At 43.9% G+C, this 71793-nt stretch overlaps 1 protein-coding gene across 7 annotated transcripts; it reads right to left on the bottom strand.

Annotated features, from left to right (window-relative positions):
* Positions 1-33485: 33485 nt before the first annotated feature.
* On the bottom strand, positions 33486-65555 carry WNT11 (Wnt family member 11). Of its 7 annotated transcripts, none has more exons than XM_030950656.1 (8): positions 65248-65555; positions 61449-61669; positions 52211-52446; positions 51513-51626; positions 51349-51428; positions 49589-49881; positions 41266-41310; positions 33486-38904 (listed from the first exon to the last, which is right to left on the bottom strand). In XM_030950656.1, the coding sequence occupies exons 2-8, from the start codon at positions 61529-61531 to the stop codon at positions 38730-38732; spliced, it is 1026 nt and encodes a 341-aa protein (XP_030806516.1). In that variant the 5' UTR covers positions 61532-61669; positions 65248-65555; the 3' UTR covers positions 33486-38729. The 7 variants fall into 7 exon arrangements, with proteins under 7 accessions (XP_030806516.1, XP_030806501.1, XP_030806471.1 ...); XM_030950641.1 differs by lacking the exon at positions 65248-65555 and adding exons at positions 64101-64209; positions 64751-64844 and having other exon boundaries at positions 51349-51626; XM_030950611.1 differs by lacking the exon at positions 65248-65555 and adding an exon at positions 64829-65057 and having other exon boundaries at positions 51349-51626.
* Positions 65556-71793: the final 6238 nt, after the last annotated feature.

Here is a 71793-nt window from a genome sequence, read left to right as displayed (position 1 = left end):
TTCAGAAGCTGGAGGCTGCTTTTAAATCTTCCTCTTAAAGAAGCAAAACTCCCTTAGGCTCATCTTGTAGGTCTTGCAAGTGCTTGACCACCTTGGTAGCTTCACAGAGGTTGGTGGTTTTTAACTTCATCTGGAAGGACGGTGGGCCAAGAAAGGGGCAATGCAAGGAAACCAGGAAGAGCCTTTCCTCACAGGAGTGCTAGTCCAGCTTTGGAGCCTCAAGGAATTTGCACATCTCTCAAAATATGGTGGTAAGTGCAAGAGCAGATTTACTGGGTAGACTGAGAAAATCCATCATCTTTTCCCTCTTAGCCCTGCTCCATCTATCACACACACAATGCTACATGATGAGGAGCCAGACTGCTGCCCTTTTTTATATTGCAGCTCCCCAAAGCCCTGAAGCACTTGAGTCCAAATTCGGAGGTCTCTCAGGCTGTTCTTTGGCAATGGAGCATAACACACACCATGCAGTTTGTTCTGCCTTTCCATTACAAACCTCTTTTTAGTTGCAAGTGACTTAGCCACACTTCAGCGGCTCAACTTGACATTTCCTGTGCCTTGGGATGATTTTGCAGTGTGAAATTTTCACAAAACCCTGGCTCGTGAACCTTAAGTGGCTTTGCCAATGTATTTTTTTTTTTTTCATTCACACGGTCAGAATCTCTGCTGATGTCTGTGAACTCTGCAGAAGGCATTATGTTTTCATGATACTTCTAATTCTTATTCAGGCAAAAGCCCTTTTTTTCCTCTCTGAGTTAAGTTTTGCCTGGGCCATGGCTGTAGAGAGCTCAGGTCCATGTAGTGTGATGCAAAGCCTTAGAGCCAAGAAGCATGATCCCACCAGTGTCTGACCCAGGTCTGACACAAATAGTGCCAAGGTATTGCTGACACTTGGAGGTTCCTGCCTGATGCTCCACAGATGTTTCAGCAGTGGTGAGGTGTTCCATTGGAATGACTTCTGCACAAGTGCGCCTTTATTTTTAGTGCTTTGATTTGCAATTTCCGTTTATACTGTCTTCCTTTTTCTCCACAAATTTGGTAACTTCTTTGCCTGGACCTAGTTTTTCATGAATTCCCAAGCTCATTGCAAGTAAGGATATGACAACAGATCCCTACAGCACCATCACGCATGGCGTAGCTGGCACGTTGGAAGGAAGGGATGCATTCCAGAGGGGCTTTGGCAGGCTGGAGAGATGGGCCTGTGCAAACATCATGATGCTCAAAAAGGCCAAGTGAAAGGTCCTGCACATAGGCTGGGGCAATACCAAGCGCAAGTGTAGGCTGGACAGAGAATGGATCAACAACAGCCCTGTGAAGAAAGACTTGGGTGTGTTCGTGTATGAAAAGCTCAATCAGACTCAGCAAAGCACATTCGCAGCTCAGAAAGCCAACCACATCCTCAGCTACATCAAAAGAGCTGGGACCAGTGGGTCAAGGGAGGTGTATCTGCCCCTCAACTCTGCTCTTTGGACACCCCACCTGGAACACTGTGTACAGCTTGGGGCCCCCAACATAAGAAAGATGTGAACCTGTTTGAACAAGTCCAGAGAGGAGTCACTGAGCGATCACAGAACTGGAGCACCTCTCCTACGAAGACAGGCTGGGAGAGTTGGAACTTTTCTTCTCTGGAGAAGACTGCAGGGAGACCATAGAGCCCTTGCCAATGCCTAAAGGAGGCTTACAAGCAGGCTGGGGAGGGGCTTTTCACAAAGTCATGTAATGATGAGACATGGGGGAATGGCATTAAGGTCAAGGAGGATAAGTTTAAATTGGATATAGGGATGGAGTTCTGAGCAACCCAGTCTGGTGGAAGTTGTGCCTGCCCATGGCATAAGGTTGGAAAAAGATGTTTTTTGAGGTCCCTTCCAACCCAAACCATTCTATGATTTTATGATTCTGTGAGCTTGCTCATTAGCCAGACCCCAGACTTCCACACAGCTCCCCTGATCCCAGGATTAGGATGGGTGACAGGAATGTCTAAATTAAGGTGTCAGCTAACTTCCCAGTTTGCCTTTCCCAAGCAGCCTTTTCTCTGCTTTTGTTTCCCTCCATCACCCCAAATGAGATATTTCCTCTCTACTTTGTGCAGCCAAAAAACCATTTATCTTCTTTTCAAATCTGCTAAAAAGAATCATGTCAAGGCCTGTGGAGGGCTTGAAAAATGTGCTAATATTAAGCAGACTTTCATACTAAAATCTCTGTATCCTATGAAAGGTCAGTCAGTTCAGTCCATATGCTACAGGAAAGACAAATAACAGCATTAATGACCGGATCTGGTAAAGAATTAACTGCAGTCAAGGAAGTTTCTAAGGCAGCCATGGGGTCAGGGCTGCAATGTGTTAGTTACTTACATGGGGTAGTCCTCCAGCTAAACCCATCTCACTGAGTGGTTATACCAGTGTGATGTATGTCATAGATCTGTGAACCTGAAAAGTTCTTCTCTTTCACAACTCACCTGGGCAAGTTGGGCTTGGGTAATCTGTCTGTATTTTTGGAGTATTTTTGGAGTATTTTTGGAATCAGTTGTATTTTTGGAGTATTTTTGGAATCAGTTATTTCTTTTTCCCTAGCTACATCTAGATATTCCAAAATCAGATGCTTTCTAGGGATCACAGCACTCATCTGTTTAATAAATATTTTTAGAAAGGTATTTAGTCTTGATTTAGGACTCAACACATCTACGGATAAACCATCCAAAGAGTTCTTTGTGCTTCTCGTGAAAAGATAAACACGTCACCCTTCTTGACTTATCTGGTCTCTGCTTCCAGTTATGGCATCTGGTAGCACTTCTGATGGTTTTGCAACCTCCACTGAAACCTGGTGAGGACACAAAGGTCCTTGCTGATTCTTATAATTCACTGAACACAAAAAACCATAGAAGAATAAGTGCTTTTGGGTTCTTTACACTGAAACCTTATTCAGCCTGAGTGGAAGCCAAAATTGCACCTAAAATGTGCAACCCAGCCCATGGTTGGACGAGAGAGCTGTGAAGTCCTGCAGCGGGCCAGGCTGGGTGAAAGTTTATTTGAAAACAGTTCTTTTCCAGGATGGTCAGAAGGGGACCTGTGGTCCTGGCAGGTGGCAGCCCAGCAGCAGGAGATGCCAAAGCATCAATCCCTTTATTTTAAATGAACAACTCAGAGCTTCATGTGAGCATGGGCCCTGCAGTACTCTTGTTTTACAGAGATTGCATTACTTGACACTGGTTTAGGCTGTTGAAAGCCAGGCTGATGGGGCTTGGTGAGACCTCTCAGATTGTCTGTTCTCTGCTGCGCAAAGCTGTGGTGGATGGACTGTGTCAAGGGCAGGCACTGGGAGATTTCCTCCACCTCTGTCTTCCATGGTTTTCAAACTGGGGCACTCAAGTCCTGCCTGCCCTGAAGCACAATCCCAAGCATAGCTGACGGGTGCAGAGAGGAACTTATCTAGCTCTCCAGCACTGGGAGTTTGGTTATGGGGAGGAGAAATACCTTGCCATTGTCCTACCTGCATCAGGGTTTCAGCTCTGGTCACTGAGGTACAAAGCAGGTGCCAAATTGGTGTCTCCAGAAGTGGGCTCTTCTGAGCCCATGACATCCTGATCTGGATCTCAGTTCATGTGTACATGGATCACATCCCTGCAGTTAACGCTCCTGGAAGTTATTTTTGCTGATAAGCACTTGGGACACATGCAACCACTCATAAACACTGATAAACAGGGGGGAAAACAAAACAAAATTGCAGCTTGAAGAGTAATGGGAAAAGCTGTGCTCTAAGTTTGAAGGGGTTCAGTTATTTTTAGAGAAGCAGGCAAATTTGCCCATGTCTAGTCAGGGGGAAAAAAAGCACAAGTAAATACGCGCAGTAACAATCTGTCCCGGCTTTCTATTCTTCTTTCTGTCTCTTTTCCCCTCTTTGCTCCCTTTCCTCTCACCCTTCAGTAGGTGAATCGGTCCAGCTGGACAAAGATAGTCCTTCTCGGATGTCCCGGCTAGCGATCCAGCACCGCTAGTAGTAAGGGGGCACTATCCTGATCTCCATGGTTCAGGACAGCACCTAAGGCAAACACCTTGTGCTATGACAGCAACGCTGCCTTGTGGTAGGACGTGGCTTGGCTTATGGTTACAGTCAGCAGGAAAAGAGAGTGCTCTCCAGCTGTGGTGAACCCAGGCTCATCGGGCGCCAGGGGAACCAACAACCGAACAGAATGAGGGGGAAGTTGCAACCGCTTATAAGGAGGAAGGGAAACAGGAGGAGTCAGTCCTTGGACGAATAGGGTTTCAGAGGGGAGTGGGATACAAAAGATTGACTTAGGGAAACCCCAATGGGGATAACTTGAGGGTGGGGCCCCAGCCCCTGAGCCAATCACTCGATGCACTAGCTGGAAGTTTCTAGAGAGTAGGGTGGGAGCGCCGAGTGACGGACAGAACACCAGGGAGGGATTTGAGAAAGGGTACATTAATCTCCAAGGCAACTGGGGAGGAGTTGGGATAACTGGCAGCGCAAGGGAGGGAGGGGAGAACCAGGGCAGAACCATTACATGATAGGGGGGAACAGAGCAGTCCAACTTATACAGACGCAACACAACAAGTAGGAACATTTATCTCTTAATCAATAAACAGTCCTTAGATATAACATTGTCACACCTGAGTTTTATTTTTGTCCAAGAAAGCTATCAAGAAGAATCCTCCATGACTCCCCTTTTACAGCAAGATGGGACACCCCCATTCATGGGCAGGGATAACCAGGTTGCTCCAGCCCCATTCAGCCTGGTCTTGGACATCTCCAGGGATGGGATATCCACAACTTCCCTGGGTGACCTTTGCCAGGGCCTCACTACCCTCACACTAAAGAACTTCTCGCTAATATCCAGTCTAAACCTATTCTTTCAATTTGAACCCATTCCTCCTTGTTCTAACATAGAGGCTCTTGTAAATAGTTTTGCCCTGTCTTTCCTGTAAATTCCTGTTGGGGTTTGACATTGGCCCAATGCCAGGCACCCACTAAAGTTGTTCATTCACTGTCCCCTGCCACAGATGCACAGACGAGAAAGAAAAATTAACAAAGGCTTTATAAGTTGAGATAGAGACCAGAAAAAAACACTCCAAGGGCAAATCAGGCTCAACTTAGAAGTACAAAGTGAATTTATTACTAACAAAATCAGAAGAGGATAATGAGAAGTAAAATAAGCCCTTAAAATACCTTTTCTTCCCCCAGCCCTTCCCTCCTTCCCACTAACACCGCAGGGAGACAGGGGCTGGGGGTTTTGGTCAGTTCATCAGCTGAGTTCTTCTTCCACTGCTCCAGGAGAGGAGTCCTTCCCCTGTGAGACCATGTGGATCCCCATGGGCTGTAGGGGGACAACCTGCTTCACCATGGTCATTACCATGGCCTGCAGAGGAATCTTGGTTCTGACAGCTGGAGCACCTCCTGCCCCTCCTTATCCCCTGACCTTGGTGTCTCCATGTTGTTTTCCCTCCCATATTCTCTCCTCCTCTGACTAAAACGCAAAACTGCGTGTGCCCCGTTCTGTTTTGATCTTCTTCTTCTTCTTCTTCTTCTTCTTCTTCTTCTTCCCTCCATAAATATGTTATCACAGAGGCATTTCCACCATCTCTAATTGTCCCAGGCTTGGCCAGCAGCATGTCCATCTTCAGAGCCATCAGGAATTGGCTCTGCTGGACACAGTAGAAGCTTCCAACAGCTTCTGACAAAAGCCACCTCTGCGGCCTCCCCCGCTACCAAAAACCAGGCAGTGCCAAACCTCAATACAACTGCTCATCAGAAATGCAACAAAAAGTGGAAGTGACCCCTGACACTAGCTTAAAATTAGACTTGATGAGCCTTCAACTGAGAAACTGTTCCCCCAGCCCCCTTTAAAACCCAACAAAGGAAAACATTTGGTAGCTATTATCAGTGATTATGATAAGCTATGTTAAAATATGAAGTGGGGGAATTTATCTTTATTTCCTGGGATAACATTGATGAAAAATATGCTGTTCCATCTTGATTTTCAATCACTCGAATGAACTTTGTCATGCATTTATTTGGCTTGATGTACCTCACTGATCTGGGGACAGAGTGAGGGCAGGGGGCAGGGAGAGGGTAGGTTTGGCAATTTAATCTGATGCAGATAGCTTTATTAGCTGCCCTCAGATCTGTTCCTGACTGAACATGAAGATGTCAGATATCTCATCATACTCCTTTGGGGAGAAGGCACAGCCTCCATTATGGTGTAACCATCAGCAAACGGTTTACAACAGTTTTCATTACACTTAAGTCTTCTAATAATTTTCTGCCAGAGTCTGGGTGGACCCTTCTGCCCACAGGGATTTCTCCTCTGCAGAATGAAAGTAAAAACTTGGACAAGAAACAAGGTCAAAGCTAACATGCCTCCCTGCCTCCCACTTTCCAGTAGGTGAGATTCAAATATTATCTACATAGTATTAGGAGACTTTCAGTTCTGGCAAGATGAGGTGAAAGAGGTTTGTTTGGGGCTTTTTTTTTGTACAAAGTTTTTACTGAGTTTTTTGTAGGACAAACTGGTCACTGAACTGCAGTGCTGCTGTTAGATGCACTACAGGGAACACAGGAAAGACCTGACAGAGATTTACTTATAAAAAATACAAATCAATTTTCGGGGAATAGAATTTAAAGCAAGGCTAGCAAGTTCACACTGCTGTATTGCCCATGAAATCAGTAGCTTTGCTATTGATTGCTATGGGCCTGGGCTGCAAAGAGCTAATTATATGTGTGCATATACATCTGATTCAGAATTGCTCTTTTTAATCTTTTTGCATCCAGGGGTGGGCAGTTTTTCAGCTGGTGCAAAATTTGTGCTGTAATCCTGAAAGCATTCTTGAGTTTTCCCAGCTAAGAACCTGAGAGCTGAGGGGATTTTGTGGCTGAAAAACCCAGAACCATGAGAAGAATATTACATCTCTGAGCAATTAACACTCACTGACCTGTCCTGAAAAGCATCTTTTCCCTAAAAACTCTTGTTGTCTTGTGTTGTAAGGAGCTGAGCTGAAATGAAGATGTTTCCCCTGGAGCACAGCACCACTCATTAGAAGAACAGATCAGTTCAGCCTCTTTCCCCATGCTTTCTCTTTCAGACACTTAACTGTGTGCTACAAATTGTAAACCAGTGTGCTGGGTTTGGCTGAGATAGAGTTAATTTTCTTCATAGTGGCTGGTGAAATTTTTGGATTTGGGCTGGAAACAGTGCTGGTAGCACAAGGATGTTTTCATTACTGCTGAGCAGGACTTAAAGTCAAGGCCCTTCCTGCTCTTCACCCCATCCCAGCCCACCAGCAAGTGTAAAATGAAATCTAAAAGCCACAGATCTAAATTGAGATACTAAAGGAGAAGTCAAGGTAGAGCAGAGGGGGTGGAAATGGTCACTGACTGCCTGGAGGAGTGGGTCCTAAGAGGAATGATAGAACAGAAATCAAGGCAGGAAGATAATGTGGCTGGGGAGTGAAGGATAGAGGAGGCCAAGCTCCTTTAGTGAATTCCTGGATAAAGAGGATAATAATTCTTCACAGGCATCCCCAGTGGTCCAAATCTCTAAATTGTGAACCTTTGTGCTCCAATGAGAACTCTGCCAAGAGCTGTGAGAGTAGGAAAAGTGAATTCCCACCAATGTGAAAGTGCAGAACAGATAGAAAATTTACCAGATACCAACAGGATGCCAAAAAGGTCATGGAAAATTTGCCAGACAGAGACATGGTACTAGCTGGCAATACAGAGATTAGCATGGGACAGAGGGCTTGGACAGAAATGAAGCTGAATCCCTGTGCCCGATTTTTGGAAACAGATGCACTCTCAAGAATACACCAGGAAGTTAAAGAGGTGCCTTATACTGGCCAAATGCAATCAAGGATATTTGAAGTCTGGTGAGCAGATGTTATTATACAGGCAAGGAAATGCTGGCCAAGCAACAAACAGAGACAACCAATATATACAGCATCCCCAGGAGGTTCTTGAAGGAACCAGGAAAGGACCTTTCCACTGCAAGCCACACAAACTACCTCATCACTGCAGATAAGTGCTCAGACTGTGAGCTGGGAGTCAGATGAAACACAAGAAAGCAAAGGAGCATTTCAGGCAGGCACTTTGTTTGACTTGAAGTAACTTTGCATGACTTAGCCAAGAAGAGAAATCCTGTCCCGGCATGTCGCCCTCCAAGCATGACCAAACATCAGCAAAGCTGAACCACTGGTTTTATTTGATAATTTTGTGCTGAAGGAGGCAAAGACAGCGCATGTGAGTCATTCTCTAGGGGAGAAATACTCTTATTGAAGGGCAGTATGACTCTCCAATCCAAGCATCAGAGTCCAAAATACTTGCACAGCTTGAAGGAACCAAAGGGAGTGAAAGAAAGTACAAGACGGGAAGGAAGAGAGCCGAAACCCCGGGCTTACCTTTCTGACAAGCTAAATACCTTGTAGAATATATTTTTGGGGTCCTTTCCAGTACCAGACTATTTTCTTGGAACAAAACATGAATGTGTAAGAGACTTTCATATACTGACATGTAAAAGGCATATAAGAAAGCAGTTCTTTGAAGCCACAAGTATATTTGCATGTTGCACATACAAGTTTCAGATGCAGATATGAGAGACTACAGACCTGCTGAGACTTGACCAGAGAGGCAGAAAAGGAAAGATGGGCCATGAGCTAGCAGTGGAAAAAGGAACATATGCAAAATCCCCCCACAAGAAAGACATTCTGGAGGGTTTCCTGTTCTAAATGCAAAGGTCAGTCCCAGCTCACTTTAAGAAATTAATTTAAAAAGTCAAGGTCTTTGCATCAAAGGGTGAAATCTCTGTTCCAGCTGGACCAGCTGGTCCACTGCTAGACTTTACCCCTCTGTGAGCAAGCTATGGGCCCTACGTTACCTGTACATTCAACAACTAAACCACAGACTAGGTAGAGACAGAGAAACCTCTCTGAACTTGACATTTAGTCATGTAATAGTTCAAAAGTACTAAGTATTCAGCTGATCTTCCTCCAAAAGCTGTTGCTTTAAACAATGCATAACAAAAAGAGATAATAAAGGGAGCATGGTGAAATGTGATGTATGAGATTTATTACTATCACCTGTTTGTATTTCCAATCTTCCTCTTGACAAAAAACAAAACAAAACAAAACAAAAAACCTCCAAACCCAAAATCACATGGAAAAGGGGACTTTACCAAAGGTAACATCTGCCCAGGAGAATGTAACATGATAGCATGCTTCAACCAGTTTTGGGAATGGAGGGAATCTCTAATTGTCGGAAATGGTCAAATAGGGAAGGACAGCAATGGAAAAAGAAAGGATTAGGTCTGACTGTTGAAACTCCCTGTTTATACTTGAACTCTGACATCTGGTATAGCAGATTTGCTGGAGGGTAAGTGAAGAGGGTTATGGTACAAAAGAAGAGGAAACATGTATGGTCTGGGAGTAATTTATTGCTTGTGTTTTAAGATTAAGGAGATTTGACAGATTCCTTCCCTGAAGTTCCTTGTTCCAAGTGCAGGTTTTTGGAGGCTGGTGTAAAAAAACAATCCATCTCTCTGTCTGGTTTTTGTATACGCATCTATCTGCCTGACTGTCAGTCATGGTCTTTAGATCTAAACATAATTTCCTTATTCAGTTGGAGGATGGGTGCACAGGAAAGTGATAATCTGCAAGGCACTGAAAGCTGCATGGCATTGAAAAAAATCCCTTTCCCTTCCAATCTGTTAGATTGATGGACCAGAAAGGATATTGAATCCATCATCCTGGCTGTGTGTGTTTAGTACTAATGGAACATGAAACACATTTGGGTCCCATCTGTTGGGAAATTCAGATGAAAGTTTCCTTTCTGGATGTCTCATTTTCACAAACACCAAAATGTGATGGACCTGAAAGAACTGTGCTGTTACTTAGTGTGAAGATTGCACAGATAGGATTTGGCTCCATTAATAAGCATTACGTTCAGAAAATCCTCCTCTCTAGGACTGTGTGTACCATGAAAGTGAAGAAGCAAAGGTCTGCAAACCCATGAATGATGATTTTTCATGCTCATTTAAGAAGCTTTGATTTTCACAGGGTACAAAGTGGAAGTTTCAGCCTCTGAAACTTGATGCACCTTCAGTCAGCAGTGGTTTTGTCTCTCCAGTTTGGGTCTACTCATTTCATTCAATTAAGTCCACATAATGCAGACAGTTTGAACCTAAAACCAATTTCTTCTGAAACTGACCTTCTTATTTCAGACAGGCAATATTTGCCAAAGGGCAGCAGCACTGATGAAGCCCTGGTCACACAGCAGATAGTTGCAAAACCTCTTTTGACTTCAGAGAAAAAGGAATGAAACTGTTTCCTACTTACTGTTAATTTACTAATTTCAGGCAAACCTGTGTTCCTCAGTCATCCTCCTTGCCTCATTGTTTTTGTCCAGCTGGACTTTACAAAGCAGGGATGCTTTTAAGGCATTGCTCATGCTTGCCAGGTAGAAGAGACTGTCCTTGCCAGTCCTGTGCATCCAGAAGTCCCCAAATCATCATGAGCAACAACAATGTAACATTTCAAAGCTTACTTCATGCAACTCCATTGAGTGAAATATTCTGAAACATTATCTGACAAAAAGGATCCATTCAGTTCTGTTTTTTATAAAATTGGTGGGCTTTAGCACATAAATTTCATGTTTTCCAAAGACATTCTCCAAGAGGACACGAGAAATGCACAGAATGCCCAACTTTGATTTACACACAATGCTGACAGGGGCAAAAATCAAGTTACCCCTTTGTTGTCCATTTCTGTCCGTGTTTAAGACAATACTTCTTGGAGCTCCTAGCTGGGAGAAGTTGGTGGTGGTCATGTGCAGAGGTTTGTAGATGGTCCATATTCCCAGCTGATATCAAGCAGGGAGGTTGCATGGCTGCCTATGGAGCTACACCCTAGTCTAGTTCTGTTTGAAATTTCTGCTATCACCTTTGGATGGTTTTCTTCCAGTCTCAGGATTAAAAGCATATTTCATAGCAGTAATTTTGTATAAGCCTATTTAAAACTTCTATTTTTAAATCCTGTGGCTAGGATCTGCCTGATAGGCTGTCACTGGAAAACAAGATCAGCACACACTGTACTGTCCGTAGTCTGGACACAACATCACCACTAAAATAGGGTTGTTTCCATCTCCCCGGTGCTCTCCTCCTGCATCTAGGATGGTGTGAAGACCAGCTTGGTATTTCAAAGATTCAGGCTCAATGTCTCACCTTGTCTACTTGCTTCAAGGGTAACCTTGGCCAAAGTGCTTCATCTTCATTCCCTTTCTGGGACAATAATAGTAAAATCAAGAGCTGATGTCACAAAGTATTCAACATCTTGAGTGAATATCTCAGACGTGGATCTGCTGAGTGAGTTCAAAGGAGACCAAAAAAATGGTCTGAGAGCTGGAGCCTTTCTGCTCTGGGGACAGGCTGGGAGAGCTGGGGGTGTTCATCCTGGAGAAAAGAAGGCTCTGGGAACACCTTAGAGCCCCTGCCAGTGGCTAAAGAGACTTCAAGAGAGCTGGAGAGGGACTTTGGACAAGGGTCTGGAGGGACAGGACAATGGATAATGGCTGATGACATTCTGTTTCTGGAGCTGGGATGGGGATTAAACTGATGTCTGTACTTAAGGCTGAGACCTAAATTCTAAATTGCTCTTGACCTCTTTTTTGGTCATTTCCTTGATCTGCAAGATTTCCTTGCCCTTCCTTGAAGGAAAAGAAATAAGTGCAGTGTGGAAAAACACAAAGGACCTGAGGAGCACCCTTCCCAGCACCAGTGTGATGCCAGCATTGCTGCATCTGCTGACATAACTATCTTTGCTTGCATGTTCACGTTGGGCTCTGTGGCTACTCTCCCTTCATTTCCAAAAAAGTCCTGGCTTGTCCACAGCTGTTGGTGAAAGTATTGACTGTAACCATATTAGGACAGGGCTCTGACTGAAGCCAGCAATGACACAGCTGAGTGATGACACCCTGTCCTCTGTGACAGAGGCTCCTTCCCTCATGTCAGGTAACAATGGTGGGGGTTTTATTTATGAATAAGCAAGTTTCCAGAGGACAAGAAACAGTGAAGTCAACTCAGGCTCAGCTCTCTGGGGATACAGAAATTCATGCTAAATGGGATCCATTCCACAACTGTTAGTGTAAATGTAACAGTTTCTGGTTTAAGTGCCTGGACATGTACATGCTTGTCAAATACTAATAATTTTACATAAGTGATGACCCTTGTGTGACTTGGGTAAGCTCTGTCCAAACCCTTACGTGTTTCAGAATCATTCAAGCCTTAATCTGACATCCACTAATTGGAATAGTCTTTCTGGCAGACTAAATATTAGCAGATCCCCTTTCCCTGATGGCGCAGGCAAGCGCTGGAGCCTCAGCACTGACATTCTCCTGGCACTGTGTCCTGGGTATCGCCCCCAGGGAAGGTGATAGTGGATTTGGGCATTATCTGGATTAGATTACCATCAGATCTTCTGGCATCTGTCCTGTTCTTCCTTTCTGCTATTCCATTTTCCCATTATCCTTAAGGTTTTTCAAACAAAAGGATGCTTTTAGCAGCATCAGATTTTGAGGGAGACTGAGCACGTCTGGAGTAACTTAAATTTTTCAAGGCAATGCTGAGCTTGTTAACTTTTTCAGGGCTACTTCTTTTCCCAGAGGGAAGTTATTGTGACTTGACTGTGGCAAAGACTCCAGGGTAGCATAGCTGCCAGCCACAGCTTTGAGCTGAGGTGGACAAATCCATGAGAAGGTGCTACTGGAATCACAGAGATGTGGTTAGACTCAAAATAATTGCTTAATTCCCCATTTTGCTATAGCTTGCCTTTATATCTTCTGCTGTCTCAGCTCCCTGGATGAAAACCAGAATGAATCCATCCTTTTCCCACCCTTTCATCTGCACTTCTTACTGCATATCTATGAGTTTGTCCCTAAATAATAATGCACTGGATTATCCTTTCTTTCCTATCTCTGAGATGTAGGAACCCATGACAAGAATGATCAAGCATGAATGCCACAAAAACTATTTTGGTGTTGCCCTCTTTTTGTTCCAGGACCTTAAACGACACTAATTTTCCACTCCCCTTCCACTGCTGGCATTTTTTACTGAGGCAGTAGACTCAACATCTGAGGAAATGGCTGTGACACATGGTGTGACTTTCAGATTATCCTTGCAGAGCCAGGAGTCGGACTTCACTAATTCTTGTGGGTCCCTTTCAGCTCAGGGATGTGACTATGATTGTGTGCTGGGTGCTGCTGTAAGAAGTGCAATGGAGAGTCCCAAAGGTACCTTCACATCAGCAGCCAGGTGGGGCAGTTGCTTTCATCTCTTTTCAAGCCAGACGTACAGCACAGCTGGTTCCAGATCTTGTTTCCACCACTGCAGTACTTTCCAAAACTCTGAACTATTTCATGGCTTGCTGGAGGCAAAACACAAATGCACAATATCACTGACAGTCCCAGAAACAATGTGTGATGACTTGATTTCCATTTTCTCTATCAGCTTAAGAAGTGCATGACTGCTCCTGGCATTTCTTTATTCAGAGATGTTAAGAGTGGCAGAAATTATGGAACTCCTAATTTGAACTTGAGGATACTGCAGAACAGATGGTTCCACCTCAAAACTGGACTGAGCCCAGTGACATGGATTTGCTTAAAGTATCTTTTCCTGAAGGCACCCTAATGATTGGCCAACACTTTAACCATTCCTTGATAGATCACCCTAGGCTGTCAACATCCCCCTTCAATTCACAAGGCTCACTTGCTTGTAACCAATGTTTTTTTGGCTTCAGCTCCTAGCTGTTGGCTCTTGCTACCTTTTTTTATGAGTAAATCCCTGTGTTATCCCCTTGTGTTGGGCTAATATGATTGTAGCTGTTGCTGGATGTGTGGAAGAAGTTTTCTCCTCCGAACTTAGGACAGCTCTTACCCCATATCATGCTCAATTAAGAGTTCCATAATCAGCAAAATGGGGTAGGTTTGAACCAGCACAGCCCAGAATTTGCCAGAAGATATGTCCTTTTTTCCCAAAGCTCTTACCCATCAATAAACTCACAGTCAGTTTTCTTTCTCAGGAGTCCATAGCACAAATTCAGGATTTCTACTCATGAACATATTTCCACATGCACGTAAGGAAGACTCTTAAGTGTTTTACCAGAACAATGGGTACTTAAGCAAGTCTTCAACTACTCTCTTCTGAAAGCAGTAAGACTGAGGCAAGGTTAAATCCCTGCTGTATCAGACTAATGCTACCCAGAAAACACTGCAGTGAGAGAAGACAAGACTATTACTTCTCTGCTGTGAGGTCATAGAATCATTGAATTATTTGTGTTGGAAGAGACCTTAAAGATCACTTTCCAACCCCCCTGCCATGGGCAGGGACACCTTCCACTAGACCAGGTTACTCCAAGCCCTGTCCAACCTGGCCTTCAAAAATTTCCAGGGGTGGGTGAGGCATCCACAGCTTCTCCAGGCAACGTGTGCCAGGGCCTCACCACCCTCACAGGGAAGAATTTCTTCTCAATATTCCATGTAACCCTGTCCTCTGTCAATTTGAAGCCATGCCGCCTTGTGCTGTCACTACATGTCCTTGTAAAAAGACCCTCTCCACCTCTCCTGTAGTGGGTCTCAATTCATCTTCTCACTCTGCGCTTCAGTGGCATTCCAGATAACCTGGCAGTTTTGTCAGTGGTCAGACAGGGGTGGGAGATGTTTACAATGGTGTTTCTGAGCACCAGGAGCCCCATGGTTCCCCCTCACATATTGCCTGGCATCCTTGTAGTGGGTATACTTCTGCTGCTCTTGTAACCATCCTCCCTCTCAGGTGAACCTCCAGTGTTGTCCAAAGCCTACCGAAGTTAAACATGTTTTTTAATCAACTTCAACAGGCTTCAGCTCAGGCTTCCAGTCTCTCACTTCTGAAGGCAGCTCCCCCAGTTCAGAGACAGTGTGTCTGAAAGCTGCTGGCACCCATGTCCAGCAGCAAAAGTTCTTCATCCCTGAGCCGTGTAGCCAAGGACTTCATATCCTCAGTACAGGTCATCATCTGGCTGGATGAGTGTCTCCATCCAAACTGCCAGCAGCAGCACCTTGTCCATGTGCAGCTTTAACCCTGGCCAGTGCAGCAGTGTGGCTGTGCTGGTCAGCACTGAAGCTGCAATGTGGAACAAGTTTTCTGGGGGCCCAACCTCCAGCTCTGCACCCCCTTTCTCTCCTGTCATATACACATATAAACACATATGTCTATGTAGAGCTGTGTGCATTTCCTGGCTTTGTTTCAACAAGCAGAAAACAAAAAGTGGGAACCTCTGGTCTAATCTGCAGGGACAGGATTCCTGAATTAATAAGTCTTCAATACCTAGTTCACCTCCCTGTCCTCAGCAGCAAGCATAATGATTCCCTCATTGCCTCTAACAAAAGCAATAAAAAGAAAAAAAATAGAAAATTCCTGAACAATTTTTTTAACTGTAATTTTTTCACTCTTCTTCTAACATCAGTAAGTGGGGGTACTTCTATACTCTTAAAATTAAAACAATCCAGACAAACAATATGTCGAGCTTTGTCCTGCTTCCTGCTGCAATTATTCCTAATGTTTGGCCTCAGATCAGAGGCACAGCAATCCCTAGAAATACGACAGCAGAGCAGAGAGCTCTTTCCAACAGAAACGCCTCCTGAATCATGTCAGGAATTTATGAGGCTGAGAGCGGGCCAAGACTTAAATGTGTTCTGGAACAAATGGCATTGCATAGGTGGCTCTGATCAGCTTTACAGTGGTGGGATGAAGATGGAATCCTCCAGATGGAGGAGTGGAAGGATATTTATTGATTTAAAAAAATAATAAATTAAAGTTGAGAGTGACAAGAACAGGCATTGGTATTTTAAAAGTCAGGCTCTACCAGACAGAGCCAACAAGGAAAAAGCTTTAACAAGTCTGGATTCTGTGGTGGTGTTCACAGGGGTCCCAGGATGAGGGAAGAGACGAGAATCTTGACTCCATGTTTCAGAAGGCTAATTTATTATTTTATGATATATATTATATTAAAAGAAAATTAGATACTAAAACTACACTAAAGAATAGAAGAAAGGATTTCATCAGAAGACTAGACAAGAAAAGAATGGAATGATAATAAAATCTTGTGACTGACCAGAGTCCCAACACAGCTTGACCTGTGATTGGTCATCAAGTAGAAACAATCAACATGGACCAATCAAAGATGCACCTCTTGCATTCCACAGCAGCAAATAATTATTGTTTTTCTTTTCCCCTGAGGCCTCTCAGCTTCTCAGGAGAAAAAATCCTAACGAAAGGATTTTTCAGAAAATATGTCTGTGACATGGATTCCACTACATCTTGTGTGTGTGTGTGTGTGTGTGTGTGTGTGTGTGTGTGTGTGTGTACTATTCTTATTGCTAAATCTCCCTAGACCACTTTGTGCCTGATACACAGGAAGAAGTGATACCTGTGCTACAATCCTTTCCCCTGCAAATTGCATTGTCCTGGGGATATACTTGCTGATGTGGTGCCTGCTGTCATTACAGATCATTTGGACAAGGTTCCATCCAGTGGGTTTTGTTCAGTGTCTGCCTCCCATCAAGTATAAAGTAAAATATTTTGCCCATCTGAGACCACATTGGGTTAGACAGAATTCTCAGTGTCACATCAGCTCTTTAGACCTCAATAAACAAAATCAGGGAGGAAGAGCTGTGAGGAGCTAGGCTGGCATGTGGTGTCCATTCACCAGCTTGGAAGGTGCACTGAGAAATATTGGAAGTTGCAAGAGAAGCACCAATATGTATTTTCTTTTTCTGCACTTGTTTGACTTTTCACCACATTTTCCTGAATCGTGAGATATTCAGTGCTGCAAGTCACAGACCTCACTTGTGCACCAGTCCAGACAGATCAAAGCTTTCTTTGGTCAATTCAATAAGAAAATTGAATACAGAGTGACTGCACTGTCATAGATAAGGATTTTCCAGGGGTGGACTCTTGCTTCAGATTTTTTTGGGCAGGGACACCTGGGTTATAATGTGCTGAGTTTGGCTGGGGTCGAGTTCATTTTCATCATAGTAGCCCAAACTATGCTTTGGATCCTACAAACCGTCCTGATAACACAGGGGTGTTTCCCTTATTGCCAAGAAGGACTTAGACAGAATCAAGGCCTTTCCTTCTCCCCACTCCACTGGTGAGGGGACTGGGGGTGCACAGGGAGCTGGGGGGGACAGAGCCTGACCCCAGCTGACCCAAGGGACATCCCAGACCATGTGGCATCGTCCTCAGCATATAAAGCTGGGGGAAGGAAAAGGAAACGGCAAGAGTGTAAGGGCCACAGAAATTATCAGAGGGGTGGAACACCTCTCCTATGGAGACAGGCTGAGGGAGGGGAGAGGGAAGAGGAGAGGGAAGGTGAGGTGAGGCAAGGCGAGGCAGCGCCAGGGAGACCTTAGAGCCCTTTCCAGTGGCTAAAGAGGCTCCAAGAGACCTGGAGAGGGACTTCAGACAAGGGCCTGGAGTGACAGGACAAGGGGGAATGGCTTCCCGCTGACAGAGGGCAGGGTTAGATGGGATATTATTATCTCAATCCATTGGTTGCTCACTTTTACCTTTCCAGTTCATTCTCCTGCCCCACTGGCTGTATGGTGCTTGCTTGCTGAGTGACATTAAACCACAACACAAGTTTTGGAGTCAGACTCCATGACCTTTGAAGGGCCTGTGACATTCCCAAAGGCCCTATTTAACATTTTGTAAAGACACCACTCCCAGATGTCAAACCCAAAAGAGATATATCGTATGTTGACCAAGGTGGCAGCCTTGCATGCACAGAGAGTACAGAAATCATGGAAAACTCATGTCCTCTGTGAATACTCGGACCAATTTGCTGATTGTCGTGACAAACTAGCACGTGGTGCAGCACCAACTACTCTGCTTCTACAGTCAGTGGAAGGAGAGGGCAATTGCAAGAGGGCAGTTTATTCACCACAGATAAATAGTGAAGATAAGACATTAGGTGCATGTGGAGAACATTTTTGTCTATATGCCAATGCTTAGAAGCAATGCCTGTCCTTGGCTTCTCAGTTATATGCCAGCTCAGGGATGTGATATAAAGTATTTTTCACACTGTCCATGCTGTTTATAATATATATGATGAGGAGAACTTGAAGGAAAAAGGAAGAGATCTCTTTATAAATAAATGAGGATATCCTACAGAGCCATAAGGAAGTACATATTTAACAGAGGGAGATAAGCAGTAAAAAGAGGAATATTTGTTAAAAAGCTCTTATCTTAAGGCTAAAAGCTCCTCCAGCTTCAGCAGGAGTTCCAGAGAATGAAATGTAGGCCTGGTACTTTTGCATTTGAATATAATAGAACTGTACCCTAGACTTGCCTATGTCAGAAGCCAGGATGGTATTGCCAAGGAAAAAAGTATTCATGCCTTTATGAATAGTTTTTCAAACAATTGTTTCTGACAATAGCTGAGTAGGACACTAACTATGTATATAGGGTCTAATTTAGTAATTTTGTAATCGTTACTTTTATAAGGACAAGGCTCTGTGTAGAGATGATTTTTTAAAGTGACTCTCCCCAGCTTGTGAAGATTTAATTTCATTCTCCTGTGCAGGCAGATGAAGTCAGTGTCAGCCCAGAAAGTGTCAGCCCCAGCTCACATCTGCCCAGCCTGCAGGGCTGTGCTGTGGGCTCACATCTCCTCCAGCCCCTCTGCACATAAGCTGCCACTATTTAGACTCCTTGGCTCTGCTTCACTGATATGTAGCTTAAACCCTCATCTGTGTGACCCCTGACTTCTGCCTCAAACATTACAACTTGTATATCATTACTGAGTTCCTGTCCCATTATTCCTGGGCCTCCTTAGGACTTTTCCATCTGCTTCACTGGAAGTGGAGCTCCCATTTTTTCCAATATTCTTCCACCCAGCTTTGTAATTCCTGGGACTAGTCCATAATGTATAATATTCCTCTTCATGCTCCTGCCAGGTAGGCCTTTATTTAATTTTGGTCTGCATGTCAGATCATTGTCTGGATTGTTGTGTGACTAAGCCCTGGACAATAACAAGATTCTGTGCATTCAAAATTTGGCTTCAAATGTTGCAGCTTAAATGAAACAACTTTTGTCACCTTTGACAACTTTTATTGCTGTTTCCTTCAATGCTGGTCAATATTAGCATAATAAAGTCTTTTTGATGCTAGAATGCAGTCATGTCTTTGGAAACAAGTCCTGGGTCTCTTGTGAATGCCTCTTAATATGAAAGAAATATCTGAATTTCCTTAATTTGTGCAGGGATTTCCCTTTCAGTAGCCTGGCTGGCCTTGGTGGAATAATAGCCAAAAGAAATGCTGTGCCCTGTTATTTGCTCCTTTCTCTTTGTGCTTCAGAGATCAAGATTGTATGAGCTGCAGCTCTGCTAAAATGGAGGAAAATCTGATAATCACTGTAAAGGCACAATAGAAGATACAGCTGGATTTTTGTAGGGGAAGCAGCTGTGGGATCTGTTGTGAATGTGTAGGATTTGGGGAGATTCCTAAAGGCTGGGAATACGTGTGGCATTTCTGCAGTGCAACATACCTGGCAGACAGAGCATGAACAATGTTTATTACAGTAATAACACATGGCCTCCAAGAGCAGAGCACTGCAGACATTCAGAGGCTCATAAGTCTGCTGGCATATGTTTTGGATGCTAGCTCAAATCCAGCCTGGCTTGTCAGCAGTGAAAACCTGCCATCCCCTCACTACCTAGAGTCAGTAAGGAGACATGGGTCCATTTTATAAAAGCCAGAGTTGCTCTGTATGATCTCCTTGTCAGCAGAGAGATGGGTGCTGGAGGAGCTGCTTTCTTCAGGCTCCTTTCCTCTTTCGCGTTATTTCTGAAGACATGTAAAGCCTCTCATATTGGTTGACCAAGACACATCATTCTGACCATTGCAGATGAACTCAGCTGGGGAGCAGCCCTGTTTGCCCTGTCTGAACAGGGATCTCCAGAGACACTTCCCACAAGGATGCCTGAACAGAAAATATGGGCACAGCTGTCTTCTTTGAGGTGGGCCATGCAAGTTTTTGGAGTCTCATACCAACACTTGCAGAAGTGGGACAGCAGGGTCCTTGTAAGCTCAGGGGTGAAGAGAAGAGGATCATGAAGCAGACTGACTGGGAGATGAGTTGTTAGCTTTCACACCTCCACAGGCTGGCTCTTCCAGGCAAGAACATTGTGTCAAAAGATGCAAACTGATCAAGTCACAGCCTGGATGGCTTTTCCAGCAGTGAGTTTTCAGTCATTCGCTCATTAAGCAAACAGACCCCAAAGTGTGTCCCTGTTTTTATACCAGTCCATTGCCTAAGGCTCCTGCCTAACTACCTGCCTCTTCCTTCATAGTCAAGTCACTTGTGACCATGATATTTTCTGAAAAATCCCTTTGCCAAGATTTTTCTCCTGAGAAGCTGAGAAGCCTCAGAAGAAAAGAAAAACAATAATTACCTGCTGCTGTGGAATGCAACAGGTGCATCTGTGATTGGTCTCATGTGGTTGTTTTTAATGAATGGCCAATCACAGTCCAGCTGTCTCAGACTCTGGTCAGTCACAAGATTTTATTATTCATTCCTTTCTACTCCTTTCAAGCCTTCTGATGAAATCCTTTCTTCTATTCTTTTAGTATCGTTATAATATATAATATTCTTTTGATATAATACATATCATAAAATAATAAATCAGCCTTCTGAAACATGGAGTCAAGATTCTCATCTCTTCCCTCATCCTGGGACCCCTGTGAATACCACCACAGTCACTCATCTTCCTGTAGACCCCATCCAGGCTGTTGAACTGATTTAGATACCAAGAACTATGGCAGAAGGTCCATTCACATGTAGAGTAGCATATCCACGCTCATTCTGCATGGGGTCTAGAAGTTTGCTGTAAGAGCTGCAGCAATGTGAAGGTACACCTAGAATGTTAAACCCATGCATTCTGGTTGTAAAGCCAAGCTGGGTTTTCTTTCTTGAAGAGCAGTCAGCATCTACTGTCCCTTTGTGGTGGAGGTGCAACTCACCATTTGTGAATAGCTTGATGCTGGGGCTCAAAGTCACCACCCAGTTATGGGAGCCTGTGTGACATTGCTGCAGGTTGGCTGAGGTCTGGGAACTGTACCAGTGCATCCTCTCCATGCAAGGCAAGCACAACTAGGACACTCCTGCACAGTAAGCTGGGTTGCTGTGAATGACCTCACATTTGGCTGCCACAGTTTATCCTGCATTTGATAACCCTATTACATAATTATATAACCCTATTTGCTATGCTGGGGACTTAATCAGGAGTATTTGTGGAAATTAGTTGGGTTTATAGTTTTGCCGTGTGTCTTACCAAAGGAAGATTTCTTGCAGCCACAATTTTCATCACATAAAAGAGAAGCGGGAAGTTGGATGAATATATGCATCTCAAAAACTATTTCCAGTGTCTTTATTGGCGAAAGTCTTTCCTACCTTCTAAGGATATGGTTCCCCTAAATCCACAATAATTTCTTCTGTAGTGCTAAAGCAAAAAGGGTTGTGCTTCCATTTGCCTTGAAGTCCAGTTGCACAGCTTGGTTTTTATTGTCACACACAGCTCAGGGCTGCCAGGAGACTACCTAGTCCACAGCACATGGCATTTGGCATTTGGCCTCCTCCAAGTCCTGTGTGATGCCTCATGGCTCGAGTTCATAGTAATTATTGCAGGAGGAGTGGAGGGGAGGTTCAGTTCAAAGTGTCTGAAATATTAAGTGGTCTGTGCGGCAGCCTGCCAGAGCTATGTTTTTATAACACAAAACTGAGGGTAGGTGTTATGAGCTCTGAGATGTGGCATAAAGACTTGTGTGGGTATTTGAAGGTGCAAAGCTCGCTGGAACAGGATTGAAGGACTGCACAGGCCAAGAGGGAGCCAAAATTGGTATGGTCTCATTAGCAACACCCACTCTGCTAAATCAAGCTGGTTGGGGCTGATTTGCTGGCCCTGAGGCGCAGTGTCCCAGCTTAACTTGTGTCCATACACCTTCTCAACTGAGAGCAGGGTTTGGGAGCGAGCTAACAGCAAAGCCTTAGTGCTCCAAGACCTGAGCCTACACCCTGGAACCTCTCTTACTTAGCAGAAAAGATACTCTCTAAATGCCAGGAATGAGTTCAGGGATATTTAAGCTAACTCCTCTATGGCTTAAAAGCAGCAAAGGCCTTCATATGGGGACTGCTAAGGATTTCAGATTGTGTTATAAAGTTTGATTTGAAACTTAATGATTCCCCAGCTCTCCTTCATCAAACACAAGAGCAGCAGCACTGTTCACGTTCATGTACAAGGACACTCCAGAAGAGAAGACCATCACTACTTCTGACAGCCCTTCACACACCACGCCATTACTAAACAAGGCTATAATTAAAAAGTGTAATTTCACATGGGAGCTTCAGACTCAGGACTTCTCAGACAATTAAAAAGCATTCACTGATCCCTGCCACTAAAACAAAGTGGATCCACATCTTGGAGGTGTCTGTTTCTCATTCCTATTATAGCTGAATGATCCTCAAGCAGATAGGAAAGCAAAAATGTTATCTTGAAGGTAGGGGATAAAAAGGAAATGCACATGAAATATCATAAAATAATGTCACATCAATAATCTGTGCCTTTCAAGTAAATCCTGTCCACACCACTGACAAAGGCCATCTTGTTGAAGAAACTCCAATTTTGTACCATGTAATGCAACAGTTTTAAACATCATAACATACCTGCTGTATCTTCTCCTTCCTTTGCTATGCAAAAGCTGGCTAATACATCCCAAATGTTCCAGATGTTTTATGATCAAGTACACATTAGCCTGGCTAGCTATCACTCAGAAAAAGACTTGTTAGGCAGCTCTTAGTCATTAATTTTTTTTTGCTCAGATATTAAACAGCCTCATCCACCTAGATCATAAAATGTCTTCCCAGTCCTGCAGACTGTTAAAATGTATGCCTGCAGACATTTATGTATGCCTGTCACATCTGGAAAAGTGTGTGCTATCGTAATGACTTCAATACAAATTTCATCAGAAGACACATGGAAATTAAGCTGCATTCACCCAGTCCCTTGCAAGCCATTCCACACTAAGCACATAAGAGCTGATTCCCTCTGTTTCAGGGTCTGCACAAGTAGTGGTGCTCCACTTCCTTTACATGTGAGTCTCCAGGAGTTGGATCAAGCTGCCAGGTTGGAGTTATGCAATTTTCCCTATTCCAGCAATTCTGTCCCTGACTCTGGCTCTGCATATTTTGCATTCCTGAATGCCCCTGGGACCCCAGTGCACAATTCCTTCTCTGGTATTTGCTAGCATGATAAAGTAATGTTTTCTTCTGTAGAAAGGAAGAAACACTAAGCCTGACTGTGATTTATGTAACAAGTGGTTGTCCTGGATTGCAAGGTAATGTGTCTATTCTATTTGTCATTTGTTAGAGGTGGGGCAGTTATCTTCTGTTAATTGGGCAGTTTGCTTTATCTCTTCCACAAACTAATCCTCCCTCCGGGAAATATCTGCTGTTAATGGGCCATTGAGTGTCACTGCATGACTGATAAAATTACAGCATCCCATTGTGAGATGCTCTGCCCAGGGGAAGGAGCCAAGCGCTCCTAACTAGATATAATCTGAGATTTTGGGACACCAGGGGAGCCTTCTCCACTGGATTCTCAGAGGAGCATCTGCATTTTCCATTGGTTCCCAGAAGAAGGCCAGGCCCATCTACACCGCCACGGGACCTTCAGAGGAAGACTACACCCTTCTACAGGATCCCTGCTCCAACAGAACCACATCTGTCACTCCAGGAGCACTGCACAATTGGACTGCTACCAACATCCTGACCCACAGGGTGTCAGGCTGTATTCTGACTCTGTCAGTGTTGCTTTGTATTACTGCATTGTTTATTTTATTTTCTTGCCTACTAAAGAATTGTTATTCCTGCTCCCATATATTTTCCTGAGACCCTCCCCTTAAGTTCAAATGTATAGCAGTTCAGAGGGAGGGAGTTTACATTTCCTATTTTAGGGGAGGCTCCTGCCTTTCTTAGCACACAGCTGTCTTTTCAAACCAAGACAATGATTTAGGTCAAGACACAGTTCCAGTGTTTGCTTTAGTGCTAATAAGGACTTGATCTCTAGTTATCACAAAATCACAGAATAGTTTAGGTTAGCAGGGACCTTAAGGATCACTTTCCAACACCCCTGTCATGAGCAGGAACACCTTCTACGAGACCAAGTTGCTCCAAGGCCTGTCCAGCTTGTCCTTGAACACTGCCAGGGATGGGGCAGCCACAGCTTCTCTGGGCAAATTGTGTCAGGGCCTCACCACCCTCACAGGGAAGATTTTCTTCTCAATGTCTAGTCTAAACTTGACCTCTTATTCATGAGCTGAGATGCCCACTAATTCCTCTTCTTGTTTTCTAGTTGCCTTTGCTCTGTGGTGTGGCAAAAATGCTGCAATGAATTTCCCATGATCCAATACACCGATGTGGCTTAGTGGTGGCTCCAGAACCTCACCAACACACACCTTTGTGGGCTGCTCTGGCCGTAGCTGTGGCTGGAAGAGAGGACACCCTGAACAACCCCTGACCTGTGGTTGCACTGCTCCAGTTGGTTGAGCACAGATCAGCTGGAAGATGGTAATGCATTTTGCAATGCTATCTTTCAAATGGTCAAGGTTGCGGGGTCATATTTTCCTTGTAAATGTCTCAGTCTGTTCCTGAGGTTGAAAACATGCGACTTTGGGGACTTTGCCTGTGAAATGGCTGTTTCCACCCATTAGATATATAGATCAGTGAAGACAACATGAGATTTTGCAAAACATAGAACCATAGAATATCCTTGGTTGGAAGGGACCCATAAGCATCATTGAAGCCCAACTCCTGGCCCTACACAAGACCACCCCAAGAAATATATCATGTGTCCCACCATTAAAAACATAGACATGATTATTCTTTAAAAAAAGTCTCCAATGTCACAAATCTAGTATTGGAAATCTTTTGAGTAAAGGTCTTTTCTTTTGGTAGAGATAGACAGGTTTTCACTCCTAAGTTTGATTTTAAGCCAGGAAGGACAAAAGTCCTTTTCATGAAAATTTAAAAACTGGGAAAGAAGCACAAAGTTTACAAATTCCTTTCAATGCTCCTCCTTATTTTACCATCATTGCTGGAAACCCACTGGACCTGAAACCTTTCTGGCTTGAAAACCATTCAGACGACATTTTAAAATGCATCTTGAGAAGCAATCAGTGACTTAATTCCCTTCTTTTCCTTGGTTGTTCCACTTAGTTTTCTCCATGGTTTCCAGTCCTCTGCCTTCCAGACCACCCTTAAACTTACTACCTCCCTTTTTGTGCACACAAAGGACCCAGACTTCCCACTCGTTTCTACAACCAGGTCACAGTAGCAAAACCCCACACAGGCTGTGCGAGGAGCTCTTCCTTGAGCTGACTGACGCTCCTGATTCCCTTTGCAGATCCTTTCCTAGGGATGCCAAGCAGTGATAAAGTGGTGCTGGTGCCCCCTTCCCACATCCCCCCTCTCTCTTCTACCCACTTTGCAGGCCAGGCAGTCTGCAGGCTGCAACCTGGGCTCAGAAGAGGTCTGTAACTTATAATATTTCTTCTCCTGGCAGGGAGCTTGGCCAGATCTCAGAGAAGAGGGCCCATGTCTCCAACCCACTCTAGAAAATGTTACAACATGTGTTTGCCAGTGAGGAAGAAAACCACAGCACAAAGATCCCATCTGTTTTCTGTTTTGATGTGAAGCCAGAAAAGCCAGTTGGTTTTTCATTTCCCCAGATGCTTGAGGAGCTCAGCTCCTCACTCTCCTATCCATGCAGCAGGAATAGAGGGTGCTAGAAAATGACAAAGTTTCAAGGTGCCATGAAGGTCTTGTGGACTGATTCACCAAACTCCTGCCTAGTTCTCAAGACAGATGGGCCTCTACTCCCCTTGCAGACTTCTTCTTGTGAAACCTGAACTTCTCCATGCACTCAGGCGTGGGGCTAAGACCTCCATCTGAGGCCCAGAGCTCTGTGGCCCAGGTAATTCTCATTCAATGAAACTCTCAGAAGTTTCTTCTTGAAACCACAGTTCCCAAAGTTAGCTGAGCTCCTGAGACAAGGAAACTAACCACTTCTGAAGCATTTTGGGATCAGTCCCTGGTCCTCATTGCGTTCTCCTCTCTCTCAACAGCATATAAAGGGATTTCATAAAGGAGGAACAAGCACAATAGAGATGCAGATGTTCCCTGAGGAGGGATAAAAGGAGAGACCTGCAACCTGTGTGTTGCTTGACTTCAGGCCACAGCTATAACAGGATATCCCTTTTCTGCCTCTGTTATGCATCCTTGAGGATTATAAGGGTGATAGCTACATGAAAATGAGAGGATGTCTGGGAAGGACATCCAGGAGGGATGAAGAGGGATCTGTTCCAGTACAAGAACCTTCTCTTGTAGAAGGAGGACTGAGGTACAACATACAAAGCTGTTGGGAGACAGGTTCAGGACACACAAAGTAGTTAGGTCTTTAGCCAACATCTGTTGGGATATAAGAAGGTGACACAGCAGCCCAAGGGGAAAATGTACAATTTCAGGAAAGGGAAATCAAAGGGTTACAAAATGCTTTAAGCTTCCAAGGCCACATCTGTATTAAAGAGTCAGCTAGAGCCAGAACAATGTCTCCAGCTCTGTTCCATGACTACATAAGTGTGGTTAAACCCTAGCTTACTCCCTATCATGGCTGAGCACTAGTGAGTCCCAGACAACATCCAGGCATGTTGGATACAAGCAAAGAGCAAGGACCATTGACAAAACTCAGTGGGGGTGAAGTAATCTGTTTAGGTGATGAAACCCATCTGGTTGCAAGCTCTGCTGTGTCGCTTGCCACGGGCAGCCAGTGAACAGGATCCAGCCTGGTTTATTTACTAGTCAAAGGCAGCCAAAGCTGCAGGTACCTCGGGGCTGTGCACAGGCATTGGAGTTTAAAACAAAAGTGTGACTTCCAACACGTGTCACTCTCTTTGGCAGTGCCTGTTGGCTGGACTGAGGCATTCCCCTGTGAAACACTTTAGGCTGCTGTGATGCTGGGATGTCTCATTCAAGCATCAGTGGTCCTCATTCAACCATGCCCATCTGGCCTTGCTCCAGCAGCTTGCAGGGCTGTGTCTCCAGTAGACCTTTCCCTCTTTCTCTGATCCAGGGAAGTTTAAAAACCAGGACAATAGAAGCTGGGATGGGCACCCAAAGGAACATGGCACCTGTGACAGGAACAGAGTGTCCCATTAGCACCTCACGCCTTCCATGACCAACAGACCTGTTTTGGTAGAAACAGTTTGTCTGATGGGGTTTCTGCAGGTGAGAATAATGTGGTCCATCTGGTAGCTCCAGAGCTGGGATTTAAGCCCAGCAGCTTGGTCAAAGTCCAAACAGAGTGTTCAGATGTAGCTTGGACACCATATTTAAAGGATATTGTGGTTTTGCACTCTCAAGCACACTCTTTTGAAGTCCTGGTTGTAACCAAGCACAAGGGAAAGAAGGAAAAATAATTGGTGTTTCAGAGAAATTATTTTCTTTGACTTTCTATGCCTTCATATATTTAGCATGTTTGAAAGGTGACTTAGGCAGGATTTTCTGAGTTTATCAGGTCAAAGAGTTTGGGAATTATTATCACTAAATTAATTCAAATAATGAAGTTAATTCACCTAGCTCCACAAGGAATACAAGTACTTTGTTTTTTTCTTCTAAGTATCCCAAATATAATTGATCATTTAGAAGACCAATGCTGAACTTCTCTGGCAGTGTGCTACCTTAATCAGAGAAGATCTCTGGGCTATTTTACACAAGGATGAAACACGTACCTGATGGCAGTTTCCAAAGGGAATCCAGGATGAGTAGCCCAATGACAGAACTAGCATTTCTGGACAGATAGGATATTGTCCACCTTGGATGTTCTTGAAATCTCAACTCACTGCCGAAGTTTGCTGGAGCTGGACACGGAGAAAAGGCAGCATCTGAAGGATGGAGGTTGGACAAGCATTCCACATTCATGAAGATGGAAGAAGGATGTTAAAAAATGCTCATATCCTTAGCAAACTAGGGTCCAAAGTGCAGTTCTGCCAACTTACCAGAACTTGCCACTTCTCCTACAGCTCCTGGCCCTGAGAGGCAAACTCTGGCCAGGCTTGTGGGGAGATTTAGGATATTGCCACTCCCAAGAGTTCATGCCTTTCCTAACCTTCTGCCAGGCCTAAGCTTATTGTATGAGAGAAGCAGAAAATTCTCATGGGTTCTCAGATGCTCCTAATCAGAGGACCATATATTGATTCTCACTCCTTGAATTCATTTGTCCCATGGACTGATCCATCATTTGGCGAGAAAATTAAACACCCCAAATGCTGCATCCTATTTTCCTTCACGCTATACTGTCCTTCCCATCCTTTCCTTTGCTGGTTGGACACCTATTTCCACCTTCTCACCTTCTGAGTAGCCAGCCTGTGGGCTGCATCCATCCATTACAGTTCCAGATGCCTCTGGAGGCCCCTTAGATCCCTGTAAAGCACTGTGGGCTCCAGTGGGCCTTCCAGCTGTCAGTGCCTTGTATGGGATATCCAGCACCTCAGTTTGGCCATGATGTAGGAGGGAACTTAGGCCATTATCACCCAGTTCCTGTCTGTTCTGCAAAGATGGGTCCATCTTTTCACTTTAATCATGCAAACAATGTGGGAACACAAAGGTAGGGGAAATAAAAAAAAAAAAAAAAAAACCACAATCAGGGCATAAAATACAACTGTATTTTTACAAAATGTTTTTCTGGCTAACATAATACACAGTCCAATGCACTTTACAAGACAGGGCCTCAAAAATCTGCTACCAAGTACCAGAATTCCTGTGTTCAGCTGGTATAAATCATTGCTTCTGATTTACACTGAGAGGCAGGTCACAACTGCCTAATTAAATAGCTTCTCTTTGAGCAGAAAGCTAAACTTTATAGAAATATAACTGTGAATTACTTTATATAGCTGAGAGGCAGGCCACAACTGCCTAATTAAATAGCTTCTCTTTGAGCAGAAAGCTAGATTTTATAGAAGTGTAACTGTGAATTACTTTATATAGCCATTTGATGGAAAGAGAGAGAATGGAAGAAAAACAAAAGCCAGGAAAAGCAAGGGAGAGCAGAAGAAAGAAAAGGGAAGAAAATAAGGAAAGACAGAAAGAAAAAGTGAGAGAAACTAATTTATATATTTTGAGAGTTCTGTTCCTTTCATTGTGAAAGAATGGGAAAGTTTGGGAAGCCCAGACTGAATAACTCACAATGATAACAGGGTGATACTGAGAGCATTAAAACTGATTTATTGGGCTGAGTTTATCTGATTACAGGGAAAGTGAGTACTGCTGAATGCAGCTCTGACTGTGCCTGTGTCTGACAAGACACACAGCTCAGATGCAAAATTACATTAATCAGATGTAGCCCATTAAGAAGCCGAGCTTGAAAATGTACTTTATCCTGTCAAAGCAAATCCTAGTTGAAAACTTGTGCCTCAAAAAAAAAAACAAACCCTGAAAACTGCAAGATGTTCTATTTTGGTCTTTTTTGCTTTAATCTTTTTTGTGTCTGTCTTAGTTACAGGGTGATGATAAACATAAACCCACCTCCACTGTATTTCTAACATAACTCCATTACCTACCCTCAGCTAGAACAGAGAAAAGCCCCTTAACATAAAACCCAGCAGAACCAGTCCTGGGCTCAGTTATCGCCCAGAATTGGGTGAGGCTGCCGAGATCTCAGAGGCCAACCAGCTAAAACACAAATCATATGTTCCTGCTGCAGCCTGGGCTAAAATGTAGAATGGCAGAGGAAGCAGAGCCAGTTCATCCCTTCCTTGCACCCATCCGTCATGGAGACAGGGCTGGGTTAGCTCACGTGTGGGGCCTCCAAGATGAAATGATTCTCATTCTAGGTGCATCTCTGCATGAAAGCTGCTGAAAATATGTGGGATATGGTGCAGAAGGAGAAAATGGATGAGATTCAACATTGCTGTGGAGCAATGTTTGGTTGTGCTAAAAGGGGGTGTGAGTGTTATTTAATAAAAATGTTGGTGAATTCCCATACCAAATTTCTTTATATCTAGCCTATCTATACATCTGTATTAGTTATAAAACTGGGAAAAAACCCACTTGTTCTGAATTAAACCAAGCCAAAATATATCTCATGAGACTCAATTCTCACTACTGAATTTAGGTGTCTAAAAAGCACTTGGAGTATATCAACCCCTGACAGCTCCAATTATTTTTTTACCTTTGGACTATACAATGATTCTTCATCATTCCTTTATTCTCATTATTTCATCCAATACAGACACCACTGACAGAAATGTTCAGAAACACCAGCAAGATATCAAAAGCAAAGAAGGTAAATCTCATTACACTGGCTAAGATCATTTTGAGGAGAAAAAGCATGAAGTTGAGAGAATGGTCTGTGTCTTTCTGTGCAGGAAGATCTCTCAGTTTATCTAAATCTCCTGAAGGTAAGCTTGGGCACTTAGGCTATTAACCAGATGATATAGAGTAATGGAAAATATTTTGCAAGGAGAAATCCTCTGCCAGCAGTTCAGGGTTCATGTAAAACACAGTCACTGTATGGCATTCATTTTGTTCTTTGAAGTTTCTTTGTTTATGCTTTATTATCTGAAATATCCTCCTTAATGGCTGGGGGGAAAAAAGTTGGTTTGTACCAGTACAATTACCAATATGAGTCAAGTTCAGGGGCCTTGAGTCTGACATTTGATTGCAACTGTGAGTTGGGCAGTGTGCTTGAATTGTTTGATTTTCTTTACAAATTCCATGAAAAGTAACTTTTTTAGTTTCCTCGGAATTCTGTGCAAATCCCAAGATGAAAATGTTCCCTCCAATGGAGAGAAAAGGAAAAAAGTAAGTCTGACTAGCTAAACTCATATGTTTACAATCTTTGATGTCATTCATTGAGTTTCATTGTTTAATTTGGAAGTGTCATTAAGCAATTTATGTAACATAACAGATACCAGCTGTAATCATTTTGGGCATGGGAGTTACATAGGCCCATTCTCTGATGCTAATAGTCCAGTTACAATTAATAACTAATTAGCTTGGTTTATAACAAAACCAAACATCAAAACAAAAGGACCTCTATGACAAGCATCAGGCTAAGGATAAGCCCCACTTAGCTTCCAACATCTGCTCAATGGATATCTACATGAAAAGGGTCACACCAACTCCCAATAGAAATAATTCATCTTATCCCAATCCTCTCTTTGGAGGCATTCCAGATTTCTACACTCTGAAAATATCTTTATTGCAGAGAGATGAGAACAGATTGTTTCAAAACCTGCCCAATGAATTCCTGCTGGGGCAGTTCATTCAACAACTTGTGACTTTATACTAAGGTCTTGTTTAACTCAGAAACCCCTCTTGGTGATTTGGGGTTGCAAGATCTGGAGGTCAGACCCGGACTATGGGTGCCAATGGCACTTATGGGGCAGAATGAGCCTGATGGCTTTGCACAGCTCATTTTTGAGTGTCATCCAGTTTGTTTGTTCATGGTAGACCTGGAAGAGCCTTTGGGACCAGGGCTGTGAAGGGAAGAAACAGTTCTCAAGTCCTTGCATCACCAGATGCAGGGGTGTGATTGAATCGCTTAAATGTCAGTACTATTTGAAATGCCATGGGTGTCCCTTGGATGCTCCTCTTCCAGCCCTGGTGGGCAGAGAATTCTCACGAGGACCAAGTCACTCTGAAGTGCCTCAAATGGCACCAGATGCTTCACTGCAAACTGCTGAGGGGAGTCTTCCATCCAGTGGAGGAAAAGTTGTGTGTGGGAGTCAAGGCGAGCTGGGGAGTTATTGCTGTCTTAAATCAGGCCATTCTTTGCAGGTGTCATCACAACAATTATGTGTCACACCAAAGAGCTGCTTCTCAAGCGTGGAGTTGCTTGCTGTCATCTCCCACTTCCCCCAAAAGCAAAAGTACTTCCAGCTCCCGCCCCCCCACAGCTCACACAAAGCAAGGAAGGAAGCACCTGCAGAGGTGAGCACTGAGGTGGGGTTTTAATCTGTCTGAGCTGTATGAGGAGAGCAGAAAAGAAAACAGTTTTCTTGCCTAAGCCTGACCCTGGTCAACATATGCATTTTGTAAAATTAATTGCATCTTGAGTGGAAAGTAGCTGTAGTTGGTGTTTTCAGTGTCTGCAGGCAGCAGAGAAAGTTTGGGATCCCCCAGAGCACGATGGACCTCACTGACCTGGGGGTGTTTGACTGACACTGGCACAGGTGGCCCAGAGAAGCTGTGGCTGCCCCATCTCTGGAAGTGTTCAAGGCCAGGTGGGATGGGCTTGGAGCAAGCTGCTCTAGTGGAAGGTGCTCCTGCCCATGGTGTGGGGTTGTAAGGAGATAAGCTTTCAGATCCCTTCCAACCCAAACCACTCTATGATTCAAAATACACCTACCAGTTTCCTCTGCTGATGACACAGTTGCTGTTATTAATGGCTTTCATAATGGCACAGATTACAGCATCTTATGCTAAATTTCAAACTATTTTAGGATAATTTTAAACTTGAAATTTAGGATGAGAAACAATGGAGAAGGAAAGATGCCTCTTAGAATAACAGATTTTAAATCGCTCTTTCCTCTGAAATACAGCATGAATTTTGCGAAAGCAGCCAATCCTCAAGGATGTTGAAATTATGCTGTCACACATCCTAGAACTTCAGACAAACACAGGATTGTGAGCACCCAACTTTACCTGGATTAATTTTTATAATTCCATCTTCACTCCAGTTCATCATTCATCACCACTGAGCAACACTCCAGACCCCATCCCGGACTGAGCAAATTAGAAAGTCTGACAGAAACATGGGTCTCCATTTTTAAAAGCCCATTTGTCAGCAGTTACCACTTATAGAGATCTATTGATAACTGGCATTTATAAGATTTGATTACCCAAGTTTTTTAGTGGTTTGGCACTAATGCAGGAAAACTCTTATCTACACCTTTAGCCTTAAGCACGTGAGCCATCCCTTTTTGAGTTGCTGTGCCATTTGAGTGGGCAAGCTTCACAGAATAACTCAACCAATGACAATTTTTAGATCTGAATCTCATCCTTACACTGACAGCAGCACAAGGGTTCTGGTACTAGGTTATGGATCTGTTGGCTTTCTCCTAAGCTCTGTGGTCCTGGCAGTATATCCCTTTATATCCCAGCTCCAGCAGTTGTGCAGTTATGTGATACCCTCTTCTGCCTTAAGTGAAATTTCAAGACAATGTGGTTCTGGTAAACACCCTGAAAAATTCCACTTAAAAGAGCAAAAAAGAGAAAGCTTTCCACACAGCCCAGAAAGTATCTTTAAAATTTAAAACTAATTTAATTTAAAATCCAGACAAAATACTGTCCACTTATTCTTAACAAAAGAGGAAATAAAAACATTCCACAATGTATTCTGTTGTTACTATTTTTATTATTATTGTTGCTCTCACAATTAGAAAACACAGTTAATGCTGCTTCCATGAAGAGAGGATAATTTTTTCTTTAGATGAATAAACCAAAGCTCTGCCGAGATATTTAATCAAACTCTGTCTGACTGATGAAAATGTTCCTGAGAGTAAAACAAAACAAAATATGTTGTGCATGTTAAAGTCATTAATCTCAGGTGGATTTTAAGTTTCCTGTTCTTTCTCCCCCTCTCCCAAATTTTGTTTTCTGCTCCATCTCTCTTGCAGGGGAGAAAGTCATGCCTGTTATAGCTCCAATCTGCTCCTGGGAATAAAACAATGGTGTTTCACAACCCCCTGTCCGATGCAGGGAAAGCCAATTCCTTTGTCACAGGGTGAAGGTCTAACAACAATCAATTCCAATTCCAGGCCTCTTGTTCCCCATATTCCCAAGTACCTGCAGAGCCTCCTCCCAGCACTTTCCCCAAACAGGTAGCCCAGAGCTGGGCAGCACAAGTCTGTCTCACTTGGAGGATGATAATGGCTGTCTACAGGGATCTGTTTTCTAGCAGGAATAGGGATGGTCCCTCAGGGACTCTTTTATCACTTTCCTGACAGAGACACTTCCAATTGTATTCAGATTGTTTTCTTCTTCCCTCACTCCCCTTCCCCTCACCAAGGGCTTTTCCAGCTGCAAGTGAAATATTGTGGGCTGCCTGCTTTAGTATAATTAGGATACTTTCTATTTTTGTAGAATAAAATACACAATCAGATGGGAGTTTTTTATGATGAATCGCATTTGCCTACCTTATGGAGAAACCTAAATTATATAAAACTGGAAGGGGTAAAGATGGGGGGATTAATAAAAAAAATACAAATTAACCAGATGTATGCAGGGTCTAAAAACTCAGATCTGAAAATAGCATTAAGTCCAACCTGTTTTCTTAAATCATAGATTTTTTTTCCAAATTAATAAAATAGCATAATACTCTTCAGGATAGCTTGGCTGTTTCCATCAGGGGTAATATTGTAAAGCTGTGAAATAATAGTGTTTGTGGGAATAAATCAGATGTATTTTGCCAGCTAGTGTAAACCAACAGTACTGTGTAGTATGACATGGAGCTGGGTCAAATTATATCAGCTGCTGGGATGTGGTAAGACATGTTATAAGAAGGGAACTACAGCAACACCTGACACAGACATTCACAGTAATTAAAGCTGTTTTTTCTACAGTTGCTGAAAGATCTCAGTGTTTCTGAGCAAAGCCTTGAAAACTGCTTGCTGAAGGCCTGAGAAAGAGAAGGAGGGATGTATTTTCCTTACAAAGCTGGTTTGTGACAAATGTTCTCCCAAATATCTTTCACACAGCATGTGCACGAAAAATTTTAGCATCATGGAATGATTTGAGTTGGAATGGACCTTCAAGATCATCCAGTTCGAACCCCCTGCCATGGGCAAGGACACCTTCCTCTAGACTGCAAAAAATTACTTGGCCATTCTGTTTTGGTTCCCTGTTGTATTGATAATTGAAATTGAGAGATGTGACACTTTTCTGGCCTCTCTGTGCTTTGCTGCTGATGCAAGGAGTGAAGCATCAGACAGGTTGCAAGAAGAACATTGTAGTATGAGTTCCAGCAGTATGGCCCTGTATTATAGGTACTCTCTTTATTCCTAGTCATTATTAAAAGGAAAGGAAAGCAGAAGTACTGTCTACTGCTCATAGAAAGACATTTTCTGAAAAAAATTGAAAATACCAGAGCATCCAGAGGGACATCATAGAATCACAGAATGGTTTGGGGTGGAAGGGACCTTAGAAGCTCATAAGACCTTAGAAGTGGTAGACCTTAGAAGTTTCACCCCCTGCCATGGGCAGGGACACTTTCCTCTAGACCAGGTTGCTCCAAGCCCTGTCCAACCTGACCTTGGACACTTCCAGGGATGGGGCAGCCACAGCTTCTCGGGCCAACCTGTGGTAGAGCCTCACCACCCTCACAGGGAGGAATTTCTTTCTAACATCCAGTCTAAACCTACCTTATTTCATCTTAAAGCCATCAAACTGCTGAGATGGCTGGATGAAGCAGGCCAGTGTAACAAGGGAGGCTGCAATTTATCAGACCTTGCCCTGTGTGTGATTCTCACCTTAGGAAGGTACATCCCCCTGGGCACACTCCTAATGCAGTGTGCAGCTGCTCCAGAGAAAAATAGGGCCCTGAAATTTAGAAGTTATGGCAAAAGCAGTGTAAAATTGTTAATTCTTAGACTAACAGCCTAAGACATGGGATGGGGCCACACAGACTCTTTTGTCAAAGAAGGAAAGTTCAGGTGAAGCCCATAAAGGATTATCTGGAGAAGACAGCAGAGGTTTTGAACGTGGCTGCCCCAGACTGCAAAACTCCAAACAATTCAACCATTTCAGGTCAACATCTTCAGTAACGGACATCTGTGGCATGAGATAACAAAGTGTGAGTTACCACCATGGCTTAAAGTTCTGCTGTGAGTTCATCTCCTACCTGATAGACCTGCAGATGCCTAATTGGTTTACTCCTTTTAATTACAAGTGATGATTTCCTCTGACATGAAAAAGCCAGTCAAGGATCACAGGTCTGACATGGGAGGAGTGAAATGCAGCTGAAAACAGTGTATGTATAGGCCATTTCTTCCTTTTTACTAGTTTTTCATCAAGCAGAAAGACTCATGACATCAGCAAGGGAACAAGAAAAAGAGTCATTACAGAATGGCATTGAAATGCCCAAATTTTTCTTCAGTCAGAACATCTGTGCCTTGTTGACATCATCAGAAACTGGAAATAAAAATAAAATTCCTTAAAAGAATGAGAGTAGATGGTTTCTTTACATATCAATTGAAGCCAAATTTTGGCATTGGAGAGCAGTGGGATTTGTGCCACCAGCCTGTCTGCATGTCAGCCTAAAGACACCCACCACTCATCACTGCACTGCAGACATGTTTTAGTCCATCAGCTTTTATGAGGTGACAATAACACAAACCACTGTCAAGCTATGAAAGCTCCTTTTTTGCCTGCTCATAACTGAGGGATAGAAGGAGGCAACAAGACCAAACCCATTACAGCAAAGCAAAACAGCTAAAGAGAACAAAATACCTCTAATTTTGCTCTTATAGCACATGATGCTTCTCTCTTCCAATTCCCCAGGGCTGCTCACAGACATGTCAGAGGTAGTTGCCCCCTAGGGATTGACTAAGTGGGGAAAAAAGGTTTGGAGAAAGGTTGTGGTGTTACTGACATATTTCCCCCTAGGAAAGTGACAGAGTCCCTCTACATCTGTGTAGAAGTGATTTTTTGGCTGCTTACAGCATTTTGCATGGGGTTGGGGTGCTTAAGAATGATCTGAAAGACATCAGAAGCTCTGCTGCCTTCTGTTCCTGGAGCAGCATCCTTCTCCAACATCACTTCTCATAATCAGTACACAGGGCTGGATGACCACTAAAATAAACCAAAACAAAAAATCCCCCCCAAAACCCCAAGTAAACAAACAAACAACAACAAAAATACAAACAAAAACCAAAACCCCAAACAAACAAAACCAAACAAAACCACAAACAATAACAAACAAAAAAGCAAACAAGGGAGCCTAGGCTGTGTTAAACTCCCCTGCACAGCAGCTCCTCTCCATGTGCAGGAGCCAGAAGCCAACCACCCATGACATGAGAGATATGAGCCATGTTTGTTATTAAGCTCCTCAGGGGCACTAGGAAATTTTACCAATGAGAGTGACTGCTGATAAAAATAGACAAAACAGCAATGGTGACTCTTCCTTTCTCCAAGTGTTCTGTTCCATTTTCTTGACTGTATCTTGGCTAATTCTGTTCAACATTGAGAGGCTGGAGAGGCAGGGAATAAAGAAACTTATCTATCCCTACACCAGTGAGTGCCTCAAACCATGTTGTTTTCCCATCCTTGGAAGGAAAATCAGAATTTTTTTCCTAGTAGAAGTGTGAAACAATAATCTGACATTTTGCTGTTGCACCAGTAAATCCAGCATTTATTTCATACTATTGTTAATGCTTGTTTATAATATGAGGATATATTTATGTAGGAAGTAAAGTAGGTGAAAGCACAAGATATAAATATTTCTGTATATCTGCATACAAAAGAAAATATGTACAGCCACAGATAGTGGTGCTCTGCTGTGTCAGGGCAGAGCCACGTGAAGGACTGACATGTTCCCATTCCTTCCTGCTGTGAATATCTGCTGACTTCCAATAGCTGCTGACTTCCATGGATGTGCTCCCTACAGCCGGGACTGCTCCACTCTCTGCAGTTTCCTGAGGTTGGACCAATAGTTTTGTGGGGGAAGAAGCCAGTGGCATATTTCCCCAAGGATTTGATGGATCAATGTGGAAGAATGTCAGTGACAAGGGTATCACACCCTAAGGGCAAAGAGATAGAGAGCAGGAGCTTGCTGTTTTTCTTTACTTTCCCACTGGACTTGGATTTTGTTTTGTTCTTTTATCCTAAAGGCTCCACTGCAGTCTTGTGGACCCCATAAAGTCCTTCTCAGCCTACCCTACTTTCACTGCCTCCAGAATTCCAGGGGATTTTTTTTCATGGCTGAATTTTGTCCAGCCTGGACAAATCAGGGATATATTTTCCTTCAGCAATCAGCTCAAAGTCGCAGACCTGTGTAAAAGAAAGATTAAAATTAGTTGTTCATTTCAGAAGATTGACCTGAAATCTTTCCACTTTTTTATCACTCAGAATGGATGATTCCTTGCTGAAAATTAAGTCTTTGGCAACAAAGGCAGTTATTGCTGAAAAGTTGTAGCATTTTCCCTTGTGGGATGGTCCCAATGAAAACTCAGTACCTGTGCTAGGAGGCACAGGCAGGTGTGAGCCTTAGTTACTGTCAAACAAATGGTGCTTTTCTTTCCCCCACGGAAAGTTTCCATATTTATTTCTCAGAATACTAAGGCACTTGATGGCTGGACATCATTGGCAACCATAGGAAATATTTTGGAAGAAGATACCATCCCAAATGAAGTTTTGTCTTCTCAGAGAGCATTTTATTGGTGAGGAGAAACATTTGTGGGTCTGTTGCTTTTTGGGAGGTTTTTTTTTACGTTCTTATTTTTACTGGTGTGATTGTTGCTTTTCCTCCTACCATCTCTCCTCAAGTCTGTGTCTTTACAAGATAAACCATGTCTAGTCAAGGAGATGTTTTCTCTGAATGGTGCTGGGGTGCTGCTGCTGTCTGAGCTCCCAGGTGTGCAGAGGAGAGTTTTCATTTGCAGACATATCTCTCGACAGTCCTCTCACACTTTTTACAGGTCACGTAGCAGCACCAGTGATATTTGCAGTGGCAACGCTCCACCACCTTGTCCATGTAGGGGTTGTAGCCTCTGCCACAGCACATCAAGTCGCAGCTGTCACTCCCATTGGAAGTCTTGTTGCATTGTCTGGAAGAAGGAAAAAGCTGTGAGCAAGTGCAGATTCCTGCTGGGTTTCCCAAACCACTGCTGTGTGGTGCTGCTGGGCCTGGCAGCTCTGCAAGGCACTGGGTGAAGCCAGCACAGCCAGCACAGAGAGCACCAACAGCCCCCTGCGCCTGCAAGGGTACCAGGGGAAGCCCTGGGCTGCAATCACCTGCCAGGACACCCAAAATAACATTAAATTCCTGTTCTGACTCTCAGTTTGGGCCTGGCAGCATCCAGGCTGCTTGTCTGCTGGGCCAGTCTACCCCCACATGAGCAGGCAAGCAAAGCTATTGGAATACATCCACAAGAAGAACCAATCATTCCAAACAATTGATGTTCCCAGGCAGGCTCCAAAACCGTCTGAAAGGAGATGGAGGAATGTCACAGACATATTTGTGAAAAATCCTTTTGCCAGGATCTTTTCTCCTGAGAAGCTGAGAAGCTTCAGCTTCTCCATGTTGTGCTGCTTTGAAATGTGATCTGGAGAATTGTTTACCCAGCATGTGAAATTGTTTTTATTTGATGACCAATGACAGCCACCTGTGTTGAGGCTGTGACAAGATTTTATTATTCATTCCTTTCTATTTCTTTGCTAGCCTTCTGATGAAATCCTTTCTTCTATTCTTTTACTATAGTTTTAATATATTATTTTCTTTTAATATAATATATATCATAAAATAGTAAATCAGCCTTTTGAAACATGGAGTCAAGATTCTGATCTCTTCCCTCATCCTGGGAACCCTGTGAACACCACCACAGAGGAAGATGACACTCTAAAGAACAAACACTGCTATTTGTCCACCACTGCCTAACCTGAAAAGGGCAAAGGAGGAACCCTACAGCCAAACAGTATTTGAACAGTCTCCATGCCAAGGATGCCAGGCTGGGAAGAATGCTGAGCAGGCTGTTACAGGCACTATGCAGCACTGATCCTATCAGGGATATCACCATCAATACTAGCAGGGCTGGACTGTGCACCTTTCTCCCTTTGATTTTCTCCCACCACGGCACGAGCAGCTGGGCAATTGGCCCCAAAACACCTTTATTCCTGAACAGAAAGTGTGGCAGGAGCTACAGGGTAGGATGACAAGTCACCCAGTACCAAACAGACTTTCACAGCTTGTTTTGCTTCTGCTTTTAATTAAAGACAGGCTCAGTGGGATAAATCAGCTATTGTACTGGCTCTCTCTCAGTGAATGGTTTGAGGTTTTCAGAAGCAACTCCTTAATTGAGGAATCTCTTTCATTGATCCATAGATTACCATTTCATATCTGTCATCAAAAAACATCTATCCCATTTCTTAAAACACTCCACTATTCACTGGACATGAAAGTGTACCAGGCATTGAATTTTGAATGCAATGAACCATGTCCTAGAGACACCATTTCTCCACAGACTGCAAAGACAACCTAGGATGGAGGTGTTCCTGTTCGGTCAGACTCGTGCCTTTTTGTTGTGTACCCAACACCATGGGGCTGTGAACTTGATGGCCTTTTGAAACTGATGTAAGAAAGGTGCTTTATTGAGTGGGGTAATTGCTGACATCTCTCCTAAATCTTATTCTGTGTGGCTATTTTGTGTCTATTTTGGACAGAAACACTCTAAGGCTGCTTTGGGGCCAGAAGAGGAGAGAGGAGCATAAGTTGGACCCTTGAGCTAAGCAACTGTTAATAGATGAAAACAAATCCATGAGAATTACAGGAACTGCTCATGAGGTAATGCTTTAGGAGAAGTTTGAGATTAGTGAAGCGTTGAGATTTTGTTCTTGCTCTTCTTTAAGTTTTTCTGCCTCCTGTTTGTTATTCTGATTCACATTCCTCTACAGGTTCAGTGTTTAATGGCCCCTGAACTCACTCTCATTCAGGAGTGTGTGTAAACATTTAAAAACCATTTAAAGCCTCTACTGAAGCTGAAGTGTGCAGCCACACTGAATGTGTTTGCCCAACACTGAACCAAAGGCCTTGTTAGTGCCCCTGTGAACTGGGGCCCCTGCACAAGAAATCTCCAGATGACTTCTCATAAATGTATTAATAAATGCTTCAAGTATTCAGAGCAAAGGTTCAAATATAGGTGTGTTGACATTGGAAGAGGGGAGGGTATTTGTCAACCTCACTCAGCTTTGCTAGTGGATGGAAATGTTGTTTCCTGGGGGTTCACTAGGGAGGATGGGGAATATGCAGTGCATCCATGTCACTTCATGCTGGGAGCTCGCTAAAGTGCCAAGAAAAGGAATACGGGTCCATTCTGACTCCAGCTCACCACTGAGGACATTCACTCCCCAAACACCCAAAGCACACAGCAGTGATATTTACCCCATTCAAATAGAAAGCAAAACTCTTCTACCTGCTGTACTGGGACCTGGGATTCTCTCTTTCCCTCCATCCACTCCTGTGGTTTGCCAAAAAAAAAAAAAAAGGAAAAAAAAAGAAAAAAAAAGGAAAAATAAAAAAGTGACTCTAGTAGAAGATATGCCTTCCCATATACCTATATACCTTCCCCATTGCCCACAGTCTGAAACAAAGAAAGGAAAAAGAAAAATCTTATTAAATAAATCCTCAAACTTCCTTCAGTTTGGTATCAGGAAATGGGGACATTCAGAATGGGTGGGTTGAATAGCCAAAACAAAGTTTTGACCCCATCATAAACCTGTATGGGCTTTTAGAAAAATTTCCTGACAATGCCACTAAGCAGAGATTTTGTTTTCTGTTTTAAAGCATAGGCCTGGATATGAGTTAGATTCATTTTTCATTAAACAAGATGAAGCAGGTAGTTTCTCAGCCGGTGGGGGAAGACAAAGAACTCCAAAGTCCAGAGTTTACCCACAGAAGCAGCCCTGAACATCAGATTCGGAGCCTGCAGTTGTGATCTCACCAGGCTCCCCACTGATGGGTTAAGTTCAATCTCATTTGTTTTGGGCCTGGTCCAGCACAATTCCAGCACTCAGAGAAATGCCCTCCTCCTGAGCCTTGGAGAGAAAACATGAAGGCAGGCGACTGCATCGTAACACAACACTGTGACCTCTAGAAGCACTTGGAAGACTGCTGAGAAATTATCCTTCAGCTGTAATCCCAGCCAAAATTCTGGCTCCAGAACAGGCTTTTACCATTGTCACAAGGTCAGCAGTGTTGTCTAGACAACTCCCACTCAACATGCCTGTCCCAAATGTCCCCTTTCCAGCCCTCATTTGCAGAAGCACTGCATACAGACTCAGCAGAGGTGAAGGACACCCCAGAACTTCTAAGAGTCTTCCCCCAGCTGGAGAGTAGGGATTTTAATTTTAAATGGAGGAGATCATAGAATTATTTTGGCCGGAAAAGACCTCTAAGATTGATGAAAACCAACTTAGCAATGTCACACAACTTCATTGTGAATCCCTATTTGCTCTGTCCCATCAGCAGATAGGATACATATTTTTTTGGTTGCACAGCTGGCACCTGGGATCCAAATTGAGGCCAACTCTGCGCTGTCACTCATGATTATGACATATAATGACAGGCATGAGATACCTCCTGGAACCTCACTCCATCACTCCTATCCTTCTTAAGGAGGATATAAAAAACTCCTTCTGGGGCACAGCAACTGCCTTACTGGCCCAGGGCATCTCCCAGTGGATGAGGGAGATGCTGTTACAGGAGTAAAGCATAAATCTAAGCACTCTCTGTAGTTCTTTTTCTCCTACACTGCCAGCACCTGGGCTGTTGCATTAGGGATGATGGAAGGGATGTTCCTTCCTTGACATCTCATCCCCTTGGCTGCGTGATTCCCTCAGCCCTTTCTGACCACAGGGAAACCATCTGCTTTCATGAACTCCAGCAGTCCCAAATCCCAGAACACAGTACTGCTATGTAATTTTTTTTCTCTTTTAAATAAAATTCTTCTTTATTTCTTTGGTGCCCCTTGCTCTAGTAATGTCAAGTAATGCAGCAGTATATAAAAGAAAGAAAGTGAAAAATAATTCAAATCTCTCAGGAGATATATAACACAATGGACATTCCTGAAAATACATCAAGGTCACAGCTTCATGTAAGATTTTGAGGGATGAATCTTATCTACTTTTAAATTGCATTCTCATCCACGAGGAATGACTGGAGACTGACACGAAACAACTGTACAAGAAAGAGTTATCAGCATATGTCAGTGAGGAGATGTCAAGAGAGATCCTGGAATTAGCCTGTATTTTCATTAGTGAGAAGTTGAGAGTGAGGTTAAAAATTTGGGGACAATGCTAGGGAAGAAGGAGTTGAGGATATTTAGTGACAGTGGATTAAAGTGCAAGGAAGGCAGCACACTTTAAGAAAGATCCAGCTAAATGTGGAATGTTTCCAGGGGAGCCAGAGGAGCAGTTCAGAAAGTAGAAAACAATGAAGGAACTGATTTAGACAAGTATGTTAAAAGAGGTGTCTTCCCCTCTATAAAAGATTATTGCTACAAGGGGAGAGAAAAAAATGTTCTTTATATGCCAAGGAAAGAGGACAAGAAATTATTAATTTTATTTTAAATTATGTTTAGCTAAATTTCGATTAAGAAAAGCCTAACACTGAGGATAGTAAAACCCTGGATCAGGTTGCTTAGGGAAATTGCTTTTAAGACCAGAGTAGAGAAATGTCTTCAGTAACAGCCTAGGTGGTGTCAGCTCAATCTTGCTCCTGAAAAGATCAAGGTCCATGGAAAATCATTCCCAGACCCAATTTTCTCTAACTCAAATGCCATTTGCTTGCAGAGGGACTAAATAGTTTTAAGAGAGCTAGATTCATTATCCATTACAATTTTACTGCGTGAAATTATTATCTTTACAAATAAATTTATTATTCACCAATCTCTTCAGGAAACTTTATGATCAAATCCAGGTCTCTCAAAGGAGAAAGAATTCAATCTTCCCTACACATTAACTAAGATTACCAAAAATTCATAGCTGGCCAGCCTGCTTACTGAAATGGGCACCAGCTGCAAGCATGTTGCCCTGGGAAAGAAGGAATAACACCTAAATAAAGTGGGAGGAACAGAAAGTGAATGTTTTTCTGACCTTCATAGGATCATAGAATAGTTTGGGCTGAAAGGAACCTTAAAGGCGATCTAGTCCACCTGCCCCCTGCTATGTACAAGGGCATCTTTAGCTACAGCAGGTTCCCTCCTGTTCTTCTGGGACACTCACAAAAGCATTATTTGCTATTTCTTATTCAGAATTTGTCAGATCTCATTAAAAAAATGGTAGCACATCTGATAACTGTTCCAAAACCAACCATCACTGAACACATTATAACTCACTCAAAGCTCATCTTACCCTCTGCCCTCACTAACAGAAACTAAAAGAAGCTGTAACAGAAAACAAACGTCAAATGCTGTTGTCTACCCATAACTGCTACTCTCCTCCAGCTTCATATGAGTGCTTCTGCCAAAAAATTTCATTGGCCTCATAAACAAAGAATCACAGAGTGGTTTGGGTTGGAAGGGAACCTTAGAGATCGTAGTATCATGGAATAGAATCATTAAGGTCAGGAAAAGCCTCCCAGATCATAAAGTCCAACCCTGGGCTCAACATCACCAAGTCCAGTAAACCATATCACAAAGTGCCATGTTCACTCATTTTTTAAACACTTCCAGGGCCGGTGACTTCCCTGGGAAGCCTGTTTCAATGCTGAATGAATCCCATCACTGGAGAAAATCTTTTCAATCTCCCTCAGGGCAGCTTGAAGCCATTTCCTTGTCCTGTTGCTGGTTTCCTGGGCAGAGACACCAATCACAGCCAGATCACAATCTCCTTGCAGGGATTTGTAGAGTGTGATAATGTCTCCCCTGAGCCTCCTCTTCTCCAGACTCAGCAATGCCAGTACTCAGTCACTCCTTCCATGACTTATATTCCAGACCCCTCCAAGAGCCCTTCTCTGGACACACTGCAGCACCTCAAAGTCTGCCTTGGAGCAAGGGCAATAACACTAACACAGCTCTCAAGGTGCAGCCTCACCAGTGCTTGTACAGGGGGACAATGGAGCCCAAGATCAGCCTGTTCCAACCCCCGTGCCATGAGTAGGGACACTTTCCACTGGCTGTCCCAAGCCCCATCCAATATGGCCTGGAACATGTCCAGGGATGGGGCAGCCACAACTTCTCTAAACAACAGGTTCCAGTAAACAGCCCCACAGGGTAGAATTTCTTCCCAATACCCCATCTAACCCTGTTCCCTAGCAGTGGGAAGACATTCCCCCTTGTCCTGTCACTCCAGGCATTTGTCCAAAGTCCCTCTCCAGTTCTCTTGGAGCCCCTAAAGGCACTGGAAGGGGCTTTAAGGTCTCCCCAGAGCCTTCTCTTCCACAGGCTGAATAATCCCCTTAACAAAATTCAAAGCATAATTTTGGGGTAGCAGGAAAGAAGTGCTATCAAGGGCTGCCACTGAACACTGAAAACTGAGCAGCAGAGGCATGCTCACCCAGTTCCAGGTATGCTCATATCCAAGAAAGCATGCCAGCCTAAGGCATTTGTGACTAATATTTTATATTGGAGTAAAGAAAGGGTACGTGAGCAAGGAGCAGCCACCAGAGAGTGGCCACATTCCTTGCCACAGGGAGTCAGCTGAGGAGTGGTGACTGATCAACCTGGCCAGGCTGCAGCACACAGTTTGCTGCAGCCTGATTTCTGCAGCCTAAGAGAGCTCCTTCCCACATTTGGCTTGATTCCAAGACTGCTCTGGGAAGGATCAGTAATAAACAGCTATGTTATCTCTGCAAGGTTTCAGGGACTGGATGCTTTTACAGGCATGGCAGAATTTCCCTTTCCTTGGATTCATTAGGGAGACTTAAATAGCCTTTGAAACATGATACATTGCACCCTGCTTATAAAAAAGATTCATATTTTTGCTTCTTTTCTCACAGAAGAGATCTCAATTTTATAATCTGCCACTATTTTTCATTTACTCAAAGCTGGTAGTGATTTTTTCAGGCAGGAGCAACTGAACTACTTCATTAAAAGCTGGAAAAGTGCTTTTGTCCAAGAAACCTCTGAGAAGGGGAATATTTACATTTCTTTCCCAGTGATTGATTTGTTGTATTGAAAGTTTTACTTGCAGCTTAACAGATCAGCTTCTTTAGACTTTTCTCCAGACCATTTTTAATTGGTTATGAAAGTGTGATGGTGGTATATAAGCAGAGTTTGGCTGGAGTCAGTGTGGCAGTAAGTCTTGTTTGCAGGAGACTTGGATACCAGTTGCAAAAATCAGCTCCTTAATCAGCTTTTCAGCATTTCAAAGAGGCCTCAAACCCAGGTTTGAGTTTAGTCCCGTGACTTTGAAATCTGGACATACCCTGAGCACTTGGAGGCATGCAGATTTCCAAACCATTTCTAAATTTCAACAAGTTAAGAATGTCCAAAGTGTCCTAGAAAATGTTTCAGGCTTGTTCTAAAGAAGGCTTTGAAATCCTTTCAGGAAAGAGCTCTAAAAGGCTTTTGAGTAACAGGGGGCTCATTTTCTGAGTGGATTTTCATATGGTTCATCTACAAAGTAATTCCTTTTCCTGCCTGAAAAACACACAATAAGTCTGCATAATATGATCCCTCACATTAGAGGGATCACCAATTAGATTATCCTTTCCACCCACCTGGCAGTGCAGGATTGTTTCCTACAGCATACAGCAAACTCCAACCCATCCAAGGTGTTGCAACTTAACCATCAAACTCCAGACCTTGGGGAGACGGAGGAGGAAAAGGACTTTCCCTGGATTTGCTGCTAAACTGCTCATTTTTTGTCACAAAAATGCATCAATATGAATATTTTAATCAAGGAATAGGAAAAGGGGATGTTAGTGGCATATTCCCCCTTCCAAATCCCTTTGGAGGCAGAAAGCAGGGCTGGGAAAAACTGAAGCTGCCCAGATCAAAGACTCCTGAGCTGTGGACATAGGGGACTGCACTATACAGTCCAGGCATGGACTGACCTCTGTACCTAGAAAAAGGCCAGAAAGGTTATGGGAAGGTGGTTGAAGACAGAGTAGACCAAATGAGGGAGCACAACAAAAAAACACTCATTTTTTAACTTCATTGGCATGACAGACCTTAAAAACTAGACTACTTGGAAAGAGTGGGATCTACCTTCAGAAAAATTGTATGTACATAAAGATAAAATGTTCAATTGCCTCCAGGACATGACTCATTAAATAAAAACATGCTTGAGCTATTCCCATGTGAGCATTTTTACATCATTCTGAAGCATAAAACACATTTTGCCATGCCCTCTCTCTAACAGCATTCCTTTTGTGCTCCTTCTACCTTATCCCTGTAACTAGACATTATCTCTGCAGCCCTGTGGCAGGCTGGAACAGAGGCACCACATTTAAAATGCATTTAGGAGTTCTCTTCATGAGAGAAAAATTGCAAAGAGAAAAAGGCATCAATGGCAGGAGGAGATTAGGGAAGATCTCCTCCCTTTCCCTGTTTCCCCCAGGAAGCATGGACCAATCTTCAAACACACTGTGTGTATTTTACATTGATTTCCACGAGTAATTTAGTTCAGGAAAGGAGTTGCTATGGGTCATATAACACATGCCAATTTTGAAACACCAGGCATCTTCTCAAGAGGCTGCAGATGGACTGTAATGAAAACAAGCCCAATCACACATGACCTTAAAACTTGGCCTGAGTGATGCCTGAAGCTCAGCACGGGACTATCTCACCCTCCTCCCCTCCCATGGCCATCAGCATCTCACACATCTGAGAATGAGGAGTATTTTTTGACAAGTTCCTTTTGAAAGTCATCCCCTCCCACCTTAATATCTTGGTCCTCTAAATCCCCACTCAATCTCACTTCCTGTGGACCCTTGGCTGGCAGGTTCACAATCGTGGCTGTCATCCAGCTCGGGATAAACGGACGCCTGCAACACACATTTTCCTTTCCTCAGAAGGAAAAAAAAATCATTCTGGACCTTGACATATTTTTCATCCCTAGATGGGATAAAAAGTTGAAATCTGCTGTAAAATAAGATTAGATGAAGAAGTCACACATCCCTGTCCCTTGAAAGGATTTCAGCTCATGGAAAATATTTTACTTGGCAAATCTGTAATGAATTCAACTTTGTTTTGACCCAACCTGTTCATTTAATGCAATTCCTATAAAGCTAATTTCTAAAGAATCTTCACCAGTTTTTTTCTTTGCAAAACAGAAAGGCAGAACAAAGAGGTCATTTTCAAGGCACAAATATCATACAAAATCCACACAAATCCACAAAAACTTCACTTCCACTAAGATGATGTTTTCTTTCAGAAACTTGTTTCAATACATGCCTTTTCCTAGCTATTCTTAGTGTCTTATAAACATCTTCACTTGATAATTAATGCTCCACCACTGAATTGGTGATAAAGGTCAACCTGGTGTTCCCACCACAGAGCTGTCAGATATGTGCCATTGTAGAGCAGTCCAGGCATTGATGTCAGAGGCTACAGGACATTAACTGCTATAAAGCATCAGGGGACAAAAAAGACAGTCTTGTCTCAATCAGCTTTCTTATCTACTGATCAGTTCACCACTTACACGCTAATGCAGAATCACAGAATCATTTAGGCTGTAAAAGCCCTCTAAATCATCAAGTCCACAGCGCTGCCAAGCCCACCACTAACCCGTGTCCCCAGCTGCCACATTCCCACATGCATATATAGTTTATCTTGTCTGCATTTGGGTCACTTCATTTCAGCAAAATCTTCTCTCCATTGAACCATAATGGTCCAAATACATGTATGTCCACTACATTAAAAGGAAGGCATCCCAAAATGAGCCAGGCATGCACTCCTTGCCACTTGCCTGAGCCTCCCCCATGAAATAAGAGAAAGAGCAAAGCAGAATTATGAGAACTATCTAAAGAAATGTAAACTAGCAAGAGAGGTTGAAATCCAGCCCTTGCAGCCACCTAACAAAAATTAAGAAAATTCTGGAAACATACACTTTTTTTGGCTGTTGATGGTTCGGCTCTAGAGAGATCAGATGGGTCTGCCCACCTAGAGACGCTCAGATTGTTGAAATGTTGAACTATCTTGTCTTGGAGGAAATTAAACAGATGGTGGGAAGAGAAAGGCATGTTTGCTGTCTGTGAAAGGGGACAGTATGCTGCCCAGTGGAGGCTGGGCTTGACCATAATGACCTTAAACCCCCAATATCAGTGCAATAAAGAAATTTCTCTGCAGAGTCATAAGCAATACAAACACATCTGGACCTTTTCATATGCAGTAGAAGAAAAAAGTCAAATATCATCTTTGCAGTTTTGGGGTGGTTTTTCTTAAGGCAATCTAGGAATGCTGGTTCTAACTGGGTTAACATTTGCCTGCTTAGGAGAGCCTTAGAGTAACAGCTCTTCTAATCAGCAGTGACTGCAAGAAATAACTGAGACTCAACACAGTATAAAGCAGCTGCTTGGTCCTTACAAGTTCCCATGGAGGTAAGCTGCCCAGGGAATTTTGAAATGTACCTTATGCTTGATTGTGCAATGGAAAATGTGTCAGCAAGCCCTGTCTTGGCCACAGCCATCATTAACAGGGTTAGGAACTGGTAAACCACATTGTATGTCAGAGACGTGCTTTACCTGCATGTATGTGTCACCTTCTTGATTGCCCCTTATTCATACATGTTCCCCTCTTGCCCTTTCCTCTTTGGGGGCAGAGTACAGTGAGTACCCACTGCAGAAGTCCTCACCTGTCCTGGGTCCCATGTGACCCCACTTTTTCATTCTTCATGCAGAAGTCAGGTGAGCTCTGCAGGTAAATCAGCTCTGTCTCTTTGACTGGCCTGATATCAATATCCTTTGGCACAAGGTATTTGCGTGTGCCCATGGGCCGGTGAACAACCTTGGTGGCAGATAAATATTTGGTTTTGAGGTCCAATGCAATGTCTCGCAGTTCTTGAAGGCCTTTCCAACAGGTCTTGATAGAGCATGACCCAGAAACTCCATGGCACTTACATTTCATTTCAAGAGAGGCTTTCAAGACCTGCAAAAAGGAATGCAGGAGTTAGGAAATGCCCTTCTCTTACAGCCAAACATCCCACAAGCTTGCTAATGAAGGAACTTCCTTAGCAGGAGCCGCTACAGCAAAGTCCTACTGTTCTCATTTCTGCACAGGCAGTCTAGAGTGGCTACTTTGAAAGCAAATGAGATCCCACAGCTCTTTGGTGATCACTATCAGTCCAGGACTACTTTGGGCAAGGGCTCCTTTGCAGCCAGAAGACAGAAGAGTATTTTGAATTTTGATTAGATATCTATATTGGGCTGCATTTCCACCCTCTAAATTCCTAAGGATATGAATATCAAAACATTCCATTAATAGATAATTAACATCAATTTCAACCTCCAGCAGCTTTGGGCTTTGGTAAGAGAGATGTCATGGCTTTGTTGAATTCAGTGCACTCTCACCCTCCCTTTCTGCTGGTCATGGGGGCCAAAATAGCCTTTTACTTTGATTCTGCACTATTCTCATTTCAGTGGGACATGGCAGGATGCTGCCAGGAAGGGCTGAATGCACCAGCCATGGCAACGCAGTGTCCCAAACAAAAATTTGCCCTTTGCAATTGAAACAAAAAATCAAGACGTTACAAAAATAAAATAAAATTTAAAACAAAACCTCAAACCCCAAGCAAACAAACCAAATCGTGTGGGACTAGTAGGGGAAAAAAAAGAGCCAGGGAGAGAAACTTCAGCATGGTTGTGCTCTGCAAAGGTGGACTCAGCCTGTAGCTACACAGCAAGCTCCCAATGAGCTCAGCATGCTCCAAGTTTGTCTGCACAGGCAGCCCTGGAAAGACCAAGCTGTGCAGTAGGAGCAGTCTGTGGAACCACTGGAGCCTCAGAGATGGGTGCAGGGGTCAGTTTTATAGCCCTCCCCCATTCCTTTCTTCAGCTGTATGGACAGCTGCTATAGGGATTTGCACATCAGTGCACACCAGGCACTGCACGTGGTAAATATTATCCCTCCACTGGATGCAAGCTGTTAAAAGCCGCTTGTGCCAGATATGAGAATAATCACTAGCATAGCAGTTTGAAAAGGAAAAAAAAATCCTCACTCCTGCCTGCAGGGATGGCTGGAGGCAACTGCTGCTGGATGCATCTGGCAGATGATAATCCTCCACGTTTACACAGCACTTTGCCCCTACAATGCCCAGCACGATGGGACCCATCCCCACCACACCTCCTGGGGCAGGCAGAGCCAGAGCCAACACTGACTGTGCAAATGGGGCAATGAGACATCCCACCCACGGTTAAACAGGGCTAATAACAGCATTTGGGACTCCCTGAGTCACAGGGGGAGTTACACAGCTACAGTTTTCAGCAGGCCAAAGGACTTCAGAGCAATCTTTGAGTAACCTGCTCCTTTTGCTAGCTGATAGAGACACTGAACCTCACCACGTGACCAACACTACAGATGATTGTACAAGTACAATAACTCTTGTGGATTTGTTACCTGTCTCCCTACTTCACTGTTGTGCAGATGCATCAGTTTATTGGCTTGTGATCCTGATTTTTTCATCTTCATGGGAGCATCTGAAAATTTGGACCCCATGATAAGACCATAGTTGAGGTTGTCTGCACATCCTCCCCATCGATACCCAGGTCCAGGTGTCTCACCTGGGATGGGACCACAGGAACAGCCAGGGAGGTCCCCGGTGGTGCAGGCTCTGGCAATGGTGTGGCTGATGGCAGCAGCAGAGAGGGCATATACAAATGCTGACTCCCTTGTGCCTGAAAGAGACAAGAACTCCAGCTCAGCCTCCTGGGCCACATAAACATTCCCCAAAAAGAGACTCACATAGTCTGTGTCCCACAGAGCAGCCAACACACCAATTCACTGCTGCTGAGATGTCCCATGGCACCACTAGTCTGGAGCACATCTAAGTGAACTCTTCAACATAAGACAACATGCCAGCAGGGCAAGGAGTCATGGATTCAGGCATCTTGTTCATTACAGTGTGATTTGCTCCTGGAGCATGTGGTTAAGCCCTCCTGTGGACTCTCCTGCCTCCTTTTGCTCATCCCATGACTCCCAGTGGGATGAGCAGACCAGAACGGTGGTCTGCTTTTTAAGAGTTGTGGTAGGCAAGGTCTTGGATCCAAGAGCCTCTGGGCATGACTGGCACCATAATGATGAATGTGGTCTCAGAGAACAGGACAAGTAGGCTTTGTAGTCCCTCCATGGCCTCCCAGGAGCAAGACCCTTCCTATCTCCAGCACACACACACACACACACACACACACACACACACACACACACACACAGGCTGACTCTACTGACTGCAGTCCCAAGTGAGCCAGCAGTGCTGTTTTACCTCTGTCTAAGTCCAGCAGGTAGTTAGGAGCCAGCTCTATTGAAGAGCAGTTCCACCTCATGTCTGAAAAGGTTTTCCGGCAGGTCTTTATCACTTCCCGCGCTGCCTGAATAATGGTCTGCATCAGCTCCAGGTTGCTGCGGCACAGCTGCACCTGAGAAACCACCAGGCCTTCAAGCTGCTTGCAGTGCTGGGTTTGATTCAGGGCCAAAGCCAAAGAAGTCTTGGACAGAGCTCTGAGGAGACAAGCACATGCACAAAAGCATTAAAACACAGTCTAGTCGTCTACATTCACCTGACTTAATTAAAGCTTTCTCTAAATAGGTGCTTAGATAAAGCTGGTGAGAAAGATGAGCAACCATGAAAAGTGATTCATATAAAGTTTGTGGGAAGAAACACCCTTTATTAGCCTGCAATTCTCTCCATTACTGAGGGGAGGCTGCACAAAGCTCCAGGGGTATGTGTCAAGTCAATCGGATGTGTAAATCCTATGGCGAACGTTGTTTGCTGAAGAATGAAGAGCACAGACCTCCCAACAGAGTAAAAAATGACCCATCAGTTCCATGATAAAAGAAATCTGGATCTTCCAAGACTGTGGCATTTGGGAAAAAAAGCAATGTTGGTGTTATCAGTATTTTGTATTCAGCATCTGTCTCACACACTCTCAAAAGATTATGCTAAATGTCATGTAATTAATTATGTAGAAAATCTCCTGCAAGGCCCAGGGAAAAATCATCAAATTTGCAAAACATATGCTTTCACTTAGAGTTAATGCCAAGGGCCTCTACTGATTCAATCACCGTTGCAGATAGATAAGTCTGTTTCTCTAGTCTCCAAAAACCACAGTGCAAAAGCTCAGTGGGAGTATGTGCAGAGAGAGCACCACAGCCAAATCTGAGAAGGGATCCATGAACACCCGCACATATGTTACCATGGAAGAAAAGAACAACATCCCACAGTGGTGGTTCTTCTACTGTCCAATTGGCAAATTTTCCAGGTTAAAAAAAGAACAAATACTGACATGCATCTTACAGGGCTGTACTCCTCTTCCCTGAGCCCCCACAACAATCAGCAGAAGCCAAGTGTGTAACTCTTTTTGTATCTTCTTGACTTTCTTAGGGTAGTCATAAAAGTTATTCATTCCCATAAAACAACTTTCTAGCAGGCTGAATCAATAATCTGATGGCATCTGATCGTGGCAACACAGCTTTAACACATATTTCCTTCTGTGCTTGTTAAATGTATTGGCTTTCAGATTCATCCCAAGCCATCTTGGTTAGTTTGGCTTATTAGCAAACACATTTTGGGGCGCATTTTACTTTATTACTGTAACATTCACATTCTTCAGAAGTTAAATGAGATGGAAACAGAGCTAAAATTGAGCCCTAATGAAAACTGGAGGTATTAAATCCTTGCTGGGGATGAATAGGCTGACATTGACAAATTCCCAGGTGACAGGGAGTTTGGCATTTCTGGCACTAGATAAACAGTGGCAAACTTGGAAGGGAAACCACTGCTCTGAAAGCTATATAAATATATACTTCATACACATATTTAACAGGTCTGTTAAACATACTGGAAGCAGAAGTCATTGCTAGTGAATTTCAAGAGAAAGGAAAAAGTGGTGGACTTGGCAGTGTTAAGTTATTGGTTGGACTCAATGATCACAGAGGTCTTTTCCAACCTAAATGATTCTATGATTCAATCCTCAGAAAGTCCGCCCTGCAGTTCATCTCGTTCCCATACACACTGGTGTTCATACAATGTTCCTTGTCTGGAGAGGGGCCCCTCCAGAAGGCAACTCATCCTGCCTTAGATGTGAACCTGAACTGGTAGAGAAAAAACTTGTTGGTGATACACTGGGTGTTCAGGTATCTGAACAGAGAGATCATGTCCTTGAAGGCAGAGACATGGCTCTCTGAATAGTACGACTGTCACCTGACTTGCAAACCTCTACACTGGGGACCTCACAGCAATCCTTCAGGATCCTACTTTAGCTCATGGAAAGCAAAAAGCCACATCTAGGAAGTAGTTAGCCTTTTGTGCTTTTGGGACCTATAGTAAGATACCATCATGACTTAGAAGTGCTCATTTTCTGCTCTATATAGGAAACCCAGACACCAAGCAGGGACACAGACATCTGAATGGTATAAGCACAGAGCTTGAATGAGATATGAGCACTTGACACCAGGAATCTATGAAAAGTTATCCCAGAAAGCCTATCAGCAACTCCCAGGAATGAGCTGAAACACAAATCAGGCAAGAGGCCAAAGCGGCTCATCAGTAATAGAGCACAAATGATAGAGACTCCAGAACGGCATGTCCCAGCAGGAAGGGAAACAGGCAGGGTGTGGCAGGAGCAGTGAGAGAACTTCACAGCCTGAGCTTCAGGCAAATGAGGAACATTCCACGTCTCTGAGAGAGGCTGTACCACGAGGCAGCAGCTCAGTTTTCTAAGCAGACGTGTTGGGTGGCACTAGAGAGGCCTTGGAATGTTTTGGCTGGCCCTCCAGAAGGATGCATATATCTCCTAGGTCCTACACAACATTTTCTGATCTTTTCTAGAGGTCTTCAGCCTCTTTAAAGGACCTGGCAGGCTACATTGAAGTACCCCTATCTCACTGTTACAGACAAGTCATGAATAGCACAAATAACCATCTACAGGTAGGGATGAAAGCAGAATTCCGACTGAAACTCATCCTCAGTGTGAAAAAACAGGATGTGATGCAATGAAACTATTATTACAGATGGCTTGAAGTGATCACCATTAGAGAAGCAGTTTTATAGTGCAACAAGAAAGCCATTTACTTCAGGGAAGAAGGAAAATACCTTCTGATTGGTGAGAACCCAGTAAATGGCAGCAATGGCTGTTTCTCACAGAATGAGCTGAGTTCCAGGAAGCCTACTAAGAATAAAACTGCAAGATGCAGGAAGGTGTTTTCTGAGCATCACCCAGGCCTAAACTTCATGTCTTTGCTTGTGAGAACCTATAATTGGAAACATCTCCAAGCATCGGGAGGAAGAATTAAAAGGTAATGGAGATGGAAAAGAAAACTCAGTTACTGTAGTCACTTACTGAGACTGAAAAGTGCATTTATAAATCACAGATCAGGAATCTGAGAACCTATTAGGTCATCTATTCCATGCCCTGACAACCTAGGTTTGCCCAGTCTCTGTCCTACATTTAGGAATATCTTCTTCACTCCATGTCACTCTAAACCCTCCCTGTGGAAATGCATCACCTCTCCCTGCTTTCGAAATCTGGCAGCATCAGGGGATGGATATCCACTGCCTGCAATGACATTACTGGGAAACAATATCTATTTGTGGAATGAAAAACATCCTCCAGGAGAGGCTTCTCCATGGTAGGATTTGGTGGTGGGTCTCTGGCTTGTTTTCACACAGTCTCCACTGATCACCAGCTCTGGGAGGGAAACGGGAGCCAATGGGGCACAGCCAGCCTTAAATTCCAGCCCTCAAGGGCATAATTAGAAGAACATCCTTCATTCCTCAACCTGGAAAAAAAAATCCCTGACAAACATCTTTCTGTGGATTCACACTCTTCATCTGAAAAGGGGATTTTACCTGCTTTCGCCCTGGAAATGCTGTTTTTCACTGTTTCCTCCTGATAACATTCTCACTTAATTCTCCTGCCCCATCCTTCATTCTCCAGAAAACCAAGGGGTGGTTGTTTCATGTTTGGTTTGTTTTTTTTTTAATATACATATTTGATCCATCCCTTTAAATAGGGCCTGAACCAAACACTCCTGATCTACACATAACACACAGGTCCTTCAATTGAAATTCTGGATACTGACAGAAAACCACGAACATATTTTCAGAGGAAATATGCATAGATGGATCATGACATTCGTTTACTCTTTTAGTTATCCCAGGCAGTTCTTAAATTGATTTAAAAACATTAATGCTCTGCAGTGTTAGGTCCTTTGAGAGCTATGGCCCCATTCCTGCATGTCTGGGCCCCATGAGAGGACTGTTCATAGAAAGTACAGGTTAGGAAGAAGCACCTTCAGATGTCAGTAGATATCAATGAAAGTCATATATTATTTGGTTTACAAGGTATCCTGTGAGTAGTACACTGCTCCTGGTCAAGCCAAAGGGAGAAAAACTCCTTCAACTGAGCAGCAGAACATTGGTGTCCTTTAAAACACCCTTGAAGGGTGGAAGAATCTTCTCTCTGAAGGCATCTGCCCACGATCCCTTGTGTGACATGATCTGTGAAAGTCACAAAGGGACTGCTGGTGAAACCATGAACTTCTACTCCAATTTACCAGCTTTGCTTTCTGAAAAGGCATTCTTTTTAATGCCTATTCCTAAACTCCTTAATCTTGCAGGGATGTGGGTGACACAAAAAGATTTAGACAAAATTACATGGCTGTGGAGAGTGAAGTAAGTGGTAAAAGTTAATAAAGAGAGGCAGAGATTAAGAGTTCTTTTTGTATTTGATCTCATTGAAGGTTTTTAATCTGTAGGAGCCTCATTTTCTCAGGTTTTCATCTGGAAAAGGCTTGCAGGGGAGTTACAATAACATTGTCTAAGCTCCTGGTAGTCAAAGGCAGCTCATGCCCCTGCCACCCTGCCCTGCCTCAGTTCCAGCCTGGGGACCACAAGTCCTGGGAAAGACACCCCATCCCCTGGTAAATGCTTCCCCTAGTTCTGCAAGGACTTTTCAAACAGACAAGTGCAAGGACTTTTCAAACAGACAAGTAGGATTTATGTGGTTTAAAAAAAAAAAAAGAAAAAAAAAAAAAGAAAGAAAAAAAAAGAAAGAAAAAAAAAGAAAGAAAGAAGAGGAAGAGGGAGAGAAGTGTGTGTGGGGATAAACCAACTCTGAACTAAAAGCTTAAAATAAGAGCTGTTTTCAGATATGGTGCCAAATTCAGTGCTGGCAGTAGTGGGCACAAGGCTGTTGACTTCATGCCCAAGCTTGAATGAAGTCAATGCCAGCAGCGAGTTGGCTCACTGCGTGCCGAGGAAGGCCATGGAGCTTTGTCAACTTTTCCTGAGCTGCCTGTGGAGCAAAGAGCAAACTTCAAAGACATGGTACTCCCCTTTCCTCACCCCCAGCCTACTCCCCTCCTGCCATCCCCATCCTGCAGCTCTTTCACAGCAGCTCATCTAGCAGTGCCTTGCCAGGCAGACAGTCTCCTCACAGGCGCCCGTGTCTCCATGTCCCAGCTCCCTCCCACTGCTCATTGAAGGGGAGAAGCAGGAGCTGCCAGGAAGCACAAAATCTTTCCATTTTCTCCCCTGCTTTTTGCTGGCTGCAGAAGGGCTGCTCAAGGTTGGTGGGCTGGGGGACATCCCATGTTCACCAAAAGGTGTGGTTAAGCTGCCTTTTGCTTCTGAAGGGCTGCAATTTAACCATAGGAACTGTGCAGCAATAGCTGGGAATGGAGCTCAGCTGGGGATTGCTCCAGGGCACATGAGACATCATTGAGTCACCACAATGGGGACAGGCAGAGACTTCCTGAAGTGACCAAGCTCCACCCAAAAATGCTGTCCTGGGTATATTCTGCAAGCCATAAAAAAAAAAAAAAAAAACCAAACCAAAAAAACCCAACCAACCAACCAAAAACAAACAAACAAAACAAACAACAACAAAAAAACCCCAAAAGCCCCAAAAAACAACTGAAAAAAAAAAGACACAAAGCCCCCCTGCAAAATAGAAAACAAACAAAACAAACCCAAAAATAACCAGTTCAAATCACTTGCTGTGTTTGGTTTATTTACAACCACATTGAAGAGGACATTCAATACAGAGGGACAGAGGAGATGCCAATCCCTGTGGAGGCAGAAGTGCCTCAGAAGCCACTCTGTGCCTGGACATCCCAACACCTGCACACCTTTGGGGCATGCACATCTGGCTGCAGCTCCCTCTAATGCTCATCTGTTTTTCAGTTCTGCCCAAATAAGTTGCTCCAGCACCTGCTTGGTCAAACCCAAACTCTCCTGGGAAAGCTGAATGGATTGCAAAAGCAGATGGGGAAGGTGATAGAATTACTAGATGCATTGGCCCTAAGACATATCTCATGGAAACCAATGGCTGCCTCACCTTCCCAGCCACTGTGACAAAACAACACTGAGCACCACAAAATGATGTAACCTCCCCACATACCTGCTTTGCTCTCAGGATGGGAAAGTGTTTGCAAAAAAAAAGGACACAGGGTCTCATACACATTGATGAGAAAGGCTGTGTCTCCACAACAATCCTGATCCAGCAAAGATCTGGAAGCATACTCTGGAGCCATACTCTGGCTTTACACCTGAGTAGCTCTCTGGAACTTAGATGAAGGAGCACAAGATATGAAATTTCTCCAGCAAGAGAAATGTATACAAGAGCAAGAGCATGTGTACAAGGTGCTGACTGTCCACACACCATGCTGGATCTTTGGTGGGGCCCAGCACCAACTTCCAACAGATGGGAATTTGGACCACAGAGCTCATAAAAAGAAGGCAAGCAAAATAAAATAAATAATTTCTTTTTTTACCTTCTCCCTGCTTTGATTAATTTTCAGGGCATATTTTTGTTACTGAGAAGTCCTAAATGGCTGAAAATTGTGTTTTTCTTCTTCTTCCCCTCCCCCTGTAATTACATCACTCACTGAATCAAAATTAAATTTCCCATCACCTTTCTTATCAGTCACTCCCTCATCTCCAGGCTGGTGAAACCCACCTCCTTATCTCTCCCTTCCCTTCCCAAATCCTCTTTGAAGCTTGCCTCTGGCACCATGAGTACAAAAATGATGCAGTGGGCAGACCAGTGAGAAAGTCCCTCAGCTGAAAGCATCACATAGCACTTTCCTCCTTTTTCATCCTGTTCTTTTCCCCCACCTCTCTGTTCATGAGCAAGAGAAGGAAGGAGCAGATTTCAATTGTACAGCACCCAGAATATGAATCCAGAGCTGGGATAAGCAGGTCTGAGGTGTTACTCAGTATTTGGTACTCTGTTTTTCAAGAACTTACCCATGCAATTTCTAAGGACAGTCCCTGAGCCCCAAGAAGAAAGAGTGATGGGGAGCAGGGAAAATTAGCCTGTGTTTCCATAGGAAAATAAGGGTGGGGAAATGAGGACAAACAGCAAACAAAAGAAAAACCAAACATAATTCTGTGAATTTCCAGCTGCCAGCATCCCAGTTGCAAAGTGCTGTGGACAGAGAGTGCAGGTCTCTGCCAGGTTTTAAACAGGTGTGAGGGGAGCTCAGTGGTGCATCTGCATGCCATTCATGCTTCAAATACCACTTTAATCCCAGCTTTCATCTTTCCCACTCACTTTTTGATAGGGGGGATATGTCTGCTGGGAAGTAGAGGAGCAGCAATTGTGGTGTCTTGCCCCCAACTGCTTCTCCCCCCACTCATCCCCAAAAGCAACCCTTGCAGCTTCACCACTTAGCAGCCCAAAGGCTGCTTTTGACAGCAAAGATATTAGGGACCTTTCCCTGCCTCTCAGCATTTTTCATGTCTATGGCTTGTCCATTCCCTACTATCAGGTTCCTTCTGGAGCTCATCTCACCCCTGCCCTTCGAAGGAACCCAAGCCCTTCACTCATGATTAAGCTTCTTGCCTAAGTGGGACACCAGTGCCAAGCATATGGACAAGTACCTCCAGTCAGTCATGGCTCTACACATAAAAACCCTGCTGAATCAGGGTGCCACAAAACAGCTTTATTTCTGTGCTGCATAGAAATAAACATTGCAAAGGAGTCCCATGGACATGTTGCTAAATGTCCTTCAGAAAGGAGATGCCTGCCTTTCCTAGTGCTGGATATAGGCAGAGCTTAGAGCCTAAATACTGGAGGAAGTTGGTGGAAAGAAAGACCTGGGTTATGTAACTGAGCTCTTGCTGACTACTACAAGGTGTAAAGCCAAGGCAGTGAAGAACAAACCAGATTCTTACTCTCCTCTACTTCCAGATGGTCCTTACAGTATGGAGACAGCAGATGGAAGATTATGTTATGGTTTGGGTTGGAAGAAACCTTAGAAATCATCTAGTTCCTATCTTTCTGCCATAGGCAAGCATGCCATCTTGAAAGACGCCCTAAAGTGGGTGACTCTTCCTCCCACCTGACAGCTACCTGCAGTACACAGCATCACCAGAGGCTATCACATTTCTGTTGGATATCTCTGTTTGGAGAAGATGAATTGCCGTCTGGAAGATCCTCTCTTCCCTGACTGCATGATGGGGAGTAAAAACACTGGCTCCAATGGGATACCTTAATTTGAAGATATCCAAATTTAAGCCTTTATAAAAGGTGGTATGAGTAGAGCTTCAAGTGACAATGGAACAGCAGAATGGCAATTAGACATAGCATGAACTCTGTGGCAGAAGGAGCAGCAAAACAGGAACCTCTTGTCCAAGTTTCACCACCTATCCCAAAGATCCTTGCTTCAATGCACTACAGAGTCTTCCTGGCATTGTATATTATTGTGCCTTTTTTTCTACCAAAGATGCACCTTTGAGGAAAACCCATATTCCCTTACTTATTTTGTGCCCAGCTCCAAACCCAAGTAGAAAAGACAGATCACTCGTCAAGGTGTGAAACCAGATTGGCTTTGGAGTGGCCTGTTTGTTTGTTTATTTTGCAGCAAGCAACTAACTAATTGCTTGTTTAAGCAAAAAACGAGATGGTGATGTTTTCACTTTGCAGTACATTACCTCCAAGGAAACTCAATCCTGACCTGACCACAGTCCCTGGTATTTCTTCACCCTCCTACCCCCTCCTCACCTCATTTTTAACACCCTTCACAAAATCCAAAGGTTAAAAGGTCCAGAAAAAAGCCATGTTATCTGTCAAGCATCCCTTGTGGTTGGAGATGGGCAGCGTTATCTCAGCTGCCATCCCTACTGCTCTCAGTTCCTACTCAGCACAGCCAGGAGTCCTGGTGGGAGAGTTTCCCAGCATAGCAGGAGCTAATGCTAGGAGCTTCATTGAGTGGCTCATGTGAGCATTCAAGTGTGTGCCTTTCCCTTGGTATCAATGAGGAGAAAAAAACCCAAATGAGCCGAAATCATGCATATTTTAGAAAGAAGATGGAGACATTGTTAGCATAAGCCCCTAGTACACACACTTGAAATCAATCAGTGCCTGGAGAATTGCAGTGCTTGCTGCTCTTTAAACAGTTTACAGCATGCCTCAAGCAGCAGTTGTACAAACAGGTAAGAGACCAGCAATTCCTACAAAAACATTAAAAATGCAGAAATAGAGCCAGATACTTACATCCATTTTATCCCATAGCAAAGCCCTGTCTGCAGAATCAACAGCAGAAAACCAGCTAAGAAAAATCGCAGACTTGGCTTCATTTTCTCCACTTTCTCCTGCTAGCCAAAGGAAATCAGCTTCTCCAAAGAAGTTTGTTTTTAAAAAAGGAGTTTTCTTAATATTTTGTGCAGTGTATTTTCCTTCAGTTTGGGGAATGCTCGTTCTTGGAGATGAAAAACCTGAAAGGAGAAAGAGCCCGAGCTATGGTTAACTCTGAAGTTTAGCGAGTCACTGTGAGAGAGAAATCTATTATCCAAATTGCAGAGGAGTGGCTTATGAATCATGAAAAGGTTTGGATTATCCCTTCTCAGTCCTCTCCCTTGCCAAGCCTCGATACAACCTTTCGAGTCAACAGACAGACAAACCGTATGGGTTGAATTACACAGAGTTATGGTCTGATTGTGTGTTTCCATTTAACCCTGCACATGGCAAGACTTCATTCACTGCTTCACTTTACTGGGTTTTTTTTCTTCCCCTCTCCAAAAAGTTTGTACAACTGCTTAGGAAGAAGAAGAATAAAAAAAGATAGATCTTCAGATTAGCTCAAATCTTCAGCTATTCATTTCTCGCTTTCTTCTCTCCAGATTTTTTTCCTCTTTCTTTTTCTGCAGAGAAGACAAATAAGAAAAACTGCATTTCCCTACTTAATGCAGGTGCCCTTGCCCTGCAGATGTTTCTCTCTGATCTGTTACAATAAATGTGTTTTGCTCTTTACCTTTTGCTTTTCTTCTCACCTCATTAACTCTGCCTCTCACTTCTTCCAAGTCCTTGGCACCTGGAGCTCACGGAAAAGGCTACAACTTTGTAAACATAAAATCCCATTTTTGTCTCCAGGGAGCAGCCTGGAGGAGACAAAAAAGCTCTCAAGGATACCCTCACACCCCTTTTCTTTTTGTTGGTTTTTTCCTTCTTCAGGCCAAACAGATAAACAAACCAGATGCAGGACTTAAATCCTTAGAGGGGTCCTCTCTGTCTCCAGGGCATGGCTTGCTTATTTTAGCAGCAGTATTAATAGCAGTAAATGGGTTTCCCTTCAGTTACTCACTTCAGACACCGCTCCAGGCTGCTTTTTGTGGTCTTTGCAGTGGTTTCCCATCCCATGAGAAAGACAACAGTAAAATAAACAGAAAAACCTGGCCACCACATTGCATCTCTGGAGTCTCACAACCCATTGCACAGCACACTGGCAAACCCAAACTGTAACTGTTCATCCCCCCATAACACCCCCTCAAAGAGGTTTGGGAAGGGACTGGGAATGGTTGGAGCAGTCAGCTTTGGGAAACTCTTACCCTGGAAAAAGGGTATCCTACCTGATCCTCAGCTCTGGATTTGCCCAGCTGCAGATTTCTGCCTAAATATTCCCATTTAGGGAGGAATTGGGTTGGGGAAATGAATATTTCTGAGTGTTTTCTCTGCCATCTGCAGCATATTTTTCTATTCAGGCTGCTTTTTGGCTATCCCAGCCCCAGCGCCTGGCGTAAAGGGTTTCTAGAGAAGTGCTGTTACTACAAAGGATTTTAATAACCTCTAGGGTTATTAAAACCTCTAGCCAGTTCCTGGCTCCCTTGAAGCCCAAGACAAAACTGACTGCCTGCAAGGGAGGCAGGATTTCATTGCCATGGATTGTTTTTCCTTAATGCCCACTTGGATTTGGGTTTGATGCATCCCTTGAAGGCAGTGCTCCCATGAGCATCCAGGCATACGTGCTTCTTGTTTCAGAGTATTTCTGTACCTTTTAATCTTTGGGACCCCTTTTCTTCCCACTGCTCTACAAGCACACTGGAAACCTTTAACCCTTAATCCTGCCCATGCCTTTCAGTGTCTATTTAGATATTTCAGACCCCTTATCTCACCCCTATGAACTGCTGGACAACGCAAGAATTGGGTGTAAAATGTCTCAGATGGTCTAAAACGCTCTCACTAAACCTGACCAGCCAACACCATTCTCTACTCTCCACCCCCCTCCCCTTGCAAAAGTCACAGTTTGGGGCTTTTTCAACCCCTGGAGTGGAAGAGAAATTATCTAATTCCTCCATACCTCCCCAAAGAACTGTGAGCTTTGCATGCAATTGCACCCCTTTTATGTGGAGAGGTAATAATGCATTCTTCCACTCAGTCCAACACAGATTACATTTGCAAGAGCAATTTGCAAGGTTGGGACACACTTTGGGGCAGATGTGATGTTTACAGCTCTGGTGAGCTCTGGGTCACTGATCAAACCAACAGCAAGTGGCCTGTGGACTCCTAAAAACAGGAGCTGCTTTTAACTCAAAGCTCTCTTTTCTCTTCACCTCAAGGCTGTTTGCAGCCAGCCACGCTCTGGCACACAGAAAACACTCCCATCAGTCACTTCCAAGACTCTGGACTCAGGGATGGGAACAGGCAATTTTAACTGTACATAAAAGTGTGAGTATTCAGCTCACATTTTTCCAGTTTTCCCATCTAGGAAACAAAGACATCCACCTGACTCTGCTGCCAGCCTGCAGTTCTCTCCGAGAACACAGCAGCCTGGTTTAGGGGTAGCACATCCCCAGATGACCTGCAGTGAGGAGTGGGAGCAGAGAAAAGGAATAGAGGGTGGCAGAGCTGATTCCAGCTGCCGGGTCTCACCACTCCTTGGTTGCCTTCTGGATCTTCCTCCTCCTCCGCAGCCCCTGGGTGTCCCCACTACCCCGCAGCCTCCCGGACTCCTCTCTCCTCTGGAGCTCCTTGCGTTGCCCTGCACGTTTGCAGCTCCACGTCTCCCCTCTGCCAGCAGCCCCTGGGTCTCCAGTGTCCCTTCCAACTCTCCGGCGTCTCCTCTCCCATGCAGCTCATCGGGCACGGGTGTCTCCACGCTCTGGGTCTCCCTCTCCCCTGGGTCCTCCCCTCGCTCCTGCACTCACACTTCCCCTTGCCGGGAGTCAAGTCTCTTAACTCAGCCTCCGAGTCTCCTCCTTCTTTGTTTTCCCTCGGGTATCCCCTCTCCCTTGCAGTGTGCAAGCCTCCCCTCTCTCTCGCATTCCCCCGGTTCTCCCTGCCCCATGCATCCTCCCGGGTCTCCCTTTTCCTTGCAATCCTCCGGGTCTCCCTTGTCCCCTGCAGTCTCCAAACCGCCTCTCTCTCTGGCATCTCCTCGGTCTGCTTTGCAGCCTCTAAAAATCCTCTCTCCCCCGAACCCCCCAGCGTCTTCCTACTCCCCTGCATCCTCCGGGATGCATGCCCTCTCCTTGGAATTCCGTCCACGCCTCGCAAACCCCTGTTCTTGGCCAGCCCCGCACCTTCGGCGTTCCGAGGAGCCGCTGTCCCCTTCCCACCTCTCCCGGCAGTGGCTCGCACACCCTGCGGTCTCCGCTTACCTCGGCCCGGAGCGGGTTGCGCGGGGACCGGGGCCGCTCTGCCGGGGAGGCCCCCGGAGCCGCCTTATATGCGGCCCCTCCGCTTTGATATGCGGAGTGATGTCAGCTCGGATTAGCATAACAAAAGGCTCCGCGCCCCGCGGATGCCCTGGCGGGCAGGCCGGCGCCCCGCGGGGCTCCGCGCATCCCCTCCCTGCTGCCATCCCGGCACAGCCCTCGGGAGCGGGGCCGGGACACGGGCAGGGGGCTCGGCCACCGCCCCCGGGCACGGCGGGGACTCAGCGGCGTTATTCTTATGAGAGGTTAATGATTAACAGTGATTAGCAACAAAAACAGCGAGTCGGTGTTTCGGCCGGAAGGTGAGCGCTGCCGGGGGTGCTCCGCGCTCCGCTGCCCCGGACTAGGACAGGGACACTCACCGCGCTCTGCCAGCAGATCTGGCTCCTCTGCGAGGGTCAGGAATCGCCGCCTGAGGCAGTCCCTGCTCAAGCTGTACCTCAGCACGTCCTGCTGTCAGCCTGCAGGTTCCAAACCTCTTCTCTGATCGTCCGTGATCGGTGGAAAAAGCAAATGTTGAGGTCTGGTTTTTGCTTTCAGGTCGGTTTCGGGGTTGGTGTCTTGGTGATTGCCTGCCAACGAAAGAGAAACAGGGAGGAAAACATAAAAATGAAAGGGGAAGGGGAAGGGAAAGGGAAAGGGGAAGGGAAAGGGAAAGGGAAAGGGAAAGGGAAAGGGAAAGGGAAAGGGAAAGGAAAGGGAAAGGGAAAGGGAAAGGGAAAGGGAAAAGGGAAAGGGAAAGGGAAAGGGGAAAGGAAAGGGAAAGGAAGGAAAGGGAAAGAAAAGGGAAAGGAAAGGGAAAGGGAAAGGGAAAGGGAAGGGGAAAGGGAAGGGGAAGGGAAGGGAAAGGGAAAGGGAAAGGGAAAGGGAAAGGGAAAGGGAAGGGGGGGAAGGGAAGGGAAGGAAGTAGGAAAAAGGAGAAGGAGAAAAGAAAAAAAAAAAAAAGAAAAAAAAAAGAAAAAAAAAAGAAAAAGAAAAAGAAAAAGAAAAAGAAAAAGAAAAAGAAAAAGAAAAAGAAAAAGGAAAAACAAATGTATACAAGAAAAGAGGAAAAGTAAAAAAAAATAAAAAGGGAAAAAGAGGAAGAAAAACAAGAAGGGAAAAGAAAAATAAAATTAAGAAATTAAAAGAAGATAGAAAAAAGAAAAGGGAAAAGGGGGGGGAAGAAAAAAGGAGAACATCAAAAGAATATAAGCAAAAATGAAAAAGTAAAAAAGATGTTAATAAAAAGGTAAAGGAAAAATTAAAAAAAAAAGAAAACAGCAACAAAAAAAGGACAAATGAACAAATGAAAAAAAAGGGGAAAGAAGGAAAATTAAAGGAAAAAAATTAGAAGAAAAACCCTTAAGATAAAAACCCTGTAAGAAAGAAAAGCACAACTGGCTTCTGAACTTAAGGCCTCATGAGTCTGAATTTAAGACATCTGTCAGCTATGGGCTCTGAAAAAACGGATGCTGGTTGCAAAAGTACTTGTGGTTTTTTTCATTTGGTTTAATTGTGGGTTTCAGGTGAAAGGAAAGAGAATAAATGCTTTAGTCCCTGGATCAAGACACTCAGTTTCCTTATGGTCTGTTTTCAGGACAGCTCCTTATATAGGATACATTTTTTGTGTCTGTGTCCCTTTGCTGATTGCATTCATATACACAAGTCACAAAAGGTCCTGGGTGAACTGCAAAGAACCCTATGTACACAATCCCAATTTCCCAAAGCCATTATATTATTTGTTTTGCACAGCATCTCCATTTGTCTTTGTGTGACAGTTGCCCAGTGACTCAAACTGCTCTGAACTTCCATTTCCCTGGCCCTTCTCCCATCCCACTGACCCCCACAAATGTGTACCTATGAGGAGGAGGTTTTGTCAGGGTTCTCCAGGGAAGACTTATTTACATAGGGGAATTGCCTGGTATATCTATTGCAGTCTGACTTACTGTGCAAATGCTCTGATTTCTGTATAAATAGCCTTTTTTTCCAAATTACCTTAACCTTTAAAGGGCAGTAGAGAAAATGCAGCTGTTATTAGTCAATAGGTGTAGAAGGAGTAAGTTGTGGCAGTTGTAATACTCATGATTAGGCAGTAGGCACCTGCTGTGCTCAGAACTGTGCAAACAACACAGCGAGATGTGTCCTTCCATAGGATCTTCATGGTCTTAATATTGGTGCTGAGAGGTGACTGGCCTTAATAGGTGCTGAGAGGTGATGGTGTGGAGTAGTGTCTTGGTTTGAAAAGACAGGTGTCTGCTAAGGAAGGCAGGAGACTCCCTTGAAATGAAAATGCAAACCCCCTCCCTCTGAACTGTTATAATTTTGAAATTAGGGGGCTCTCAGGCAAAGATATGGGAATAGAAATAACAGTTCTTTACAAGGAAGAAAAAAAAAGTAAAGATAAAAATAGGAATGCAGTAACACAAAACAGCACTGACAGAGTCAGAACATAACCTGGTCAGGGTGTTGGTAGCAGTCCAATTTAATGGTGGCTGCAGTCCTGCAGTGACAGGTTGGTTCTGTTGAAGCAGTGATGGTGTAGAAGGGTGGAGTTTTCCACTGAAGGTCTGGTGGTGGTGTAGATGGGCCTGGTCTTCCTCTGGGAATCCAGTGGAGAAGAAAGCTGCTCCTCTGGGAATCCAGCGAGAAAAGGCTGTCTCTGGTGTTCCAACTCTCAGACTATATCCAGGTAGGAATGCTTGGCTCCTCCCTCTGGGCAGAGCATCTCACAATGGGGTAATATAATTTCACCAGTCATGCAGTGACACTCAATGGCCCATTAACAGCAGATATTTTCCGGAGGGAGGATTGGTTTGTGGAAGAGATAAAGCAAACTGCCCAATTAACAGAAGATAACTGCCACACCTCTAACAGATGGCAATAGAATACACACCCCCAGCCATACCTTGCAACTTAAGGCAAGAAGGAATATGGAAAGAAGGGAATGTTTCCAATCTGTGTGGTTTTCTTGAGTGCTAACAGTTTGTTAAGGCTCAGAATCACAGAATCATTAAGGTTAGAAAATCCCTGTAAGATCATTGAGTCCAGCACTGACAGGGCAACCACAATACCATGTCTGACATGCAGAGGAATCATTAAAAAATGACACTGGAGTACAAGTATCTACTTGTTGCTGTGTCCATGGGAGCTACTCGTCCATGTGTTCATCATGACAGGAGGACATAGGAGATACAAGTGAAAAGGAGGGACAAAGAGTAAGAAACCAGAAGGATACATACATGAAGGATATAGGATAAATATGCTCTGCACTATTCACATGCATACAGGAAGTTATTCAGGAAGAGCCTTGGAAAGTTTCAAACCATTCCAGACCTTTAATCTGAGAAATTCTGTGCACAGTCAAGCCCTCAGGCTTGATCTGTCAAACTATTTCAGCACATATTTAAATACTCTTTATGTGACATGTTGTGTTCTAAGTGCTGTGATGAATCAGGGAAGTCCATGGTTGAATAGTTGCAGTTTTTTGTCTCCTGCTCCTCATCCTCTGGTGGCAAAGCATGGCTGCTTTTGGGGCACCTGGGAGGTTGGGAGCTGCCAAGGTGTGCATGGGAGGGTTTATTTCACCAGACCTGGGTGCTGAACCAGTAATCTAAATCTAAAAGTTTAGCAGTCATTAAAAGTCAGGAGTCCTACTGCTTCTATGGGTCAAAGCTATTACCATTCACATCAGCAGGAGACAATGATTCACCATTTTTAATGGGATTTTCTTAAAACAGAACTGGTCAAACAAATGTGACAATTAAGAAACCAGAGCTGGGGCTTTCCATTGGCATTTAAGCCCCAGGGAAGCAAGTGGATGTTGAGCAAACAACCCACTTTGGCTTTTCAGTCTGCAAAGAAAGATTTTACAGAATGTGGCTGTATCCATCCATTAACAAAAGGAGAGGCAGCTGGATGAGATTTTCTGGATTGCATTTCCTAACTGACCTAGTTATTAGACTTAAATGTTCAGAAAATCATCTTCTTGCTAATCTTTAGAAATATGTTTGGGGTGCTGTAAGAAATTCATTATCATGTCAGAAAGATAACTGAACTGGAAAATAAGGCTTTATTGTCATCTGTTGCACCAGGTAACTTCCAAAACGTGAAGCCCTCTCCAAATCTACCAGCAAGTCCATGCACGATTTACGGAGAGTGTGTATGGAGCTGGGACACAGAATCATAGAATAGTTTAGGTTGGAAAAGCCCTACAAGATCACCAAGTTCAAGCATTCCCCCAGCACTGCCAAGCCCACCATTAATCTGTGTCTCCAAGTGCCACATCCACACAGCTTTTAAATCCCTCCAGGCATTAGGACTCCAACACTGCCTTAGGCAGCCTGTTCCAGGGCTAAACAACCCTTTGGAAGAAAGAAATTTCTTGTAATATCCAATCTTAACCTCTCATGGTGAATTTGGTTCTATTTTTCTGGTCTTATTGCTCGATAACTCGGAGAAAAGACCCCCAGCTCCCTGCAGTGTCTTTTCAGGCAGTTGTAGAGAGTGATAAGGTCTCCCCTGAGCTTTAGAAGGCTGACATCAGTCTTAAAAACTACCATGGACAGCACAGGTGAGACTCCCTGCACCCAGACTTCAGCTACACCTGTCCCTGATTTCAAATGCAACTCAGCAGGAGTGACTTTCACTCAAGGAATCCTGCAATTCCTTGCAAAAGTCCTGAATTTGTTGCAGACCTTCCCAGACTCATGTTATATAAACCATAACTCTGCCATTGGGAGCAAGATGCCACACAGGTGCTGAACTCCACTGGATTTCAACCAACCACACAGACACAAAAAGGCATTTTCTGTAACTAATGCCTAGGACCACCCATGTACCCTTCAGTAGCATTTCATTTATCATTTGTTTTTATGTCTGTATCTCCTCTCTCTCTCTTCTTCCATCCCTGCCACAGAAGAAGATCCTCTGTGGATGACTCAGGAAAATATTACACATCTGCAGATCCAGGACTCCACTGTAAACTCTGTTTTAGCAGAGCTCCATGCTCATTCATTTAAAAAATCTCTGCAGCAGTGTCCTGAGTCATGGCACAGTCCAAATATTTAATGATATGATACAATTATGTGTATTGTGGGGTGTGCTATTACACTTTTATCAGTGAATTTCAAGATTCTGTTTGCTATGAATGATCTACAAAAGCTGCCATCCTCCCAAAGAGGTTAGAGCAGCATATCACCCATCATTAGTGTGTGTTCTTCATGTGGCAGCCAAAGGAGCCATGGATAAATGCTCCCAATGAATTTTTTTTTTAATTGTTTAGCTGGTACCAATGCCTGGAAGGTGCCCAAGCATGTGACAGGATGCCATTCCTACATTTTAAACAAGTATTCTGGTCATCTTGAGGCACAGGCTCCAGCTACAAATATAAATAACTTTGAGCTAGTGGCCATTTAGTGTCCCAAAGCACAACTGGAATGGAAAACTAAGCTCCATTACCCACACTCTGCATCAGGAAACATATTGCTTTAATCCCCCAAGCTCTGCATTGACTTTGGTGAGTGGTTTTTTTTGGTGAGAAATCATGTATAATAATAAATGACAGGTCAGTGACCAGGTTTGTGCCCTTGACCCTATTTACTAGCTAAGCAGAGACAAGTTTTTCACTGGTTTCCTAAGTTTCCATTTCAAGCATTGATAGGGACATTTTTAAAAAAGGCTCTGCCACTTACTAGAAATAAGCTAAATTATTATCATATGAATTTTGAATATTCACATACATATTTTATTTTCTGACTGGGAGAACAAGAAAAGACTGTTTGATGCTAAAATAATTTTCAAAATGCTGAAGAGTCAGAGTATATATGAAAAAGTAAGGACTCAGAAAGTGAAGTTCTTCCAAATTAAATCAAGACTAGGGAACATAATTGAGGAGTCATTGCTTTGGGCTGCCTCATAGCAAGCATTGTTACTTCTGAGGGGCAAATACACTGGTACAAGACTGATCTGTACACATCCAGGGAGAAGTGTCACATCTCCAGGAAGCATCTATCACAGCCACACTTCATCATGCATGGAGAGGGTGCAGCTCTGGCCGTGCCTCAGCAATGCCTGGCAGCTCTAAGGTAAATAACACCAAGGTTTTTGTCCCAAGATGTTGCAGTCAGAGGGAGGCAGAAGCTCTGCGATTCTTCTTGTAGTTCCCAAACCCTAGAGATAGAGGCCGGATCCTACAGAGGCCATATGCAAACTGCCTTGTACCTATAGCACAGACAGCTTTACAAGGGGATGAGACCACTCTTTGTCCTTCCTCTGGCATACCAGGCCACCTCTGTAAATCAGAAAGATTGCAACAACCTGAAATTTCTCCTCCACCAGACATCTTGCAGAAAATTATGGCATTTTCCAGCATGAAATGCAAGCCTGAGAAGTTCTTCTGCCTTCATTTTCCTCCTGCCCTTAAATAGCAGACATTTTTGTGCAGCAGCATCCCAATTATCTGTCTGTAAAGGTGTGGCCACAATCCATTTTCCCTAAATTTCAGTGGGTTTTGTCTCCCTTGCCTTGTCTTTATTATCATAACTCATTGCCTATGCTGTAGGAGTGCCCAGTCCATGCCCAGTTCAAGCCACAGCAGTGACCAATTCTTGTCCCACTGCACCAGCCCAGCTCCCATCAACAGCCAGAGAAAAATCAAAGCAGTTTCTCGAATTTTGTGCCTTTTGGCTGGAGACCAAGTAAGCCTGACCTTCCACCCCTGGGACTGACCAGAAAAGGCTTCTCTTCCAGACCAAAGGTCCCACACCTAGCCCAACATTGCCTTTTAGAGGCTAATAAAAACCAGCTGTCAATTCCTCTCTCCAAAGCTGAATGCTCCCTTCAGGGTGGAGGAGTGCTTTCCCTTCCCAAACAAGTCCAGTAACCCCTCCTTTGCTGCAATGCTGGAACTGGAGTCAATCCTTGCAGGG

The sequence above is a fragment of the Camarhynchus parvulus genome, chromosome 1 (assembly GCF_901933205.1).
Source record: "Camarhynchus parvulus chromosome 1, STF_HiC, whole genome shotgun sequence".
NCBI lineage: Eukaryota > Metazoa > Chordata > Aves > Passeriformes > Thraupidae > Camarhynchus > Camarhynchus parvulus.
Note: the sequence above shows the minus strand (reverse complement) of the source record. Positions and strands in the feature narration are given on the sequence as shown.

Excerpts from the sequence above, each read along its gene's own strand:
- WNT11 (XM_030950611.1), bottom strand. The coding sequence starts at position 61,531 with ATGAAGCCAAGTCTGCGATTTTTCTTAGCTGGTTTTCTGCTGTTGATT. Across the intron at positions 51,627-52,210 it reads CCTGCTGGACTTAGACAGAG|GCACAAGGGAGTCAGCATTT; the intron begins GTAAAACAGCAC and ends TGTCTCTTTCAG. Across the intron at positions 49,882-51,348 it reads ACAGTGAAGTAGGGAGACAG|GTCTTGAAAGCCTCTCTTGA; the intron begins GTAACAAATCCA and ends TCCTTTTTGCAG.